The sequence below is a fragment of the Bombus vancouverensis genome, chromosome 7, assembly GCF_051014615.1.
Source record: "Bombus vancouverensis nearcticus chromosome 7, iyBomVanc1_principal, whole genome shotgun sequence".
Taxonomy (NCBI): domain Eukaryota; kingdom Metazoa; phylum Arthropoda; class Insecta; order Hymenoptera; family Apidae; genus Bombus; species Bombus vancouverensis.
The window spans coordinates 7367456-7439544 of record NC_134917.1 but is presented as its reverse complement, the minus strand read 5'-3'; positions in this window follow the sequence as shown (position 1 = coordinate 7439544).

Genomic DNA, 72089 nt, shown 5'->3' with positions numbered 1-72089 from the left:
CCATATAACGTAATACGTTATAACGTTATACCATATAACGTAATACGTTATGACGTATTACCATATAACGTAATACGTTATAACGTTATACCATATAACGTAATACGTGATAACGTTATACCATATAACGTAATACGTTAAAACGTTATGCCATATAACGTAATACGTTATAACGTTATACCATATAACGTAATACGTGATAAGGTAATACCATATAACGTAATACGTTATGACGTTATACCATATAACGTAATACGTTATAACGTAATATCATATAACGTAATACGTTATAACGTAATACCATATAACGTAATACGTTATAACGTTATACCATGTAACGTAATACGTGATAACGTAATACCATATAACGTAATACGTTATGACGTTATACCATATAACGTAATACGTTCTAACGTAATATCATATACCGTAATACGTTATAACGTAATACCATATAACGTAAAACGTCATTTCGTTATACCATATAACGTAATACGGTATAACGTTATACCATATAACGTAATACGTTATAACGATATACCATATAACGTAATACGTTATAACGTTATACCATATAACGTAATACGTTATAACGTTATACCATATAACGTAATACGTTATAACGATATACCATATAACGTAATACGTTATAACGTTATACCATATAACGTAATACGTTATAACGTTATACCATATAACGTAATACGTTATAACGTTATACCATATAACGTAATACGTTATAACGTAATACCATATAACGTAATACGTTATAACGTTATACCATATAACGTAATACGTTATAACGTTATACCATATAACGTAATACGTTATGACGTATTACCATATAACGTAATACGTTATAACGTTATACCATATAACGTAATACGTGATAACGTTATACCATATAACGTAATACGTTAAAACGTTATGCCATATAACGTAATACGTTATAACGTTATACCATATAACGTAATACGTGATAAGGTAATACCATATAACGTAATACGTTATGACGTTATACCATATAACGTAATACGTTATAACGTAATATCATATAACGTAATACGTTATAACGTTATACCATATAACGTAATAGGTGATAACGTTATACCATATAACGTAATACGTAAAAACGTTATACCATATAACGTAATACGTTATAACGTTATACCATATAACGTAATACGTGATAACGTAATACCATATAACGTAATACCATATAACGTAAAACGTCATTTCGTTATACCATATAACGTAATACGTTATAACGTAATACCATATAACGTAAAACGTCATTTCGTTATACCATATAACGTAATACGTTAAAACGTTATACCATATAACGTAATACGTTATAACGTTATACCATATAACGTAATACGTTATAACGTTATACCATATAACGTAAAACGTCATTTCACTATACCATATAACGTAATTCGTTATAACGTTATACCATATAACGTAATACGTTATAACGTAATACCATATAACGTAAAACGTCATTTCGTTATACCATATAACGTAATACGGTATAACGTTATTCCATATAACGTAATACGTTATAACGTAATAACATATAACGTAAAACGGCATTTCGTTATACCATACAACGTAATACGGTATAACGTTATACCATATAACGTAATACGATATAACTTAATGCTATATAACGCAATACGTTATAACGTTATACCATATATCGTAAAACGTCATTTCGTTATGCCATATAACGTAATACGTTACAACGTTATACCATGTAACGTAATATGTTATAACGTCATACCATATAACGTAGTACGTTATAACGTAATGCCATATAACGTAATTCGCTATAACGTTATACCATATAACGTAATACGTTATAACGTTATACCATATAACGTAATACGTGATAACGTAATACCATATAACGTAATACGTTATGACGTTATACCATATAACGTAATACGTTATAACGTAATACCATATAACGTAATACGTTATAACGTAATACCATATAACGTAAAACGTCATTTCGTTATACCATATAACGTAATACGTTATAACGTAATACCATATAACGTAATACGTTATAACGTTATACCATATAACGCAATACGTGATAGCGTTATACCATATAACGTAATACGTTAAAACGTTATACCATATAACGTAATACGTTATAACGTTATACCATATAACGTAATACGTGATAACGTTATACCATATAACGTAATACGTTAAAACGTTATACCATATAACGTAATACGTTATAACGTTATACCATATAACGTAATACGTGATAACGTAATACCATATAACGTAATACGTTATGACGTTATACCATATAACGTAATACGTTATAACGTTATACAATATAACGTAATACGTTATAACGTTATACCATATAACGTAATACGTTATAACGTTATACCATATAACGTAATACGTTATAACGTAATACCATATAACGTAATACGTTATAACGTTATACCATATAACGTAATACGTGATAACGTTATACCATATAACGTAATACGTTAAAACGTTATACCATATAACGTAATACGTTATAACGTTATACCATATAACGTAATACGTGATAACGTAATACCATATAACGTAATACGTTCTAACGTAATATCATATAACGTAATACGTTAAAACGTTATACCATATAACGTAATACGTTATAACGTTATACCATATAACGTAATACGTGATAACGTAATACCATATAACGTAATACGTTATGACGTTATACCATATAACGTAATACGTTCTAACGTAATATCATATAACGTAATACGTTATAACGTAATACCATATAACGTAAAACGTCATGTCGTTATACCATATAACGTAATACGGTATAACGTTATACCATATAACGTAAAACGTTATAACGATATACCATATAACGTAATACGTTATAACGTTATACCATATAACGTAATACGTTATAACGTTATACCATATAACGTAATACGTTATAACGTTATACCATATAACGTAATACGGTATAACGTTATACCATATAACGTAATACGTTATAACGATATACCATATAACGCAGTACGTTATAACGTTATACCATATAACGTAATACGTTATAACGTTATACCATATAACGTAATACGTTATAACGTTATACCATATAACGTAATACGTTATAACGCAATGCCATATAACGTAATTAGTTATAACGTTATTCCATATAACGTAACACGTTATAACGTTATACTATATAACGTAATACGTTATAACGTAATACCATATAACGTAATACGTTATAACGTAATACCATATAACGTAATACGTTATAACGTTATACCATATAACAAAATACGTGATAACGTAATACCATATAACGTAATACGTTATGACGTTATACCATATAACGTAATACGTTCTAACGTAATATCATATAACGTAATACGTTATAACGTAATACCATATAACGTAAAACGTCATTTCGTTATACCATATAACGTAATACGGTATAACGTTATACCATATAACGTAATACGTTATAACGATATACCATATAACGTAATACGTTATAACGTTATACCATATAACGTAATACGTTATAACGTTATACCATATAACGTAATACGTTATAACGTTACACCATATAACGTAATACGTTATAACGTAATGCCATATAACGTAATTAGTTATAACGTTATTCCATATAACGTAACACGTTATAACGTTATACTATATAACGTAATACGTTATAACGTAATACCATATAACGTAATACGTTATAACGTAATACCATATAACGTAATACGTTATAACGTTATACCATATAACGTAATACGTGATAACGTAATACCATATAACGTAATACGTTATGACGTTATACCATATAACGTAATACGTTCTAACGTAATATCATATAACGTAATACGTTATAACGTAATACCATATGACGTAAAACGTCATTTCGTTATACCATATAACGTAATACGGTATAACGTTATACCATATAACGTAATACGTTATAACGATATACCATATAACGTAATACGTTATAACGTTATACCATATAACGTAATACGTTATAACGTTATACCATATAACGTAATACGTTATAACGTTATACCATATAACGTAATACGTTATAACGTAATGCCATATAACGTAATTAGTTATAACGTTATTCCATATAACGTAACACGTTATAACGTTATACTATATAACGTAATACGTTATAACGTAATACCATATAACGTAATACGTTATAACGTTATACCATATAACGTAATACGTGATAAGGTAATACCATATAACGTAATACGTTATGACGTTATACCATATAACGTAATACGTTATAACGTAATATCATATAACGTAATACGTTATAACGTTATACCATATAACGTAATAGGTGATAACGTTATACCATATAACGTAATACGTTAAAACGTTATACCATATAACGTAATACGTTATAACGTTATACCATATAACGTAATACGTGATAACGTAATACCATATAACGTAATACCATATAACGTAAAACGTCATTTCGTTATACCATATAACGTAATACGTTATAACGTAATACCATATAACGTAAAACGTCATTTCGTTATACCATATAACGTAATACGTTAAAACGTTATACCATATAACGTAATACGTTATAACGTTATACCATATAACGTAATACGTTATAACGTTATACCATATAACGTAAAACGTCATTTCACTGTACCATATAACGTAATTCGTTATAACGTTATACCATATAACGTAATACGTTATAACGTAATACCATATAACGTAAAACGTCATTTCGTTATACCATATAACGTAATACGGTATAACGTTATTCCATATAACGTAATACGTTATAACGTAATAACATATAACGTAAAACGGCATTTCGTTATACCATACAACGTAATACGGTATAACGTTATACCATATGACGTAATACGATATAACTTAATGCTATATAACGCAATACGTTATAACGTTATACCATATATCGTAAAACGTCATTTCGTTATGCCATATAACGTAATACGTTACAACGTTATACCATATAACGTAATATGTTATAACGTCATACCATATAACGTAGTACGTTATAACGTAATGCCATATAACGTAATTCGTTATAACGTTATACCATATAACGTAATACGTTATAACGTTATACCATATAACGTAATACGTGATAACGTAATACCATATAACGTAATACGTTATGACGTTATACCATATAACGTAATACGTTATAACGTAATACCATATAACGTAATACGTTATAACGTAATACCATATAACGTAAAACGTCATTTCGTTATACCATATAACGTAATACGTTATAACGTAATACCATATAACGTAATACGTTATAACGTTATACCATATAACGCAATACGTGATAACGTTATACCATATAACGTAATACGTTAAAACGTTATACCATATAACGTAATACGTTATAACGTTATACCATATACCGTAATACGTGATAACGTTATACCATATAACGTAATACGTTAAAACGTTATACCATATAACGTAATACGTTATAACGTTATACCATATAACGTAATACGTGATAACGTAATACCATATAACGTAATACGTTATGACGTTATACCATATAACGTAATACGTTATAACGTTATACAATATAACGTAATACGTTATAACGTTATACCATATAACGTAATACGTTATAACGTTATACCATATAACGTAATACGTTATAACGTAATACCATATAACGTAATACGTTATAACGTTATACCATATAACGTAATACGTGATAACGTTATACCATATAACGTAATACGTTAAAACGTTATACCATATAACGTAATACGTTATAACGCTATACCATATAACGTAATACGTGATAACGTAATACCATATAACGTAATACGTTATGACGTTATACCATATAACGTAATACGTTCTAACGTAATATCATATAACGTAATACGTTACAACGTAATACCATATAACGTAAAACGTCATGTCGTTATACCATATAACGTAATACGTTAAAACGTTATACCATATAACGTAATACGTTATAACGTTATACCATATAACGTAATACGTTATAACGTTATACCATATAACGTAATACGTTATAACGTAATACCATATAACGTAATACGTTATAACGTTATACCATATAACGTAATACGTGATAACGTAATGCCATATAACGTAATTCGTTATAACGTTATACCATATAACGTAATACGTTATAACGTTATACCATATAACGTAATACGTGATAACGTAATACCATATAACGTAATACGTTATGACGTTATACCATATAACGTAATACGTTATAACGTAATACCATATAACGTAATACGTTATAACGTAATACCATATAACGTAAAACGTCATTTCGTTATACCATATAACGTAATACGTTAAAACGTTATACCATATAACGTAATACGTTATAACGCTATACCATATAACGTAATACGTGATAACGTAATACCATATAACGTAATACGTTATAACGTAATAACATATAACGTAAAACGGCATTTCGTTATACCATACAACGTAATACGGTATAACGTTATACCATATAACGTAATACGATATAACTTAATGCTATATAACGCAATACGTTATAACGTTATACCATATATCGTAAAACGTCATTTCGTTATGCCATATAACGTAATACGTTACAACGTTATACCATGTAACGTAATATGTTATAACGTCATACCATATAACGTAGTACGTTATAACGTAATGCCATATAACGTAATTCGCTATAACGTTATACCATATAACGTAATACGTTATAACGTTATACCATATAACGTAATACGTGATAACGTAATACCATATAACGTAATACGTTATGACGTTATACCATATAACGTAATACGTTATAACGTAATACCATATAACGTAATACGTTATAACGTAATACCATATAACGTAAAACGTCATTTCGTTATACCATATAACGTAATACGTTATAACGTAATACCATATAACGTAATACGTTATAACGTTATACCATATAACGCAATACGTGATAGCGTTATACCATATAACGTAATACGTTAAAACGTTATACCATATAACGTAATACGTTATAACGTTATACCATATAACGTAATACGTGATAACGTTATACCATATAACGTAATACGTTAAAACGTTATACCATATAACGTAATACGTTATAGCGTTATACCATATAACGTAATACGTGATAACGTAATACCATATAACGTAATACGTTATGACGTTATACCATATAACGTAATACGTTATAACGTTATACAATATAACGTAATACGTTATAACGTTATACCATATAACGTAATACGTTATAACGTTATACCATATAACGTAATACGTTATAACGTAATACCATATAACGTAATACGTTATAACGTTATACCATATAACGTAATACGTTAAAACGTTATACCATATAACGTAATACGTTATAACGTTATACCATATAACGTAATACGTGATAACGTAATACCATATAACGTAATACGTTATGACGTTATACCATATAACGTAATACGTTCTAACGTAATATCATATAACGTAATACGTTAAAACGTTATACCATATAACGTAATACGTTATAACGTAATACCATATAACGTAATACGTTATAACGTTATACCATATAACGTAATACGTGATAACGTAATACCATATAACGTAATACGTTATGACGTTATACCATATAACGTAATACGTTCTAACGTAATATCATATACCGTAATACGTTATAACGTAATACCATATAACGTAAAACGTCATTTCGTTATACCATATAACGTAATACGGTATAACGTTATACCATATAACGTAATACGTTATAACGATATACCATATAACGTAATACGTTATAACGTTATACCATATAACGTAATACGTTATAACGTTATACCATATAACGTAATACGTTATAACGATATACCATATAACGTAATACGTTATAACGTTATACCATATAACGTAATACGTTATAACGTTATACCATATAACGTAATACGTTATAACGTTATACCATATAACGTAATACGTTATAACGTAATACCATATAACGTAATACGTTATAACGTTATACCATATAACGTAATACGTTATAACGTTATACCATATAACGTAATACGTTATGACGTATTACCATATAACGTAATACGTTATAACGTTATACCATATAACGTAATACGTGATAACGTTATACCATATAACGTAATACGTTAAAACGTTATGCCATATAACGTAATACGTTATAACGTTATACCATATAACGTAATACGTGATAAGGTAATACCATATAACGTAATACGTTATGACGTTATACCATATAACGTAATACGTTATAACGTAATATCATATAACGTAATACGTTATAACGTAATACCATATAACGTAATACGTTATAACGTTATACCATGTAACGTAATACGTGATAACGTAATACCATATAACGTAATACGTTATGACGTTATACCATATAACGTAATACGTTCTAACGTAATATCATATACCGTAATACGTTATAACGTAATACCATATAACGTAAAACGTCATTTCGTTATACCATATAACGTAATACGGTATAACGTTATACCATATAACGTAATACGTTATAACGATATACCATATAACGTAATACGTTATAACGTTATACCATATAACGTAATACGTTATAACGTTATACCATATAACGTAATACGTTATAACGATATACCATATAACGTAATACGTTATAACGTTATACCATATAACGTAATACGTTATAACGTTATACCATATAACGTAATACGTTATAACGTTATACCATATAACGTAATACGTTATAACGTAATACCATATAACGTAATACGTTATAACGTTATACCATATAACGTAATACGTTATAACGTTATACCATATAACGTAATACGTTATGACGTATTACCATATAACGTAATACGTTATAACGTTATACCATATAACGTAATACGTGATAACGTTATACCATATAACGTAATACGTTAAAACGTTATGCCATATAACGTAATACGTTATAACGTTATACCATATAACGTAATACGTGATAAGGTAATACCATATAACGTAATACGTTATGACGTTATACCATATAACGTAATACGTTATAACGTAATATCATATAACGTAATACGTTATAACGTTATACCATATAACGTAATAGGTGATAACGTTATACCATATAACGTAATACGTAAAAACGTTATACCATATAACGTAATACGTTATAACGTTATACCATATAACGTAATACGTGATAACGTAATACCATATAACGTAATACCATATAACGTAAAACGTCATTTCGTTATACCATATAACGTAATACGTTATAACGTAATACCATATAACGTAAAACGTCATTTCGTTATACCATATAACGTAATACGTTAAAACGTTATACCATATAACGTAATACGTTATAACGTTATACCATATAACGTAATACGTTATAACGTTATACCATATAACGTAAAACGTCATTTCACTATACCATATAACGTAATTCGTTATAACGTTATACCATATAACGTAATACGTTATAACGTAATACCATATAACGTAAAACGTCATTTCGTTATACCATATAACGTAATACGGTATAACGTTATTCCATATAACGTAATACGTTATAACGTAATAACATATAACGTAAAACGGCATTTCGTTATACCATACAACGTAATACGGTATAACGTTATACCATATAACGTAATACGATATAACTTAATGCTATATAACGCAATACGTTATAACGTTATACCATATATCGTAAAACGTCATTTCGTTATGCCATATAACGTAATACGTTACAACGTTATACCATGTAACGTAATATGTTATAACGTCATACCATATAACGTAGTACGTTATAACGTAATGCCATATAACGTAATTCGCTATAACGTTATACCATATAACGTAATACGTTATAACGTTATACCATATAACGTAATACGTGATAACGTAATACCATATAACGTAATACGTTATGACGTTATACCATATAACGTAATACGTTATAACGTAATACCATATAACGTAATACGTTATAACGTAATACCATATAACGTAAAACGTCATTTCGTTATACCATATAACGTAATACGTTATAACGTAATACCATATAACGTAATACGTTATAACGTTATACCATATAACGCAATACGTGATAGCGTTATACCATATAACGTAATACGTTAAAACGTTATACCATATAACGTAATACGTTATAACGTTATACCATATAACGTAATACGTGATAACGTTATACCATATAACGTAATACGTTAAAACGTTATACCATATAACGTAATACGTTATAACGTTATACCATATAACGTAATACGTGATAACGTAATACCATATAACGTAATACGTTATGACGTTATACCATATAACGTAATACGTTATAACGTTATACAATATAACGTAATACGTTATAACGTTATACCATATAACGTAATACGTTATAACGTTATACCATATAACGTAATACGTTATAACGTAATACCATATAACGTAATACGTTATAACGTTATACCATATAACGTAATACGTGATAACGTTATACCATATAACGTAATACGTTAAAACGTTATACCATATAACGTAATACGTTATAACGTTATACCATATAACGTAATACGTGATAACGTAATACCATATAACGTAATACGTTCTAACGTAATATCATATAACGTAATACGTTAAAACGTTATACCATATAACGTAATACGTTATAACGTTATACCATATAACGTAATACGTGATAACGTAATACCATATAACGTAATACGTTATGACGTTATACCATATAACGTAATACGTTCTAACGTAATATCATATAACGTAATACGTTATAACGTAATACCATATAACGTAAAACGTCATGTCGTTATACCATATAACGTAATACGGTATAACGTTATACCATATAACGTAAAACGTTATAACGATATACCATATAACGTAATACGTTATAACGTTATACCATATAACGTAATACGTTATAACGTTATACCATATAACGTAATACGTTATAACGTTATACCATATAACGTAATACGGTATAACGTTATACCATATAACGTAATACGTTATAACGATATACCATATAACGCAGTACGTTATAACGTTATACCATATAACGTAATACGTTATAACGTTATACCATATAACGTAATACGTTATAACGTTATACCATATAACGTAATACGTTATAACGCAATGCCATATAACGTAATTAGTTATAACGTTATTCCATATAACGTAACACGTTATAACGTTATACTATATAACGTAATACGTTATAACGTAATACCATATAACGTAATACGTTATAACGTAATACCATATAACGTAATACGTTATAACGTTATACCATATAACAAAATACGTGATAACGTAATACCATATAACGTAATACGTTATGACGTTATACCATATAACGTAATACGTTCTAACGTAATATCATATAACGTAATACGTTATAACGTAATACCATATAACGTAAAACGTCATTTCGTTATACCATATAACGTAATACGGTATAACGTTATACCATATAACGTAATACGTTATAACGATATACCATATAACGTAATACGTTATAACGTTATACCATATAACGTAATACGTTATAACGTTATACCATATAACGTAATACGTTATAACGTTACACCATATAACGTAATACGTTATAACGTAATGCCATATAACGTAATTAGTTATAACGTTATTCCATATAACGTAACACGTTATAACGTTATACTATATAACGTAATACGTTATAACGTAATACCATATAACGTAATACGTTATAACGTAATACCATATAACGTAATACGTTATAACGTTATACCATATAACGTAATACGTGATAACGTAATACCATATAACGTAATACGTTATGACGTTATACCATATAACGTAATACGTTCTAACGTAATATCATATAACGTAATACGTTATAACGTAATACCATATGACGTAAAACGTCATTTCGTTATACCATATAACGTAATACGGTATAACGTTATACCATATAACGTAATACGTTATAACGATATACCATATAACGTAATACGTTATAACGTTATACCATATAACGTAATACGTTATAACGTTATACCATATAACGTAATACGTTATAACGTTATACCATATAACGTAATACGTTATAACGTAATGCCATATAACGTAATTAGTTATAACGTTATTCCATATAACGTAACACGTTATAACGTTATACTATATAACGTAATACGTTATAACGTAATACCATATAACGTAATACGTTATAACGTTATACCATATAACGTAATACGTGATAAGGTAATACCATATAACGTAATACGTTATGACGTTATACCATATAACGTAATACGTTATAACGTAATATCATATAACGTAATACGTTATAACGTTATACCATATAACGTAATAGGTGATAACGTTATACCATATAACGTAATACGTTAAAACGTTATACCATATAACGTAATACGTTATAACGTTATACCATATAACGTAATACGTGATAACGTAATACCATATAACGTAATACCATATAACGTAAAACGTCATTTCGTTATACCATATAACGTAATACGTTATAACGTAATACCATATAACGTAAAACGTCATTTCGTTATACCATATAACGTAATACGTTAAAACGTTATACCATATAACGTAATACGTTATAACGTTATACCATATAACGTAATACGTTATAACGTTATACCATATAACGTAAAACGTCATTTCACTGTACCATATAACGTAATTCGTTATAACGTTATACCATATAACGTAATACGTTATAACGTAATACCATATAACGTAAAACGTCATTTCGTTATACCATATAACGTAATACGGTATAACGTTATTCCATATAACGTAATACGTTATAACGTAATAACATATAACGTAAAACGGCATTTCGTTATACCATACAACGTAATACGGTATAACGTTATACCATATGACGTAATACGATATAACTTAATGCTATATAACGCAATACGTTATAACGTTATACCATATATCGTAAAACGTCATTTCGTTATGCCATATAACGTAATACGTTACAACGTTATACCATATAACGTAATATGTTATAACGTCATACCATATAACGTAGTACGTTATAACGTAATGCCATATAACGTAATTCGTTATAACGTTATACCATATAACGTAATACGTTATAACGTTATACCATATAACGTAATACGTGATAACGTAATACCATATAACGTAATACGTTATGACGTTATACCATATAACGTAATACGTTATAACGTAATACCATATAACGTAATACGTTATAACGTAATACCATATAACGTAAAACGTCATTTCGTTATACCATATAACGTAATACGTTATAACGTAATACCATATAACGTAATACGTTATAACGTTATACCATATAACGCAATACGTGATAACGTTATACCATATAACGTAATACGTTAAAACGTTATACCATATAACGTAATACGTTATAACGTTATACCATATACCGTAATACGTGATAACGTTATACCATATAACGTAATACGTTAAAACGTTATACCATATAACGTAATACGTTATAACGTTATACCATATAACGTAATACGTGATAACGTAATACCATATAACGTAATACGTTATGACGTTATACCATATAACGTAATACGTTATAACGTTATACAATATAACGTAATACGTTATAACGTTATACCATATAACGTAATACGTTATAACGTTATACCATATAACGTAATACGTTATAACGTAATACCATATAACGTAATACGTTATAACGTTATACCATATAACGTAATACGTGATAACGTTATACCATATAACGTAATACGTTAAAACGTTATACCATATAACGTAATACGTTATAACGCTATACCATATAACGTAATACGTGATAACGTAATACCATATAACGTAATACGTTATGACGTTATACCATATAACGTAATACGTTCTAACGTTATACCATATAACGTAATACGTTATAACGATATACCATATAACGTAATACTTTATAACGTTATACCATAAAACGTAATACGTTATAACGTTATACCATATAACGTAATACGTTATAACGTTATACCATATAACGTAATACGGTATAACGTTATACCATATAACGTAATACGTTATAACGATATACCATATAACGCAGTATGTTATAACGTTATACCATATAACGTAATACGTTATAACGTTATACCATATAACGTAATACGTTATAACGTTATACCATATAACGTAATACGTGATAACGTAATACCATATAACGTAATACGTTATGACGTTATACCATATAACGTAATACGTTCTAACGTAATATCATATAACGTAATACGTTATAACGTAATACCATATAACGTAAAACGTCATGTCGTTATACCATATAACGTAATACGGTATAACGTTATACCATATAACGTAAAACGTTATAACGATATACCATATAACGTAATACGTTATAACGTTATACCATATAACGTAATACGTGATAACGTTATACCATATAACGTAATACGTTATAACGCAATGCCATATAACGTAATTAGTTATAACGTTATTCCATATAACGTAACACGTTATAACGTTATACTATATAACGTAATACGTTATAACGTAATACCATATAACGTAATACGTTATAACGTAATACCATATAACGTAATACGTTATAACGTTATACCATATAACGTAATACGTGATAACGTAATACCATATAACGTAATACGTTATGACGTTATACCATATAACGTAATACGTTCTAACGTAATATCATATAACGTAATACGTTATAACGTAATACCATATAACGTAAAACGTCATGTCGTTATACCATATAACGTAATACGGTATAACGTTATACCATATAACGTAAAACGTTATAACGATATACCATATAACGTAATACGTTATAACGTTATACCATATAACGTAATACGTTATAACGTTATACCATATAACGTAATACGTTATAACGTTATACCATATAACGTAATACGGTATAACGTTATACCATATAACGTAATACGTTATAACGATATACTATATAACGTAATACGTTATAACGTAATACCATATAACGTAATACGTTATAACGTAATACCATATAACGTAATACGTTATAACGTAATACCATATAACGTAATACGTTATAACGTTATACCATATAACGTAATACGTGATAACGTAATACCATATAACGTAATACGTTATGACGTTATACCATATAACGTAATACGTTCTAACGTAATATCATATAACGTAATACGTTATAACGTAATACCATATGACGTAAAACGTCATTTCGTTATACCATATAACGTAATACGGTATAACGTTATACCATATAACGTAATACGTTATAACGATATACCATATAACGTAATACGTTATAACGTTATACCATATAACGTAATACGTTATAACGTTATACCATATAACGTAATACGTTATAACGTTATACCATATAACGTAATACGTTATAACGTAATGCCATATAACGTAATTAGTTATAACGTTATTCCATATAACGTAACACGTTATAACGTTATACTATATAACGTAATACGTTATAACGTAATACCATATAACGTAATACGTTATAACGTTATACCATATAACGTAATACGTTATAACGTTATACCATATAACGTAATACGTTATGACGTATTACCATATAACGTAATACGTTATAACGTTATACCATATAACGTAATACGTGATAACGTTATAAAATATAACGTAATACGTTAAAACGTTATGCCATATAACGTAATACGTTATAACGTTATACCATATAACGTAATACGTGATAAGGTAATACCATATAACGTAATACGTTATGACGTTATACCATATAACGTAATACGTTATAACGTAATATCATATAACGTAATACGTTATAACGTTATACCATATAACGTAATAGGTGATAACGTTATACCATATAACGTAATACGTTAAAACGTTATACCATATAACGTAATACGTTATAACGTTATACCATATAACGTAATACGTGATAACGTAATACCATATAACGTAATACCATATAACGTAAAACGTCATTTCGTTATACCATATAACGTAATACGTTATAACGTAATACCATATGACGTAAAACGTCATTTCGTTATACCATATAACGTAATACGTTAAAACGTTATACCATATAACGTAATACGTTATAACGTTATACCATATAACGTAAAACGTCATTTCACTATACCATATAACGTAATTCGTTATAACGTTATACCATATAACGTAATACGTTATAACGTAATACCATATAACGTAAAACGTCATTTCGTTATACCATATAACGTAATACGGTATAACGTTATTCCATATAACGTAATACGTTATAACGTAATAACATATAACGTAAAACGGCATTTCGTTATACCATACAACGTAATACGGTATAACGTTATACCATATAACGTAATACGATATAACTTAATGCTATATAACGCAATACGTTATAACGTTATACCATATATCGTAAAACGTCATTTCGTTATGCCATATAACGTAATACGTTACAACGTTATACCATATAACGTAATATGTTATAACGTCATACCATATAACGTAGTACGTTATAACGTAATGCCATATAACGTAATTCGTTATAACGTTATACCATATAACGTAATACGTTATAACGTTATACCATATAACGTAATACGTGATAACGTAATACCATATAACGTAATACGTTATGACGTTATACCATATAACGTAATACGTTATAACGTAATACCATATAACGTAATACGTTATAACGTAATACCATATAACGTAAAACGTCATTTCGTTATACCATATAACGTAATACGTTATAACGTAATACCATATAACGTAATACGTTATAACGTTATACCATATAACGCAATACGTGATAACGTTATACCATATAACGTAATACGTTAAAACGTTATACCATATAACGTAATACGTTATAACGTTATACCATATAACGTAATACGTGATAACGTTATACCATATAACGTAATACGTTAAAACGTTATACCATATAACGTAATACGTTATAACGTTATACCATATAACGTAATACGTGATAACGTAATACCATATAACGTAATACGTTATGACGTTATACCATATAACGTAATACGTTATAACGTTATACAATATAACGTAATACGTTATAACGTTATACCATATAACGTAATACATTATAACGTTATACCATATAACGTAATACGTTATAACGTAATACCATATAACGTAATACGTTATAACGTTATACCATATAACGTAATACGTTATAACGATATACCATATAACGCAGTATGTTATAACGTTATACCATATAACGTAATACGTTATAACGTTATACCATATAACGTAATACGTTATAACGTTATACCATATAACGTAATACGTTATAACGTAATGCCATATAACGTAATTAGTTATAACGTTATTCCATATAACGTAACACGTTATAACGTTATACTATATAACGTAATACGTTATAACGTAATACCATATAACGTAATACGTTATAACGTAATACCATATAACGTAATACGTTATAACGTAATGCCATATAACGTAATTAGTTATAACGTAATACCATATAACGTAATACGTTGTAACGTTATACCATATAACGTAATACGTGATAACGTTATACCATATAACGTAATACGTTAAAACGTTATACCATATAACGTAATACGTTATAACGTTATACCATATAACGTAATACGTGATAACGTAATACCATATAACGTAATACGTTCTAACGTAATATCATATAACGTAATACGTTAAAACGTTATACCATATAACGTAATACGTTATAACGTTATACCATATAACGTAATACGTGATAACGTAATACCATATAACGTAATACGTTATGACGTTATACCATATAACGTAATACGTTCTAACGTAATATCATATAACGTAATACGTTATGACGTAATACCATATAACGTAAAACGTCATGTCGTTATACCATATAACGTAATACGGTATAACGTTATACCATATAACGTAATACGTTATAACGATATACCATATAACGTAATACGTTATAACGTTATACCATATAACGTAATACGTTATAACGTTATACCATATAACGTAATACGTTATAACGTTATACCATATAACGTAATACGGTATAACGTTATACCATATAACGTAATACGTTATAACGATATACCATATAACGCAGTACGTTATAACGTTATACCATATAACGTAATACGTTATAACGTTATACCATATAACGTAATACGTTATAACGTTATACCATATAACGTAATACGTTATAACGTAATGCCATATAACGTAATTAGTTATAACGTTATTCCATATAACGTAACACGTTATAACGTTATACTATATAACGTAATACGTTATAACGTAATACCATATAACGTAATACGTTATAACGTAATACCATATAACGTAATACGTTATAACGTTATACCATATAACGTAATACGTGATAACGTAATGCCATATAACGTAATACGTTATGACGTTATACCATATAACGTAATACGTTCTAACGTAATATCATATAACGTAATACGTTATAACGTAATACCATATAACGTAAAACGTCATTTCGTTATACCATATAACGTAATACGGTATAACGTTATACCATATAACGTAATACGTTATAACGATATACCATATAACGTAATACGTTATAACGTTATACCATATAACGTAATACGTTATAACGTTATACCATATAACGTAATACGTTATAACGTTATACCATATAACGTAATACGTTATAACGTAATGCCATATAACGTAATTAGTTATAACGTTATTCCATATAACGTAACACGTTATAACGTTATACTATATAACGTAATACGTTATAACGTAATACCATATAACGTAATACGTTATAACGTAATACCATATAACGTAATACGTTATAACGTTATACCATATAACGTAATACGTGATAACGTAATACCATATAACGTAATACGTTATGACGTTATACCATATAACGTAATACGTTCTAACGTAATATCATATAACGTAATACGTTATAACGTAATACCATATAACGTAAAACGTCATTTCGTTATACCATATAACGTAATACGGTATAACGTTATACCATATAACGTAATACGTTATAACGATATACCATATAACGTAATACGTTATAACGTTATACCATATAACGTAATACGTTATAACGTTATACCATATAACGTAATACGTTATAACGTTATACCATATAACGTAATACGTTATAACGTAATGCCATATAACGTAATTAGTTATAACGTTATTCCATATAACGTAACACGTTATAACGTTATACTATATAACGTAATACGTTATAACGTAATACCATATAACGTAATACGTTATAACGTTATACCATATAACGTAATACGTTATAACGTTATACCATATAACGTAATACGTTATGACGTATTACCATATAACGTAATACGTTATAACGTTATACCATATAACGTAATACGTGATAACGTTATACCATATAACGTAATACGTTAAAACGTTATGCCATATAACGTAATACGTTATAACGTTATACCATATAACGTAATACGTGATAAGGTAATACCATATAACGTAATACGTTATGACGTTATACCATATAACGTAATACGTTATAACGTAATATCATATAACGTAATACGTTATAACGTTATACCATATAACGTAATAGGTGATAACGTTATACCATATAACGTAATACGTTAAAACGTTATACCATATAACGTAATACGTTATAACGTTATACCATATAACGTAATACGTGATAACGTAATACCATATAACGTAATACCATATAACGTAAAACGTCATTTCGTTATACCATATAACGTAATACGTTATAACGTAATATCATATAACGTAAAACGTCATTTCGTTATACCATATAACGTAATACGTTAAAACGTTATACCATATAACGTAATACGTTATAACGTTATACCATATAACGTAAAACGTCATTTCACTATACCATATAACGTAATTCGTTATAACGTTATACCATATAACGTAATACGTTATAACGTAATACCATATAACGTAAAACGTCATTTCGTTATACCATATAACGTAATACGGTATAACGTTATTCCATATAACGTAATACGTTATAACGTAATAACATATAACGTAAAACGGCATTTCGTTATACCATACAACGTAATACGGTATAACGTTATACCATATAACGTAATACGATATAACTTAATGCTATATAACGCAATACGTTATAACGTTATACCATATATCGTAAAACGTCATTTCGTTATGCCATATAACGTAATACGTTACAACGTTATACCATATAACGTAATATGTTATAACGTCATACCATATAACGTAGTACGTTATAACGTAATGCCATATAACGTAATTCGTTATAACGTAATACCATATAACGTAAAACGTCATTTCGTTATACCATATAACGTAATACGTTATAACGTAATACCATATAACGTAATACGTTATAACGTTATACCATATAACGCAATACGTGATAACGTTATACCATATAACGTAATACGTTAAAACGTTATACCATATAACGTAATACGTTATAACGTTATACCATATAACGTAATACGTGATAACGTTATACCATATAACGTAATACGTTAAAACGTTATACCATATAACGTAATACGTTATAACGTTATACCATATAACGTAATACGTGATAACGTAATACCATATAACGTAATACGTTATGACGTTATACCATATAACGTAATACGTTATAACCTTATACAATATAACGTAATACGTTATAACGTTATACCATATAACGTAATACGTTATAACGTTATACCATATAACGTAATACGGTATAACGTTATTCCATATAACGTAATACGTTATAACGTAATAACATATAACGTAAAACGGCATTTCGTTATACCATACAACGTAATACGGTATAACGTTATACCATATAACGTAATACGATATAACTTAATGCTATATAACGCAATACGTTATAACGTTATACCATATAACGTAATACGTTATAACGTTATACCATATAACGTAATACGTGATAACGTAATACCATATAACGTAATACGTTATGACGTTATACCATATAACGTAATACGTTATAACGTAATACCATATAACGTAATACGTTATAACGTAATACCATATAACGTAAAACGTCATTTCGTTATACCATATAACGTAATACGTTATAACGTAATACCATATAACGTAATACGTTATAACGTTATACCATATAACGCAATACGTGATAACGTTATACCATATAACGTAATACGTTAAAACGTTATACCATATAACGTAATACGTTATAACGTTATACCATATAACGTAATACGTGATAACGTTATACCATATAACGTAATACGTTAAAACGTTATACCATATAACGTAATACGTTATAACGTTATACCATATAACGTAATACGTGATAACGTAATACCATATAACGTAATACGTTATGACGTTATACCATATAACGTAATACGTTATAACCTTATACAATATAACGTAATACGTTATAACGTTATACCATATAACGTAATACGTTATAACGTTATACCATATAACGTAATACGTTATAACGTAATACCATATAACGTAATACGTTATAACGTTATACCATATAACGTAATACGTGATAACGTTATACCATATAACGTAATACGTTGAAACGTTATACCATATAACGTAATACGTTATAACGCTATACCATATAACGTAATACGTGATAACGTAATACCATATAACGTAATACGTTATGACGTTATACCATATAACGTAATACGTTCTAACGTAATATCATATAACGTAATACGTTATAACGTAATACCATATAACGTAAAACGTCATGTCGTTATACCATATAACGTAATACGGTATAACGTTATACCATATAACGTAATACGTTATAACGATATACCATATAACGTAATACGTTATAACGTTATACCATAAAACGTAATACGTTATAACGTTATACCATATAACGTAATACGTTATAACGTTATACCATATAACGTAATACGTTATAACGTTATACCATATAACGTAAAACGTCATTTCACTATACCATATAACGTAATTCGTTATAACGTTATACCATATAACGTAATACGTTATAACGTAATACCATATAACGTAAAACGTCATTTCGTTATACCATATAACGTAATACGGTATAACGTTATTCCATATAACGTAATACGTTATAACGTAATAACATATAACGTAAAACGGCATTTCGTTATACCATACAACGTAATACGGTATAACGTTATACCATATAACGTAATACGATATAACTTAATGCTATATAACGCAATACGTTATAACGTTATACCATATATCGTAAAACGTCATTTCGTTATGCCATATAACGTAATACGTTACAACGTTATACCATATAACGTAATATGTTATAACGTCATACCATATAACGTAGTACGTTATAACGTAATGCCATATAACGTAATTCGTTATAACGTTATACCATATAACGTAATACGTTATAACGTTACACCATATAACGTAATACGTGATAACGTAATACCATATAACGTAATACGTTATGACGTTATACCATATAACGTAATACGTTATAACGTAATACCATATAACGTAATACGTTATAACGTAATGCCATATAACGTAATTCGTTATAACGTTATACCATATAACGTAATACGTTATAACGTTATACCATATAACGTAATACGTGATAACGTAATACCATATAACGTAATACGTTATGACGTTATACCATATAACGTAATACGTTATAACGTAATACCATATAACGTAATACGTTATAACGTAATACCATATAACGTAAAACGTCATTTCGTTATACCATATAACGTAATACGTTATAACGTAATACCATATAACGTAATACGTTATAACGTTATACCATATAACGTAATACGTGATAACGTAATACCATATAACGTAATACGTTATGACGTTATACCATATAACGTAATACGTTATAACGTTATACAATATAACGTAATACGTTATAACGTTATACCATATAACGTAATACGTTATAACGTTATACCATATAACGTAATACGTTATAACGTAATACCATATAACGTAATACGTTATAACGTTATACCATATAACGTAATACGTGATAACGTTATACCATATAACGTAATACGTTAAAACTTTATACCATATAACGTAACACGTTATAACGTTATACTATATAACGTAATACGTTATAACGTAATACCATATAACGTAATACGTTATAACGTAATACCATATAACGTAATACGTTCTAACGTAATATCATATAACGTAATACGTTATAACGTAATACCATATAACGTAAAACGTCATGTCGTTATACCATATAACGTAATACGGTATAACGTTATACCATATAACGTAATACGTTATAACGATATACCATATAACGTAATACGTTATAACGTAATACCATAAAACGTAATACGTTATAACGTTATACCATATAACGTAATACGTTATAACGTTATACCATATAACGTAATACGGTATAACGTTATACCATATAACGTAATACGTTATAACGATATACCATATAACGCAGTATGTTATAACGTTATACCATATAACGTAATACGTTATAACGTTATACCATATAACGTAATACGTTATAACGTTATACCATATAACGTAATACGTTATAACGTAATGCCATATAACGTAATTAGTTATAACGTTATTCCATATAACGTAACACGTTATAACGTTATACTATATAACGTAATACGTTATAACGTAATACCATATAACGTAATACGTTATAACGTAATACCATATAACGTAATACGTTATAACGTAATGCCATATAACGTAATTAGTTATAACGTAATACCATATAACGTAATACGTTGTAACGTTATACCATATAACGTAATACGTGATAACGTTATACCATATAACGTAATACGTTAAAACGTTATACCATATAACGTAATACGTTATAACGTTATACCATATAACGTAATACGTGATAACGTAATACCATATAACGTAATACGTTCTAACGTAATATCATATAACGTAATACGTTAAAACGTTATACCATATAACGTAATACGTTATAACGTTATACCATATAACGTAATACGTGATAACGTAATACCATATAACGTAATACGTTATGACGTTATACCATATAACGTAATACGTTCTAACGTAATATCATATAACGTAATACGTTATAACGTAATACCATATAACGTAAAACGTCATGTCGTTATACCATATAACGTAATACGGTATAACGTTATACCATATAACGTAATACGTTATAACGATATACCATATAACGTAATACGTTATAACGTTATACCATATAACGTAATACGTTATAACGTTATACCATATAACGTAATACGTTATAACGTTATACCATATAACGTAATACGGTATAACGTTATACCATATAACGTAATACGTTATAACGATATACCATATAACGCAGTACGTTATAACGTTATACCATATAACGTAATACGTTATAACGTTATACCATATAACGTAATACGTTATAACGTTATACCATATAACGTAATACGTTATAACGTAATGCCATATAACGTAATTAGTTATAACGTTATTCCATATAACGTAACACGTTATAACGTTATACTATATAACGTAATACGTTATAACGTAATACCATATAACGTAATACGTTATAACGTAATACCATATAACGTAATACGTTATAACGTTATACCATATAACGTAATACGTGATAACGTAATACCATATAACGTAATACGTTATGACGTTATACCATATAACGTAATACGTTCTAACGTAATATCATATAACGTAATACGTTATAACGTAATACCATATAACGTAAAACGTCATTTCGTTATACCATATAACGTAATACGGTATAACGTTATACCATATAACGTAATACGTTATAACGATATACCATATAACGTAATACGTTATAACGTTATACCATATAACGTAATACGTTATAACGTTATACCATATAACGTAATACGTTATAACGTTACACCATATAACGTAATACGTTATAACGTAATGCCATATAACGTAATTAGTTATAACGTTATTCCATATAACGTAACACGTTATAACGTTATACTATATAACGTAATACGTTATAACGTAATACCATATAACGTAATACGTTATAACGTAATACCATATAACGTAATACGTTATAACGTAATACCATATAACGTAATACGTTATAACGTAATGCCATATAACGTAATTAGTTATAACGTAATACCATATAACGTAATACGTTGTAACGTTATACCATATAACGTAATACGTGATAACGTTATACCATATAACGTAATACGTTAAAACGTTATACCATATAACGTAATACGTTATAACGTTATACCATATAACGTAATACGTGATAACGTAATACCATATAACGTAATACGTTCTAACGTAATATCATATAACGTAATACGTTAAAACGTTATACCATATAACGTAATACGTTATAACGTTATACCATATAACGTAATACGTGATAACGTAATACCATATAACGTAATACGTTATGACGTTATACCATATAACGTAATACGTTCTAACGTAATATCATATAACGTAATACGTTATAACGTAATACCATATAACGTAAAACGTCATGTCGTTATACCATATAACGTAATACGGTATAACATTATACCATATAACGTAATACGTTATAACGATATACCATATAACGTAATACGTTATAACGTTATACCATATAACGTAATACGTTATAACGTTATACCATATAACGTAATACGTTATAACGTTATACCATATAACGTAATACGGTATAACGTTATACCATATAACGTAATACGTTATAACGATATACCATATAACGCAGTACGTTATAACGTTATACCATATAACGTAATACGTTATAACGTTATACCATATAACGTAATACGTTATAACGTTATACCATATAACGTAATACGTTATAACGTAATGCCATATAACGTAATTAGTTATAACGTTATTCCATATAACGTAACACGTTATAACGTTATACTATATAACGTAATACGTTATAACGTAATACCATATAACGTAATACGTTATAACGTAATACCATATAACGTAATACGTTATAACGTTATACCATATAACGTAATACGTGATAACGTAATACCATATAACGTAATACGTTATGACGTTATACCATATAACGTAATACGTTCTAACGTAATATCATATAACGTAATACGTTATAACGTAATACCATATAACGTAAAACGTCATTTCGTTATACCATATAACGTAATACGGTATAACGTTATACCATATAACGTAATACGTTATAACGATATACCATATAACGTAATACGTTATAACGTTATACCATATAACGTAATACGTTATAACGTTATACCATATAACGTAATACGTTATAACGTTACACCATATAACGTAATACGTTATAACGTAATGCCATATAACGTAATTAGTTATAACGTTATTCCATATAACGTAACACGTTATAACGTTATACTATATAACGTAATACGTTATAACGTAATACCATATAACGTAATACGTTATAACGTAATACCATATAACGTAATACGTTATAACGTTATACCATATAACGTAATACGTGATAACGTAATACCATATAACGTAATACGTTATGACGTTATACCATATAACGTAATACGTTCTAACGTAATATCATATAACGTAATACGTTATAACGTAATACCATATAACGTAAAACGTCATTTCGTTATACCATATAACGTAATACGGTATAACGTTATACCATATAACGTAATACGTTATAACGATATACCATATAACGTAATACGTTATAACGTTATACCATATAACGTAATACGTTATAACGTTATACCATATAACGTAATACGTTATAACGTTATACCATATAACGTAATACGTTATAACGTAATGCCATATAACGTAATTAGTTATAACGTTATTCCATATAACGTAACACGTTATAACGTTATACTATATAACGTAATACGTTATAACGTAATACCATATAACGTAATACGTTATAACGTTATACCATATAACGTAATACGTTATAACGTTATACCATATAACGTAATACGTTATGACGTATTACCATATAACGTAATACGTTATAACGTTATACCATATAACGTAATACGTGATAACGTTATACCATATAACGTAATACGTTAAAACGTTATGCCATATAACGTAATACGTTATAACGTTATACCATATAACGTAATACGTGATAAGGTAATACCATATAACGTAATACGTTATGACGTTATACCATATAACGTAATACGTTATAACGTAATATCATATAACGTAATACGTTATAACGTTATACCATATAACGTAATAGGTGATAACGTTATACCATATAACGTAATACGTTAAAACGTTATACCATATAACGTAATACGTTATAACGTTATACCATATAACGTAATACGTGATAACGTAATACCATATAACGTAATACCATATAACGTAAAACGTCATTTCGTTATACCATATAACGTAATACGTTATAACGTAATACCATATAACGTAAAACGTCATTTCGTTATACCATATAACGTAATACGTTAAAACGTTATACCATATAACGTAATACGTTATAACGTTATACCATATAACGTAAAACGTCATTTCACTATACCATATAACGTAATTCGTTATAACGTTATACCATATAACGTAATACGTTATAACGTAATACCATATAACGTAAAACGTCATTTCGTTATACCATATAACGTAATACGGTATAACGTTATTCCATATAACGTAATACGTTATAACGTAATAACATATAACGTAAAACGGCATTTCGTTATACCATACAACGTAATACGGTATAACGTTATACCATATAACGTAATACGATATAACTTAATGCTATATAACGCAATACGTTATAACGTTATACCATATATCGTAAAACGTCATTTCGTTATGCCATATAACGTAATACGTTACAACGTTATACCATATAACGTAATATGTTATAACGTCATACCATATAACGTAGTACGTTATAACGTAATGCCATATAACGTAATTCGTTATAACGTTATACCATATAACGTAATACGTTATAACGTTATACCATATAACGTAATACGTGATAACGTAATACCATATAACGTAATACGTTATGACGTTATACCATATAACGTAATACGTTATAACGTAATACCATATAACGTAATACGTTATAACGTAATACCATATAACGTAAAACGTCATTTCGTTATACCATATAACGTAATACGTTATAACGTAATACCATATAACGTAATACGTTATAACGTTATACCATATAACGCAATACGTGATAACGTTATACCATATAACGTAATACGTTAAAACGTTATACCATATAACGTAATACGTTATAACGTTATACCATATAACGTAATACGTGATAACGTTATACCATATAACGTAATACGTTAAAACGTTATACCATATAACGTAATACGTTATAACGTTATACCATATAACGTAATACGTGATAACGTAATACCATATAACGTAATACGTTATGACGTTATACCATATAACGTAATACGTTATAACGTTATACAATATAACGTAATACGTTATAACGTTATACCATATAACGTAATACGTTATAACGTTATACCATATAACGTAATACGTTATAACGTAATACCATATAACGTAATACGTTATAACGTTATACCATATAACGTAATACGTTATAACGATATACCATATAACGCAGTATGTTATAACGTTATACCATATAACGTAATACGTTATAACGTTATACCATATAACGTAATACGTTATAACGTTATACCATATAACGTAATACGTTATAACGTAATGCCATATAACGTAATTAGTTATAACGTTATTCCATATAACGTAACACGTTATAACGTTATACTATATAACGTAATACGTTATAACGTAATACCATATAACGTAATACGTTATAACGTAATACCATATAACGTAATACGTTATAACGTAATGCCATATAACGTAATTAGTTATAACGTAATACCATATAACGTAATACGTTGTAACGTTATACCATATAACGTAATACGTGATAACGTTATACCATATAACGTAATACGTTAAAACGTTATACCATATAACGTAATTCGTTATAACGTTATACCATATAACGTAATACGTGATAACGTAATACCATATAACGTAATACGTTCTAACGTAATATCATATAACGTAATACGTTAAAACGTTATACCATATAACGTAATACGTTATAACGTTATACCATATAACGTAATACGTGATAACGTAATACCATATAACGTAATACGTTATGACGTTATACCATATAACGTAATACGTTCTAACGTAATATCATATAACGTAATACGTTATAACGTAATACCATATAACGTAAAACGTCATGTCGTTATACCATATAACGTAATACGGTATAACGTTATACCATATAACGTAATACGTTATAACGATATACCATATAACGTAATACGTTATAACGTTATACCATATAACGTAATACGTTATAACGTTATACCATATAACGTAATACGTTATAACGTTATACCATATAACGTAATACGGTATAACGTTATACCATATAACGTAATACGTTATAACGATATACCATATAACGCAGTACGTTATAACGTTATACCATATAACGTAATACGTTATAACGTTATACCATATAACGTAATACGTTATAACGTTATACCATATAACGTAATACGTTATAACGTAATGCCATATAACGTAATTAGTTATAACGTTATTCCATATAACGTAACAAGTTATAACGTTATACTATATAACGTAATACGTTATAACGTAATACCATATAACGTAATACGTTATAACGTAATACCATATAACGTAATACGTTATAACGTTATACCATATAACGTAATACGTGATAACGTAATACCATATAACGTAATACGTTATGACGTTATACCATATAACGTAATACGTTCTAACGTAATATCATATAACGTAATACGTTATAACGTAATACCATATAACGTAAAACGTCATTTCGTTATACCATATAACGTAATACGGTATAACGTTATACCATATAACGTAATACGTTATAACGATATACCATATAACGTAATACGTTATAACGTTATACCATATAACGTAATACGTTATAACGTTATACCATGTAACGTAATACGTTATAACGTTATACCATATAACGTAATACGTTATAACGTAATGCCATATAACGTAATTAGTTATAACGTTATTCCATATAACGTAACACGTTATAACGTTATACTATATAACGTAATACGTTATAACGTAATACCATATAACGTAATACGTTATAACGTAATACCATATAACGTAATACGTTATAACGTTATACCATATAACGTAATACGCGATAACGTAATACCATATAACGTAATACGTTATGACGTTATACCATATAACGTAATACGTTCTAACGTAATATCATATAACGTAATACGTTATAACGTAATACCATATAACGTAATACGTTATAACGTTATACCATATAACGTAATACGTGATAACGTTATACCATATAACGTAATACGTTAAAACGTTATGCCATATAACGTAATACGTTATAACGTTATACCATATAACGTAATACGTGATAAGGTAATACCATATAACGTAATACGTTATGACGTTATACCATATAACGTAATACGTTATAACGTAATATCATATAACGTAATACGTTATGACGTTATACCATATAACGTAATAGGTGATAACGTTATACCATATAACGTAATACGTTAAAACGTTATACCATATAACGTAATACGTTATAACGTTATACCATATAACGTAATACGTGATAACGTAATACCATATAACGTAATACCATATAACGTAAAACGTCATTTCGTTATACCATATAACGTAATACGTTATAACGTAATACCATATAACGTAAAACGTCATTTCGTTATACCATATAACGTAATACGTTAAAACGTTATACCATATAACGTAATACGTTATAACGTTATACCATATAACGTAAAACGTCATTTCACTATACCATATAACGTAATTCGTTATAACGTTATACCATATAACGTAATACGTTATAACGTAATACCATATAACGTAAAACGTCATTTCGTTATACCATATAACGTAATACGGTATAACGTTATTCCATATAACGTAATACGTTATAACGTAATAACATATAACGTAAAACGGCATTTCGTTATACCATACAACGTAATACGGTATAACGTTATACCATATAACGTAATACGATATAACTTAATGCTATATAACGCAATACGTTATAACGTTATACCATATATCGTAAAACGTCATTTCGTTATGCCATATAACGTAATACGTTACAACGTTATACCATATAACGTAATATGTTATAACGTCATACCATATAACGTAGTACGTTATAACGTAATGCCATATAACGTAATTCGTTATAACGTTATACCATATAACGTAATACGTTATAACGTTATACCATATAACGTAATACGTGATAACGTAATACCATATAACGTAATACGTTATGACGTTATACCATATAACGTAATACGTTATAACGTAATACCATATAACGTAATACGTTATAACGTAATACCATATAACGTAAAACGTCATTTCGTTATACCATATAACGTAATACGTTATAACGTAATACCATATAACGTAATACGTTATAACGTTATACCATATAACGCAATACGTGATAACGTTATACCATATAACGTAATACGTTAAAACGTTATACCATATAACGTAATACGTTATAACGTTATACCATATAACGTAATACGTTATGACGTTATACCATATAACGTAATACGTTATAAAATAATACCATATAACGTAATACGTTATAACGTAATACCATATAACGTAAAACGTCATTTCGTTATACCATATAACGTAATACGTTATAACGTAATACCATATAACGTAATACGTTATAACGTTATACCATATAACGCAATACGTGATAACGTTATACCATATAACGTAATACGTTAAAACGTTATACCATATAACGTAATACGTTATAACGTTATACCATATAACGTAATACGTGATAACGTTATACCATATAACGTAATACGTTAAAACGTTATACCATATAACGTAATACGTTATAACGTTATACCATATAACGTAATACGTGATAACGTAATACCATATAACGTAATACGTTATGACGTTATACCATATAACGTAATACGTTATAACGTTATACAATATAACGTAATACGTTATAACGTTATACCATATAACGTAATACGTTATAACGTTATACCATATAACGTAATACGTTATAACGTAATACCATATAACGTAATACGTTATAACGTTATACCATATAACGTAATACGTGATAACGTTATACCATATAACGTAATACGTTAAAACGTTATACCATATAACGTAATACGTTATAACGCTATACCATATAACGTAATACGTGATAACGTAATACCATATAACGTAATACGTTATGACGTTATACCATATAACGTAATACGATCTAACGTAATATCATATAACGTAATACGTTATAACGTAATACCATATAACGTAAAACGTCATGTCGTTATACCATATAACGTAATACGGTATAACGTTATACCATATAACGTAATACGTTATAACGATATACCATATAACGTAATACGTTATAACGTTATACCATAAAACGTAATACGTTATAACGTTATACCATATAACGTAATACGTTATAACGTTATACCATATAACGTAATACGGTATAACGTTATACCATATAACGTAATACGTTATAACGATATACCATATAACGCAGTATGTTATAACGTTATACCATATAACGTAATACGTTATAACGTTATACCATATAACGTAATACGTTATAACGTTATACCATATAACGTAATACGTTATAACGTAATGCCATATAACGTAATTAGTTATAACGTTATTCCATATAACGTAACACGTTATAACGTTATACTATATAACGTAATACGTTATAACGTAATACCATATAACGTAATACGTTATAACGTAATACCATATAACGTAATACGTTATAACGTAATGCCATATAACGTAATTAGTTATAACGTAATACCATATAACGTAATACGTTGTAACGTTATACCATATAACGTAATACGTGATAACGTTATACCATATAACGTAATACGTTAAAACGTTATACCATATAACGTAATACGTTATAACGTTATACCATCTAACGTAATACGTGATAACGTAATACCATATAACGTAATACGTTATGACGTTATACCATATAACGTAATACGTTCTAACGTAATATCATATAACGTAATACGTTAAAACGTTATACCATATAACGTAATACGTTATAACGTTATACCATATAACGTAATACGTGATAACGTTATACCATATAACGTAATACGTTATAACGTTATACCATATAACGTAATACGTTAAAACGTTATGCCATATAACGTAATACGTTATAACGTTATACCATATAACGTAATACGTGATAAGGTAATACCATATAACGTAATACGTTATGACGTTATACCATATAACGTAATACGTTATAACGTAATATCATATAACGTAATACGTTATAACGTTATACCATATAACGTAATAGGTGATAACGTTATACCATATAACGTAATACGTTAAAACGTTATACCATATAACGTAATACGTTCTAACGTTATACCATATAACGTAATACGTGATAACGTAATACCATATAACGTAATACCATATAACGTAAAACGTCATTTCGTTATACCATATAACGTAATACGTTATAACGTAATACCATATAACGTAAAACGTCATTTCGTTATACCATATAACGTAATACGTTAAAACGTTATACCATATAACGTAATACGTTATAACGTTATACCATATAACGTAATACGTTATAACGTTATACCATATAACGTAAAACGTCATTTCACTATACCATATAACGTAATTCGTTATAACGTTATACCATATAACGTAATACGTTATAACGTAATACCATATAACGTAAAACGTCATTTCGTTATACCATATAACGTAATACGGTATAACGTTATTCCATATAACGTAATACGTTATAACGTAATAACATATAACGTAAAACGGCATTTCGTTATACCATACAACGTAATACGGTATAACGTTATACCATATAACGTAATACGATATAACTTAATGCTATATAACGCAATACGTTATAACGTTATACCATATATCGTAAAACGTCATTTCGTTATGCCATATAACGTAATACGTTACAACGTTATACCATATAACGTAATATGTTATAACGTCATACCATATAACGTAATACGTTATAACGTTATACCATATAACGTAATACGTTATAACGCAATACCATATAACGTTTTACATTATAACGTTATACCATATAACGTAATACGTGATAACGTTATACCATATAACGTAATACGTTAAATCGTTATACCATATAACGTAATACGTGATATTCTTATACCATATAAAGTAATACGTTATAACGTTATACCATATAACGTAATACGTTAAAACGTTATACCATATAACGTAATACGTTATAACGTTATACCATATAACGTAATACGTGATAACGTAATACCATATAACGTAATACGTTATGACGTTATACCATATAACGTAATACGTTCTAACGTAATATCATATAACGTAATACGTTATAACGTAATACCATATAACGTAAAACGTCATTTCGTTATACCATATAACGTAATACGGTATAACGTTATACCATATAACGTAATACGTTATAACGATATACCATATAACGTAATACGTTATAACGTTATACCATATAACGTAATACGTTATAACGTTATACCATATAACGTAATACGTTATAACGTCATACTATATAACGTAATACGTTACAACGTTATACCATATAACGTTATACTATATAACGTAATACGTTATAACGTCATGCAATATAACGTAATACGTTATAGCGCTACACCATATAACGTATAACGTTATAACGATATATCATATAACGTTATACCATATAACGTAAACCGATGTATCGTTATTCCATATAACGTTATGTTATATAACGTAAAGCGCTATAACGTTATATCATATAACTTTATACCATATAACGTAAAACGTCGTATCGGCAGAACATATAACGTTATACCATATAACGTAAAACGTTAGAACGTTAACGTATATAACGCAATACGTTATAACGTTATAATATATAACGTAATACGTTAAAACGGTATACTATATAACGTAATACGTTATAACGTTATACCATATAAAGAAATACGTTATAACGTTATACCATATAACGAAATACGTCATGACGTTACACGATATAACGTTATACCATATAACGCAAAGCGTTATAACGTTATATCATATCAAGTTATACCATATAACGCAAAACGTTATAACGTTATATCATATAACGTTATACCATATAACGTAAAACGTTGTATCGTTGGACCATATAACGTTATACCATGTAACGTAATACGTTATAACGTTATACTGTATAACATAATACGCTATAGCGTTATTCCATGTAACGTATTACGTTATAACGTTATACCATATAACGTAATACGTTATAACGTTATACCAAACAACGTATTACGTTATAACGTTATACCATATAACGTAATACGTTATAACGTTATACCATATAAAGTAAAACGTTATAACGTTATACTATATAACGTAATACTATATGACGTAATACGTTATAATTTTATACCATGTAACGTTATACCATATAACGTTATACTATATAACGTAATACGTTATAACGTTATACTATATAAGGTAATACGCTATAGCGTTATTCCATGTAACGTATTACGTTATAACGTTATTCCATATAACGTTATACCATATTACGATGTACTCTATAACGTAATACGTTATAACGTTATTCCATATAACGTTATACTATATAACGTAATACGTTATAACGTTATACTATATACGTAAAACGTTATAACGTTATACTATATAACGTAATACGTTATAACGTTATATCATATAACGTTATACCATATAACGTAAAACGTTGTATCGTTAGACCATATAACGTTATACCATATGACGTAATACGTTATAACGTTATACTATATAACGTAATACGCTATAGCGTTATTCCATTTAACGTATTACGTTATAATGTTATACCTTATAACGTTATACTATATAACGTAAAACGTTAGAACGTTATACTATATAACGTAATACGATATAACGTTATACCATATAACGTTATACTATATAACGTAATACGTTATAGCGTTATACTATATAACGTAATACGTTATAACGTTATACTATACAACGTAATACGCTATAGCGTTATACCATATAACGTAATACGTTATAACGTTATACCATATAACGTAATACGTTATGACGTATTACCATATAACGTAATACGTTATAACTTTATACCATATAACGTAATACGTTATAACGTTATACCATATAACGTAATACGTTATAACGTTATACCATATAACGTAATACGTTATAACGTAATGCCATATAACGTAATTAGTTATAACGTTATTCCATATAACGTAACACGTTATAACGTTATACTATATAACGTAATACGTTATAACGTAATACCATATAACGTAATACGTTATAACGTTATACCATATAACGTAATACGTTATAACGTTATACCATATAACGTAATACGTTATGACGTATTACCATATAACGTAATACGTTATAACGTTATACCATATAACGTAATACGTGATAACGTTATACCATATAACGTAATACGTTATAACGTTATACCATATAACGTAATACGTTATAACGTTATACGTTATAACGTAATACGTTATAACGTAATACCATATAACGTAATACGTTATAACGTTATACCATATAACGTAATACGTGATAACGTTATACCATATAACGTAATACGTTAAAACGTTATACCATATAATGTAATACGTTATAACGTTATACCATATAACGTAATACGTGATAACGTAATACCATATAACGTAATACGTTATGACGTTATACCATATAACGTAATACGTTCTAACGTAATATCATATAACGTAATACGTTATAACGTAATACCATATAACGTAAAACGTCATTTCGTTATACCATATAACGTAATACGGTATAACGTTATACCATATAACGTAATACGTTATAACGATATACCATATAACGTAGTACGTTATAACGTTATACCTTATAACGTAATACGTTATAACGTTATACCATATAACGTAATACGTTATAACGTTATACCATATAACGTAATACGTGATAACGTTATACCATATAACGTAATACGTTAAAAGGTTATACCATATAACGTAATACGTTATAACGTTATACCATATAACGTAATACGTGATAACGTAATACCATATAACGTAATACGTTATGACGTTATACCATATAACGTAATACGTTATAACGTTATACCATATAACGTAATACGTTATAACGTTATACCATATAACGTAATACGTTATAACGTAATACCATATAACGTAAAACGTCATTTCGTTATACCATATAACGTAATACGTTATAACGTTATACCATATAACGTAATACGTGATAACGTTATACCATATAACGTAATACGTTAAAACGTTATACCATATAACGTAAAACGTCATTTCGTTATACCATATAACGTAATACGTTATAACGTTATACCATATAACGTAATACGTGATAACGTTATACCATATAACGTAATACGTTAAAACGTTATACCATATAACGTAATACGTTATAACGTTATACCATATAACGTAATACGTGATAACGTTATACCATATAACGTAACACGTTATAACGTTATACTATATAACGTAATACGTTATAACGTAATACCATATAACGTAATACGTTATAACGTTATACCATATAACGTAATACGTTATAACGTTATACCATATAACGTAATACGTTATGACGTAATACCATATAACGTAATACGTGATAACGTAATACCATATAACGTAATACGTTATAACGTTATACCATATAACGTAGTACGTTATAACGTAATGCCATATAACGTAATTCGTTATAACGTTATACCATATAACGTAATACGTTATAACGTTATACCATATAACGTAATACGTCATAACGTAATACCATATAACGTAATACGTTATAACGTTATACCATATAACGTAAAACGGCATTTCGTTATACCATATAACGTAATACGTTATAACGTAATGCCATATAACGTAATACGTGATAACGTTATACCATATAACGTAATACGTTTTAACGTAATACCATATAACGTAAAACGTCATTTCGTTATACCATATAACGTAATACGTGATAACGTAATACCATATAACGTAATACGTTATGACGTATTACCATATAACGTAATACGTTATAACGTTATACCATATAACGTAATACGTGATAACGTTATACCATATAACGTAATACGTTATTACGTTATACCATATAACGTAATACGTTATAACGTTATACCATATAACGTAATACGTTATAACGTAATACCATATAACGTAATACGTTATAACGTTATACCATATAACGTAATACGTGATAACGTTATACCATATAACGTAATACGTTAAAACGTTATACCATATAATGTAATACGTTATAACGTTATACCATATAACGTAATACGTGATAACGTAATACCATATAACGTAATACGTTATGACGTTATACCATATAACGTAATACGTTCTAACGTAATATCATATAACGTAATACGTTATAACGTAATACCATATAACGTAAAACGTCATTTCGTTATACCATATAACGTAATACGGTATAACGTAGTACCATATAACGTAATACGTTATAACGTTATACCATATAACGTAATACGTGATAACGTTATACCATATAACGTAATACGTTAAAACGTTATACCATATAACGTAATACGTTATAACGTAATACCATATAACGTAATACGTTATAACGTTATACCATATAACGTAATACGTGATAACGTTATACCATATAACGTAATACGTTAAAACGTTATACCATATAATGTAATACGTTATAACGTTATACCATATAACGTAATACGTGATAACGTAATACCATATAACGTAATACGTTATGACGTTATACCATATAACGTAATACGTTCTAACGTAATATCATATAACGTAATACGTTATAACGTAATACCATATAACGTAAAACGTCATTTCGTTATACCATATAACGTAATACGGTATAACGTTATACCATATAACGTAATACGTTATAACGATACACCATATAACGTAGTACGTTATAACGTTATACCTTATAACGTAATACGTTATAACGTTATACCATATAACGTAATACGTTATAACGTTATACCATATAACGTAATACGTTATAACGTTATACCATATAACGTAATACGTTATAACGTAATACCATATAACGTAATACGTTATAACGTTATACCATATAACGTAATACGTGATAACGTTATACCATATAACGTAATACGTTAAAACGTTATACCATATAATGTAATACGTTATAACGTTATACCATATAACGTAATACGTGATAACGTAATACCATATAACGTAATACGTTATGACGTTATACTATACAACGTAATACGCTATAGCGTTATACCATATAACGTAATACGTTATAACGTTATACCATATAACGTAATACGTTATGACGTATTACCATATAACGTAATACGTTATAACTTTATACCATATAACGTAATACGTTATAACGTTATACCATATAACGTAATACGTTATAACGTTATACCATATAACGTAATACGTTATAACGTAATGCCATATAACGTAATTAGTTATAACGTTATTCCATATAACGTAACACGTTATAACGTTATACTATATAACGTAATACGTTATAACGTAATACCATATAACGTAATACGTTATAACGTTATACCATATAACGTAATACGTTATAACGTTATACCATATAACGTAATACGTTATGACGTATTACCATATAACGTAATACGTTATAACGTTATACCATATAACGTAATACGTGATAACGTTATACCATATAACGTAATACGTTATAACGTTATACCATATAACGTAATACGTTATAACGTTATACGTTATAACGTAATACGTTATAACGTAATACCATATAACGTAATACGTTATAACGTTATACAATATAACGTAATACGTGATAACGTTATACCATATAACGTAATACGTTAAAACGTTATACCATATAATGTAATACGTTATAACGTTATACCATATAACGTAATACGTGATAACGTAATACCATATAACGTAATACGTTATGACGTTATACCATATAACGTAATACGTTCTAACGTAATATCATATAACGTAATACGTTATAACGTTATACCATATAACGTAAAACGTCATTTCACTATACCATATAACGTAATTCGTTATAACGTTATACCATATAACGTAATACGTTATAACGTAATACCATATAACGTAAAACGTCATTTCGTTATACCATATAACGTAATACGGTATAACGTTATTCCATATAACGTAATACGTTATAACGTAATAACATATAACGTAAAACGGCATTTCGTTATACCATACAACGTAATACGGTATAACGTTATACCATATAACGTAATACGATATAACTTAATGCTATATAACGCAATACGTTATAACGTTATACCATATATCGTAAAACGTCATTTCGTTATGCCATATAACGTAATACGTTACAACGTTATACCATATAACGTAATATGTTATAACGTCATACCATATAACGTAATACGTTATAACGTTATACCATATAACGTAATACGTTATAACGCAATACCATATAACGTTTTACATTATAACGTTATACCATATAACGTAATACGTGATAACGTTATACCATATAACGTAATACGTTAAATCGTTATACCATATAACGTAATACGTGATATTCTTATACCATATAAAGTAATACGTTATAACGTTATACCATATAACGTAATACGTTAAAACGTTATACCATATAACGTAATACGTTATAACGTTATACCATATAACGTAATACGTGATAACGTAATACCATATAACGTAATACGTTATGACGTTATACCATATAACGTAATACGTTCTAACGTAATATCATATAACGTAATACGTTATAACGTAATACCATATAACGTAAAACGTCATTTCGTTATACCATATAACGTAATACGGTATAACGTTATACCATATAACGTAATACGTTATAACGATATACCATATAACGTAATACGTTATAACGTTATACCATATAACGTAATACGTTATAACGTTATACCATATAACGTAATACGTTATAACGTCATACTATATAACGTAATACGTTACAACGTTATACCATATAACGTTATACTATATAACGTAATACGTTATAACGTCATGCTATATAACGTAATACGTTATAGCGCTACACCATATAACGTATAACGTTATAACGATATATCATATAACGTTATACCATATAACGTAAACCGATGTATCGTTATTCCATATAACGTTATGTTATATAACGTAAAGCGCTATAACGTTATATCATATAACTTTATACCATATAACGTAAAACGTCGTATCGGCAGAACATATAACGTTATACCATATAACGTAAAACGTTAGAACGTTAACGTATATAACGCAATACGTTATAACGTTATAATATATAACGTAATACGTTAAAACGGTATACTATATAACGTAATACGTTATAACGTTATACCATATAAAGAAATACGTTATAACGTTATACCATATAACGAAATACGTCATGACGTTACACGATATAACGTTATACCATATAACGCAAAGCGTTATAACGTTATATCATATCAAGTTATACCATATAACGCAAAACGTTATAACGTTATATCATATAACGTTATACCATATAACGTAAAACGTTGTATCGTTGGACCATATAACGTTATACCATGTAACGTAATACGTTATAACGTTATACTGTATAACATAATACGCTATAGCGTTATTCCATGTAACGTATTACGTTATAACGTTATACCATATAACGTAATACGTTATAACGTTATACCAAACAACGTATTACGTTATAACGTTATACCATATAACGTAATACGTTATAACGTTATACCATATAAAGTAAAACGTTATAACGTTATACTATATAACGTAATACTATATGACGTAATACGTTATAATTTTATACCATGTAACGTTATACCATATAACGTTATACTATATAACGTAATACGTTATAACGTTATACTATATAAGGTAATACGCTATAGCGTTATTCCATGTAACGTATTACGTTATAACGTTATTCCATATAACGTTATACCATATTACGATGTACTCTATAACGTAATACGTTATAACGTTATTCCATATAACGTTATACTATATAACGTAATTAGTTATAACGTTATTCCATATAACGTAACACGTTATAACGTTATACTATATAACGTAATACGTTATAACGTAATACCATATAACGTAATACGTTATAACGTTATACCATATAACGTAATACGTTATAACGTTATACCATATAACGTAATACGTTATGACGTATTACCATATAACGTAATACGTTATAACGTTATACCATATAACGTAATACGTGATAACGTTATACCATATAACGTAATACGTTATAACGTTATACCATATAACGTAATACGTTATAACGTTATACGTTATAACGTAATACGTTATAACGTAATACCATATAACGTAATACGTTATAACGTTATACCATATAACGTAATACGTGATAACGTTATACCATATAACGTAATACGTTAAAACGTTATACCATATAATGTAATACGTTATAACGTTATACCATATAACGTAATACGTGATAACGTAATACCATATAACGTAATACGTTATGACGTTATACCATATAACGTAATACGTTCTAACGTAATATCATATAACGTAATACGTTATAACGTAATACCATATAACGTAAAACGTCATTTCGTTATACCATATAACGTAATACGGTATAACGTTATACCATATAACGTAATACGTTATAACGATATACCATATAACGTAGTACGTTATAACGTTATACCTTATAACGTAATACGTTATAACGTTATACCATATAACGTAATACGTTATAACGTTATACCATATAACGTAATACGTGATAACGTTATACCATATAACGTAATACGTTAAAAGGTTATACCATATAACGTAATACGTTATAACGTTATACCATATAACGTAATACGTGATAACGTAATACCATATAACGTAATACGTTATGACGTTATACCATATAACGTAATACGTTATAACGTTATACCATATAACGTAATACGTTATAACGTTATACCATATAACGTAATACGTTATAACGTAATACCATATAACGTAATACGTTATAACGTTACACCATATAACGTAATACGTGATAACGTAATACCATATAACGTAATACGTTATGACGTTATACCATATAACGTAATACGTGATAACGTTATACCATATAACGTAATACGTTAAAAGGTTATACCATATAACGTAATACGTTATAACGTTATACCATATAACGTAATACGTGATAACGTAATACCATATAACGTAATACGTTAAAACGTTATACCATATAATGTAATACGTTATAACGTTATACCATATAACGTAATACGTGATAACGTAATACCATATAACGTAATACGTTATGACGTTATACCATATAACGTAATACGTTCTAACGTAATATCATATAACGTAATACGTTATAACGTAATACCATATAACGTAAAACGTCATTTCGTTATACCATATAACGTAATACGGTATAACGTTATACCATATAACGTAATACGTTATAACGATATACCATATAACGTAGTACGTTATAACGTTATACCTTATAACGTAATACGTTATAACGTTATACCATATAACGTAATACGTTATAACGTTATACCATATAACGTAATACGTGATAACGTTATACCATATAACGTAATACGTTAAAAGGTTATACCATATAACGTAATACGGTATAACGTTATACCATATAACGTAATACGTTATAACGATATACCATATAACGTAGTACGTTATAACGTTATACCTTATAACGTAATACGTTATAACGTTATACCATATAACGTAATACGTTATAACGTTATACCATATAACGTAATACGTGATAACGTTATACCATATAACGTAATACGTTAAAAGGTTATACCATATAACGTAATACGTTATAACGTTATACCATATAACGTAATACGTGATAACGTAATACCATATAACGTAATACGTTATGACGTTATACCATATAACGTAATACGTTATAACGTTATACCATATAACGTAATACGTTATAACGTTATACCATATAACGTAATTCGTTATAACGTTATACCATATAACGTAATACGTTATAACGTTATACCATATAACGTAATACGTTATAACGTAATACCATATAACGTAATACGTTATGACGTTATACCATATAACGTAATACGTTATAACGTAATACCATATAACGTAATACGTTATAACGTAATACCATATAACGTAAAACGTCATTTCGTTATACCATATAACGTAATACGTTATAACGTAATACCATATAACGTAATACGTTATAACGTTATACCATATAACGTAATACGTGATAACGTAATACCATATAACGTAATACGTTATGACGTTATACCATATAACGTAATACGTTATAACGTTATACAATATAACGTAATACGTTATAACGTTATACCATATAACGTAATACGTTATAACGTTATACCATATAACGTAATACGTTATAACGTAATACCATATAACGTAATACGTTATAACGTTATACCATATAACGTAATACGTGATAACGTTATACCATATAACGTAATACGTTAAAACTTTATACCATATAACGTAACACGTTATAACGTTATACTATATAACGTAATACGTTATAACGTAATACCATATAACGTAATACGTTATAACGTAATACCATATAACGTAATACGTTCTAACGTAATATCATATAACGTAATACGTTATAACGTAATACCATATAACGTAAAACGTCATGTCGTTATACCATATAACGTAATACGGTATAACGTTATACCATATAACGTAATACGTTATAACGATATACCATATAACGTAATACGTTATAACGTAATACCATAAAACGTAATACGTTATAACGTTATACCATATAACGTAATACGTTATAACGTTATACCATATAACGTAATACGGTATAACGTTATACCATATAACGTAATACGTTATAACGATATACCATATAACGCAGTATGTTATAACGTTATACCATATAACGTAATACGTTATAACGTTATACCATATAACGTAATACGTTATAACGTTATACCATATAACGTAATACGTTATAACGTAATGCCATATAACGTAATTAGTTATAACGTTATTCCATATAACGTAACACGTTATAACGTTATACTATATAACGTAATACGTTATAACGTAATACCATATAACGTAATACGTTATAACGTAATACCATATAACGTAATACGTTATAACGTAATGCCATATAACGTAATTAGTTATAACGTAATACCATATAACGTAATACGTTGTAACGTTATACCATATAACGTAATACGTGATAACGTTATACCATATAACGTAATACGTTAAAACGTTATACCATATAACGTAATACGTTATAACGTTATACCATATAACGTAATACGTGATAACGTAATACCATATAACGTAATACGTTCTAACGTAATATCATATAACGTAATACGTTAAAACGTTATACCATATAACGTAATACGTTATAACGTTATACCATATAACGTAATACGTGATAACGTAATACCATATAACGTAATACGTTATGACGTTATACCATATAACGTAATACGTTCTAACGTAATATCATATAACGTAATACGTTATAACGTAATACCATATAACGTAAAACGTCATGTCGTTATACCATATAACGTAATACGGTATAACGTTATACCATATAACGTAATACGTTATAACGATATACCATATAACGTAATACGTTATAACGTTATACCATATAACGTAATACGTTATAACGTTATACCATATAACGTAATACGTTATAACGTTATACCATATAACGTAATACGGTATAACGTTATACCATATAACGTAATACGTTATAACGATATACCATATAACGCAGTACGTTATAACGTTATACCATATAACGTAATACGTTATAACGTTATACCATATAACGTAATACGTTATAACGTTATACCATATAACGTAATACGTTATAACGTAATGCCATATAACGTAATTAGTTATAACGTTATTCCATATAACGTAACACGTTATAACGTTATACTATATAACGTAATACGTTATAACGTAATACCATATAACGTAATACGTTATAACGTAATACCATATAACGTAATACGTTATAACGTTATACCATATAACGTAATACGTGATAACGTAATACCATATAACGTAATACGTTATGACGTTATACCATATAACGTAATACGTTCTAACGTAATATCATATAACGTAATACGTTATAACGTAATACCATATAACGTAAAACGTCATTTCGTTATACCATATAACGTAATACGGTATAACGTTATACCATATAACGTAATACGTTATAACGATATACCATATAACGTAATACGTTATAACGTTATACCATATAACGTAATACGTTATAACGTTATACCATATAACGTAATACGTTATAACGTTACACCATATAACGTAATACGTTATAACGTAATGCCATATAACGTAATTAGTTATAACGTTATTCCATATAACGTAACACGTTATAACGTTATACTATATAACGTAATACGTTATAACGTAATACCATATAACGTAATACGTTATAACGTAATACCATATAACGTAATACGTTATAACGTAATACCATATAACGTAATACGTTATAACGTAATGCCATATAACGTAATTAGTTATAACGTAATACCATATAACGTAATACGTTGTAACGTTATACCATATAACGTAATACGTGATAACGTTATACCATATAACGTAATACGTTAAAACGTTATACCATATAACGTAATACGTTATAACGTTATACCATATAACGTAATACGTGATAACGTAATACCATATAACGTAATACGTTCTAACGTAATATCATATAACGTAATACGTTAAAACGTTATACCATATAACGTAATACGTTATAACGTTATACCATATAACGTAATACGTGATAACGTAATACCATATAACGTAATACGTTATGACGTTATACCATATAACGTAATACGTTCTAACGTAATATCATATAACGTAATACGTTATAACGTAATACCATATAACGTAAAACGTCATGTCGTTATACCATATAACGTAATACGGTATAACATTATACCATATAACGTAATACGTTATAACGATATACCATATAACGTAATACGTTATAACGTTATACCATATAACGTAATACGTTATAACGTTATACCATATAACGTAATACGTTATAACGTTATACCATATAACGTAATACGGTATAACGTTATACCATATAACGTAATACGTTATAACGATATACCATATAACGCAGTACGTTATAACGTTATACCATATAACGTAATACGTTATAACGTTATACCATATAACGTAATACGTTATAACGTTATACCATATAACGTAATACGTTATAACGTAATGCCATATAACGTAATTAGTTATAACGTTATTCCATATAACGTAACACGTTATAACGTTATACTATATAACGTAATACGTTATAACGTAATACCATATAACGTAATACGTTATAACGTAATACCATATAACGTAATACGTTATAACGTTATACCATATAACGTAATACGTGATAACGTAATACCATATAACGTAATACGTTATGACGTTATACCATATAACGTAATACGTTCTAACGTAATATCATATAACGTAATACGTTATAACGTAATACCATATAACGTAAAACGTCATTTCGTTATACCATATAACGTAATACGGTATAACGTTATACCATATAACGTAATACGTTATAACGATATACCATATAACGTAATACGTTATAACGTTATACCATATAACGTAATACGTTATAACGTTATACCATATAACGTAATACGTTATAACGTTACACCATATAACGTAATACGTTATAACGTAATGCCATATAACGTAATTAGTTATAACGTTATTCCATATAACGTAACACGTTATAACGTTATACTATATAACGTAATACGTTATAACGTAATACCATATAACGTAATACGTTATAACGTAATACCATATAACGTAATACGTTATAACGTTATACCATATAACGTAATACGTGATAACGTAATACCATATAACGTAATACGTTATGACGTTATACCATATAACGTAATACGTTCTAACGTAATATCATATAACGTAATACGTTATAACGTAATACCATATAACGTAAAACGTCATTTCGTTATACCATATAACGTAATACGGTATAACGTTATACCATATAACGTAATACGTTATAACGATATACCATATAACGTAATACGTTATAACGTTATACCATATAACGTAATACGTTATAACGTTATACCATATAACGTAATACGTTATAACGTTATACCATATAACGTAATACGTTATAACGTAATGCCATATAACGTAATTAGTTATAACGTTATTCCATATAACGTAACACGTTATAACGTTATACTATATAACGTAATACGTTATAACGTAATACCATATAACGTAATACGTTATAACGTTATACCATATAACGTAATACGTTATAACGTTATACCATATAACGTAATACGTTATGACGTATTACCATATAACGTAATACGTTATAACGTTATACCATATAACGTAATACGTGATAACGTTATACCATATAACGTAATACGTTAAAACGTTATGCCATATAACGTAATACGTTATAACGTTATACCATATAACGTAATACGTGATAAGGTAATACCATATAACGTAATACGTTATGACGTTATACCATATAACGTAATACGTTATAACGTAATATCATATAACGTAATACGTTATAACGTTATACCATATAACGTAATAGGTGATAACGTTATACCATATAACGTAATACGTTAAAACGTTATACCATATAACGTAATACGTTATAACGTTATACCATATAACGTAATACGTGATAACGTAATACCATATAACGTAATACCATATAACGTAAAACGTCATTTCGTTATACCATATAACGTAATACGTTATAACGTAATACCATATAACGTAAAACGTCATTTCGTTATACCATATAACGTAATACGTTAAAACGTTATACCATATAACGTAATACGTTATAACGTTATACCATATAACGTAAAACGTCATTTCACTATACCATATAACGTAATTCGTTATAACGTTATACCATATAACGTAATACGTTATAACGTAATACCATATAACGTAAAACGTCATTTCGTTATACCATATAACGTAATACGGTATAACGTTATTCCATATAACGTAATACGTTATAACGTAATAACATATAACGTAAAACGGCATTTCGTTATACCATACAACGTAATACGGTATAACGTTATACCATATAACGTAATACGATATAACTTAATGCTATATAACGCAATACGTTATAACGTTATACCATATATCGTAAAACGTCATTTCGTTATGCCATATAACGTAATACGTTACAACGTTATACCATATAACGTAATATGTTATAACGTCATACCATATAACGTAGTACGTTATAACGTAATGCCATATAACGTAATTCGTTATAACGTTATACCATATAACGTAATACGTTATAACGTTATACCATATAACGTAATACGTGATAACGTAATACCATATAACGTAATACGTTATGACGTTATACCATATAACGTAATACGTTATAACGTAATACCATATAACGTAATACGTTATAACGTAATACCATATAACGTAAAACGTCATTTCGTTATACCATATAACGTAATACGTTATAACGTAATACCATATAACGTAATACGTTATAACGTTATACCATATAACGCAATACGTGATAACGTTATACCATATAACGTAATACGTTAAAACGTTATACCATATAACGTAATACGTTATAACGTTATACCATATAACGTAATACGTGATAACGTTATACCATATAACGTAATACGTTAAAACGTTATACCATATAACGTAATACGTTATAACGTTATACCATATAACGTAATACGTGATAACGTAATACCATATAACGTAATACGTTATGACGTTATACCATATAACGTAATACGTTATAACGTTATACAATATAACGTAATACGTTATAACGTTATACCATATAACGTAATACGTTATAACGTTATACCATATAACGTAATACGTTATAACGTAATACCATATAACGTAATACGTTATAACGTTATACCATATAACGTAATACGTTATAACGATATACCATATAACGCAGTATGTTATAACGTTATACCATATAACGTAATACGTTATAACGTTATACCATATAACGTAATACGTTATAACGTTATACCATATAACGTAATACGTTATAACGTAATGCCATATAACGTAATTAGTTATAACGTTATTCCATATAACGTAACACGTTATAACGTTATACTATATAACGTAATACGTTATAACGTAATACCATATAACGTAATACGTTATAACGTAATACCATATAACGTAATACGTTATAACGTAATGCCATATAACGTAATTAGTTATAACGTAATACCATATAACGTAATACGTTGTAACGTTATACCATATAACGTAATACGTGATAACGTTATACCATATAACGTAATACGTTAAAACGTTATACCATATAACGTAATTCGTTATAACGTTATACCATATAACGTAATACGTGATAACGTAATACCATATAACGTAATACGTTCTAACGTAATATCATATAACGTAATACGTTAAAACGTTATACCATATAACGTAATACGTTATAACGTTATACCATATAACGTAATACGTGATAACGTAATACCATATAACGTAATACGTTATGACGTTATACCATATAACGTAATACGTTCTAACGTAATATCATATAACGTAATACGTTATAACGTAATACCATATAACGTAAAACGTCATGTCGTTATACCATATAACGTAATACGGTATAACGTTATACCATATAACGTAATACGTTATAACGATATACCATATAACGTAATACGTTATAACGTTATACCATATAACGTAATACGTTATAACGTTATACCATATAACGTAATACGTTATAACGTTATACCATATAACGTAATACGGTATAACGTTATACCATATAACGTAATACGTTATAACGATATACCATATAACGCAGTACGTTATAACGTTATACCATATAACGTAATACGTTATAACGTTATACCATATAACGTAATACGTTATAACGTTATACCATATAACGTAATACGTTATAACGTAATGCCATATAACGTAATTAGTTATAACGTTATTCCATATAACGTAACAAGTTATAACGTTATACTATATAACGTAATACGTTATAACGTAATACCATATAACGTAATACGTTATAACGTAATACCATATAACGTAATACGTTATAACGTTATACCATATAACGTAATACGTGATAACGTAATACCATATAACGTAATACGTTATGACGTTATACCATATAACGTAATACGTTCTAACGTAATATCATATAACGTAATACGTTATAACGTAATACCATATAACGTAAAACGTCATTTCGTTATACCATATAACGTAATACGGTATAACGTTATACCATATAACGTAATACGTTATAACGATATACCATATAACGTAATACGTTATAACGTTATACCATATAACGTAATACGTTATAACGTTATACCATGTAACGTAATACGTTATAACGTTATACCATATAACGTAATACGTTATAACGTAATGCCATATAACGTAATTAGTTATAACGTTATTCCATATAACGTAACACGTTATAACGTTATACTATATAACGTAATACGTTATAACGTAATACCATATAACGTAATACGTTATAACGTAATACCATATAACGTAATACGTTATAACGTTATACCATATAACGTAATACGCGATAACGTAATACCATATAACGTAATACGTTATGACGTTATACCATATAACGTAATACGTTCTAACGTAATATCATATAACGTAATACGTTATAACGTAATACCATATAACGTAATACGTTATAACGTTATACCATATAACGTAATACGTGATAACGTTATACCATATAACGTAATACGTTAAAACGTTATGCCATATAACGTAATACGTTATAACGTTATACCATATAACGTAATACGTGATAAGGTAATACCATATAACGTAATACGTTATGACGTTATACCATATAACGTAATACGTTATAACGTAATATCATATAACGTAATACGTTATGACGTTATACCATATAACGTAATAGGTGATAACGTTATACCATATAACGTAATACGTTAAAACGTTATACCATATAACGTAATACGTTATAACGTTATACCATATAACGTAATACGTGATAACGTAATACCATATAACGTAATACCATATAACGTAAAACGTCATTTCGTTATACCATATAACGTAATACGTTATAACGTAATACCATATAACGTAAAACGTCATTTCGTTATACCATATAACGTAATACGTTAAAACGTTATACCATATAACGTAATACGTTATAACGTTATACCATATAACGTAAAACGTCATTTCACTATACCATATAACGTAATTCGTTATAACGTTATACCATATAACGTAATACGTTATAACGTAATACCATATAACGTAAAACGTCATTTCGTTATACCATATAACGTAATACGGTATAACGTTATTCCATATAACGTAATACGTTATAACGTAATAACATATAACGTAAAACGGCATTTCGTTATACCATACAACGTAATACGGTATAACGTTATACCATATAACGTAATACGATATAACTTAATGCTATATAACGCAATACGTTATAACGTTATACCATATATCGTAAAACGTCATTTCGTTATGCCATATAACGTAATACGTTACAACGTTATACCATATAACGTAATATGTTATAACGTCATACCATATAACGTAGTACGTTATAACGTAATGCCATATAACGTAATTCGTTATAACGTTATACCATATAACGTAATACGTTATAACGTTATACCATATAACGTAATACGTGATAACGTAATACCATATAACGTAATACGTTATGACGTTATACCATATAACGTAATACGTTATAACGTAATACCATATAACGTAATACGTTATAACGTAATACCATATAACGTAAAACGTCATTTCGTTATACCATATAACGTAATACGTTATAACGTAATACCATATAACGTAATACGTTATAACGTTATACCATATAACGCAATACGTGATAACGTTATACCATATAACGTAATACGTTAAAACGTTATACCATATAACGTAATACGTTATAACGTTATACCATATAACGTAATACGTTATGACGTTATACCATATAACGTAATACGTTATAAAATAATACCATATAACGTAATACGTTATAACGTAATACCATATAACGTAAAACGTCATTTCGTTATACCATATAACGTAATACGTTATAACGTAATACCATATAACGTAATACGTTATAACGTTATACCATATAACGCAATACGTGATAACGTTATACCATATAACGTAATACGTTAAAACGTTATACCATATAACGTAATACGTTATAACGTTATACCATATAACGTAATACGTGATAACGTTATACCATATAACGTAATACGTTAAAACGTTATACCATATAACGTAATACGTTATAACGTTATACCATATAACGTAATACGTGATAACGTAATACCATATAACGTAATACGTTATGACGTTATACCATATAACGTAATACGTTATAACGTTATACAATATAACGTAATACGTTATAACGTTATACCATATAACGTAATACGTTATAACGTTATACCATATAACGTAATACGTTATAACGTAATACCATATAACGTAATACGTTATAACGTTATACCATATAACGTAATACGTGATAACGTTATACCATATAACGTAATACGTTAAAACGTTATACCATATAACGTAATACGTTATAACGCTATACCATATAACGTAATACGTGATAACGTAATACCATATAACGTAATACGTTATGACGTTATACCATATAACGTAATACGTTCTAACGTAATATCATATAACGTAATACGTTATAACGTAATACCATATAACGTAAAACGTCATGTCGTTATACCATATAACGTAATACGGTATAACGTTATACCATATAACGTAATACGTTATAACGATATACCATATAACGTAATACGTTATAACGTTATACCATAAAACGTAATACGTTATAACGTTATACCATATAACGTAATACGTTATAACGTTATACCATATAACGTAATACGGTATAACGTTATACCATATAACGTAATACGTTATAACGATATACCATATAACGCAGTATGTTATAACGTTATACCATATAACGTAATACGTTATAACGTTATACCATATAACGTAATACGTTATAACGTTATACCATATAACGTAATACGTTATAACGTAATGCCATATAACGTAATTAGTTATAACGTTATTCCATATAACGTAACACGTTATAACGTTATACTATATAACGTAATACGTTATAACGTAATACCATATAACGTAATACGTTATAACGTAATACCATATAACGTAATACGTTATAACGTAATGCCATATAACGTAATTAGTTATAACGTAATACCATATAACGTAATACGTTGTAACGTTATACCATATAACGTAATACGTGATAACGTTATACCATATAACGTAATACGTTAAAACGTTATACCATATAACGTAATACGTTATAACGTTATACCATCTAACGTAATACGTGATAACGTAATACCATATAACGTAATACGTTATGACGTTATACCATATAACGTAATACGTTCTAACGTAATATCATATAACGTAATACGTTAAAACGTTATACCATATAACGTAATACGTTATAACGTTATACCATATAACGTAATACGTGATAACGTTATACCATATAACGTAATACGTTATAACGTTATACCATATAACGTAATACGTTAAAACGTTATGCCATATAACGTAATACGTTATAACGTTATACCATATAACGTAATACGTGATAAGGTAATACCATATAACGTAATACGTTATGACGTTATACCATATAACGTAATACGTTATAACGTAATATCATATAACGTAATACGTTATAACGTTATACCATATAACGTAATAGGTGATAACGTTATACCATATAACGTAATACGTTAAAACGTTATACCATATAACGTAATACGTTCTAACGTTATACCATATAACGTAATACGTGATAACGTAATACCATATAACGTAATACCATATAACGTAAAACGTCATTTCGTTATACCATATAACGTAATACGTTATAACGTAATACCATATAACGTAAAACGTCATTTCGTTATACCATATAACGTAATACGTTAAAACGTTATACCATATAACGTAATACGTTATAACGTTATACCATATAACGTAATACGTTATAACGTTATACCATATAACGTAAAACGTCATTTCACTATACCATATAACGTAATTCGTTATAACGTTATACCATATAACGTAATACGTTATAACGTAATACCATATAACGTAAAACGTCATTTCGTTATACCATATAACGTAATACGGTATAACGTTATTCCATATAACGTAATACGTTATAACGTAATAACATATAACGTAAAACGGCATTTCGTTATACCATACAACGTAATACGGTATAACGTTATACCATATAACGTAATACGATATAACTTAATGCTATATAACGCAATACGTTATAACGTTATACCATATATCGTAAAACGTCATTTCGTTATGCCATATAACGTAATACGTTACAACGTTATACCATATAACGTAATATGTTATAACGTCATACCATATAACGTAATACGTTATAACGTTATACCATATAACGTAATACGTTATAACGCAATACCATATAACGTTTTACATTATAACGTTATACCATATAACGTAATACGTGATAACGTTATACCATATAACGTAATACGTTAAATCGTTATACCATATAACGTAATACGTGATATTCTTATACCATATAAAGTAATACGTTATAACGTTATACCATATAACGTAATACGTTAAAACGTTATACCATATAACGTAATACGTTATAACGTTATACCATATAACGTAATACGTGATAACGTAATACCATATAACGTAATACGTTATGACGTTATACCATATAACGTAATACGTTCTAACGTAATATCATATAACGTAATACGTTATAACGTAATACCATATAACGTAAAACGTCATTTCGTTATACCATATAACGTAATACGGTATAACGTTATACCATATAACGTAATACGTTATAACGATATACCATATAACGTAATACGTTATAACGTTATACCATATAACGTAATACGTTATAACGTTATACCATATAACGTAATACGTTATAACGTCATACTATATAACGTAATACGTTACAACGTTATACCATATAACGTTATACTATATAACGTAATACGTTATAACGTCATGCAATATAACGTAATACGTTATAGCGCTACACCATATAACGTATAACGTTATAACGATATATCATATAACGTTATACCATATAACGTAAACCGATGTATCGTTATTCCATATAACGTTATGTTATATAACGTAAAGCGCTATAACGTTATATCATATAACTTTATACCATATAACGTAAAACGTCGTATCGGCAGAACATATAACGTTATACCATATAACGTAAAACGTTAGAACGTTAACGTATATAACGCAATACGTTATAACGTTATAATATATAACGTAATACGTTAAAACGGTATACTATATAACGTAATACGTTATAACGTTATACCATATAAAGAAATACGTTATAACGTTATACCATATAACGAAATACGTCATGACGTTACACGATATAACGTTATACCATATAACGCAAAGCGTTATAACGTTATATCATATCAAGTTATACCATATAACGCAAAACGTTATAACGTTATATCATATAACGTTATACCATATAACGTAAAACGTTGTATCGTTGGACCATATAACGTTATACCATGTAACGTAATACGTTATAACGTTATACTGTATAACATAATACGCTATAGCGTTATTCCATGTAACGTATTACGTTATAACGTTATACCATATAACGTAATACGTTATAACGTTATACCAAACAACGTATTACGTTATAACGTTATACCATATAACGTAATACGTTATAACGTTATACCATATAAAGTAAAACGTTATAACGTTATACTATATAACGTAATACTATATGACGTAATACGTTATAATTTTATACCATGTAACGTTATACCATATAACGTTATACTATATAACGTAATACGTTATAACGTTATACTATATAAGGTAATACGCTATAGCGTTATTCCATGTAACGTATTACGTTATAACGTTATTCCATATAACGTTATACCATATTACGATGTACTCTATAACGTAATACGTTATAACGTTATTCCATATAACGTTATACTATATAACGTAATACGTTATAACGTTATACTATATACGTAAAACGTTATAACGTTATACTATATAACGTAATACGTTATAACGTTATATCATATAACGTTATACCATATAACGTAAAACGTTGTATCGTTAGACCATATAACGTTATACCATATGACGTAATACGTTATAACGTTATACTATATAACGTAATACGCTATAGCGTTATTCCATTTAACGTATTACGTTATAATGTTATACCTTATAACGTTATACTATATAACGTAAAACGTTAGAACGTTATACTATATAACGTAATACGATATAACGTTATACCATATAACGTTATACTATATAACGTAATACGTTATAGCGTTATACTATATAACGTAATACGTTATAACGTTATACTATACAACGTAATACGCTATAGCGTTATACCATATAACGTAATACGTTATAACGTTATACCATATAACGTAATACGTTATGACGTATTACCATATAACGTAATACGTTATAACTTTATACCATATAACGTAATACGTTATAACGTTATACCATATAACGTAATACGTTATAACGTTATACCATATAACGTAATACGTTATAACGTAATGCCATATAACGTAATTAGTTATAACGTTATTCCATATAACGTAACACGTTATAACGTTATACTATATAACGTAATACGTTATAACGTAATACCATATAACGTAATACGTTATAACGTTATACCATATAACGTAATACGTTATAACGTTATACCATATAACGTAATACGTTATGACGTATTACCATATAACGTAATACGTTATAACGTTATACCATATAACGTAATACGTGATAACGTTATACCATATAACGTAATACGTTATAACGTTATACCATATAACGTAATACGTTATAACGTTATACGTTATAACGTAATACGTTATAACGTAATACCATATAACGTAATACGTTATAACGTTATACCATATAACGTAATACGTGATAACGTTATACCATATAACGTAATACGTTAAAACGTTATACCATATAATGTAATACGTTATAACGTTATACCATATAACGTAATACGTGATAACGTAATACCATATAACGTAATACGTTATGACGTTATACCATATAACGTAATACGTTCTAACGTAATATCATATAACGTAATACGTTATAACGTAATACCATATAACGTAAAACGTCATTTCGTTATACCATATAACGTAATACGGTATAACGTTATACCATATAACGTAATACGTTATAACGATATACCATATAACGTAGTACGTTATAACGTTATACCTTATAACGTAATACGTTATAACGTTATACCATATAACGTAATACGTTATAACGTTATACCATATAACGTAATACGTGATAACGTTATACCATATAACGTAATACGTTAAAAGGTTATACCATATAACGTAATACGTTATAACGTTATACCATATAACGTAATACGTGATAACGTAATACCATATAACGTAATACGTTATGACGTTATACCATATAACGTAATACGTTATAACGTTATACCATATAACGTAATACGTTATAACGTTATACCATATAACGTAATACGTTATAACGTAATACCATATAACGTAAAACGTCATTTCGTTATACCATATAACGTAATACGTTATAACGTTATACCATATAACGTAATACGTGATAACGTTATACCATATAACGTAATACGTTAAAACGTTATACCATATAACGTAAAACGTCATTTCGTTATACCATATAACGTAATACGTTATAACGTTATACCATATAACGTAATACGTGATAACGTTATACCATATAACGTAATACGTTAAAACGTTATACCATATAACGTAATACGTTATAACGTTATACCATATAACGTAATACGTGATATCGTTATACCATATAACGTAACACGTTATAACGTTATACTATATAACGTAATACGTTATAACGTAATACCATATAACGTAATACGTTATAACGTTATACCATATAACGTAATACGTTATAACGTTATACCATATAACGTAATACGTTATGACGTAATACCATATAACGTAATACGTGATAACGTAATACCATATAACGTAATACGTTATAACGTTATACCATATAACGTAGTACGTTATAACGTAATGCCATATAACGTAATTCGTTATAACGTTATACCATATAACGTAATACGTTATAACGTTATACCATATAACGTAATACGTCATAACGTAATACCATATAACGTAATACGTTATAACGTTATACCATATAACGTAAAACGGCATTTCGTTATACCATATAACGTAATACGTTATAACGTAATGCCATATAACGTAATACGTGATAACGTTATACCATATAACGTAATACGTTTTAACGTAATACCATATAACGTAAAACGTCATTTCGTTATACCATATAACGTAATACGTGATAACGTAATACCATATAACGTAATACGTTATGACGTATTACCATATAACGTAATACGTTATAACGTTATACCATATAACGTAATACGTGATAACGTTATACCATATAACGTAATACGTTATTACGTTATACCATATAACGTAATACGTTATAACGTTATACCATATAACGTAATACGTTATAACGTAATACCATATAACGTAATACGTTATAACGTTATACCATATAACGTAATACGTGATAACGTTATACCATATAACGTAATACGTTAAAACGTTATACCATATAATGTAATACGTTATAACGTTATACCATATAACGTAATACGTGATAACGTAATACCATATAACGTAATACGTTATGACGTTATACCATATAACGTAATACGTTCTAACGTAATATCATATAACGTAATACGTTATAACGTAATACCATATAACGTAAAACGTCATTTCGTTATACCATATAACGTAATACGGTATAACGTAGTACCATATAACGTAATACGTTATAACGTTATACCATATAACGTAATACGTGATAACGTTATACCATATAACGTAATACGTTAAAACGTTATACCATATAACGTAATACGTTATAACGTAATACCATATAACGTAATACGTTATAACGTTATACCATATAACGTAATACGTGATAACGTTATACCATATAACGTAATACGTTAAAACGTTATACCATATAATGTAATACGTTATAACGTTATACCATATAACGTAATACGTGATAACGTAATACCATATAACGTAATACGTTATGACGTTATACCATATAACGTAATACGTTCTAACGTAATATCATATAACGTAATACGTTATAACGTAATACCATATAACGTAAAACGTCATTTCGTTATACCATATAACGTAATACGGTATAACGTTATACCATATAACGTAATACGTTATAACGATACACCATATAACGTAGTACGTTATAACGTTATACCTTATAACGTAATACGTTATAACGTTATACCATATAACGTAATACGTTATAACGTTATACCATATAACGTAATACGTTATAACGTTATACCATATAACGTAATACGTTATAACGTAATACCATATAACGTAATACGTTATAACGTTATACCATATAACGTAATACGTGATAACGTTATACCATATAACGTAATACGTTAAAACGTTATACCATATAATGTAATACGTTATAACGTTATACCATATAACGTAATACGTGATAACGTAATACCATATAACGTAATACGTTATGACGTTATACTATACAACGTAATACGCTATAGCGTTATACCATATAACGTAATACGTTATAACGTTATACCATATAACGTAATACGTTATGACGTATTACCATATAACGTAATACGTTATAACTTTATACCATATAACGTAATACGTTATAACGTTATACCATATAACGTAATACGTTATAACGTTATACCATATAACGTAATACGTTATAACGTAATGCCATATAACGTAATTAGTTATAACGTTATTCCATATAACGTAACACGTTATAACGTTATACTATATAACGTAATACGTTATAACGTAATACCATATAACGTAATACGTTATAACGTTATACCATATAACGTAATACGTTATAACGTTATACCATATAACGTAATACGTTATGACGTATTACCATATAACGTAATACGTTATAACGTTATACCATATAACGTAATACGTGATAACGTTATACCATATAACGTAATACGTTATAACGTTATACCATATAACGTAATACGTTATAACGTTATACGTTATAACGTAATACGTTATAACGTAATACCATATAACGTAATACGTTATAACGTTATACAATATAACGTAATACGTGATAACGTTATACCATATAACGTAATACGTTAAAACGTTATACCATATAATGTAATACGTTATAACGTTATACCATATAACGTAATACGTGATAACGTAATACCATATAACGTAATACGTTATGACGTTATACCATATAACGTAATACGTTCTAACGTAATATCATATAACGTAATACGTTATAACGTTATACCATATAACGTAAAACGTCATTTCACTATACCATATAACGTAATTCGTTATAACGTTATACCATATAACGTAATACGTTATAACGTAATACCATATAACGTAAAACGTCATTTCGTTATACCATATAACGTAATACGGTATAACGTTATTCCATATAACGTAATACGTTATAACGTAATAACATATAACGTAAAACGGCATTTCGTTATACCATACAACGTAATACGGTATAACGTTATACCATATAACGTAATACGATATAACTTAATGCTATATAACGCAATACGTTATAACGTTATACCATATATCGTAAAACGTCATTTCGTTATGCCATATAACGTAATACGTTACAACGTTATACCATATAACGTAATATGTTATAACGTCATACCATATAACGTAATACGTTATAACGTTATACCATATAACGTAATACGTTATAACGCAATACCATATAACGTTTTACATTATAACGTTATACCATATAACGTAATACGTGATAACGTTATACCATATAACGTAATACGTTAAATCGTTATACCATATAACGTAATACGTGATATTCTTATACCATATAAAGTAATACGTTATAACGTTATACCATATAACGTAATACGTTAAAACGTTATACCATATAACGTAATACGTTATAACGTTATACCATATAACGTAATACGTGATAACGTAATACCATATAACGTAATACGTTATGACGTTATACCATATAACGTAATACGTTCTAACGTAATATCATATAACGTAATACGTTATAACGTAATACCATATAACGTAAAACGTCATTTCGTTATACCATATAACGTAATACGGTATAACGTTATACCATATAACGTAATACGTTATAACGATATACCATATAACGTAATACGTTATAACGTTATACCATATAACGTAATACGTTATAACGTTATACCATATAACGTAATACGTTATAACGTCATACTATATAACGTAATACGTTACAACGTTATACCATATAACGTTATACTATATAACGTAATACGTTATAACGTCATGCTATATAACGTAATACGTTATAGCGCTACACCATATAACGTATAACGTTATAACGATATATCATATAACGTTATACCATATAACGTAAACCGATGTATCGTTATTCCATATAACGTTATGTTATATAACGTAAAGCGCTATAACGTTATATCATATAACTTTATACCATATAACGTAAAACGTCGTATCGGCAGAACATATAACGTTATACCATATAACGTAAAACGTTAGAACGTTAACGTATATAACGCAATACGTTATAACGTTATAATATATAACGTAATACGTTAAAACGGTATACTATATAACGTAATACGTTATAACGTTATACCATATAAAGAAATACGTTATAACGTTATACCATATAACGAAATACGTCATGACGTTACACGATATAACGTTATACCATATAACGCAAAGCGTTATAACGTTATATCATATCAAGTTATACCATATAACGCAAAACGTTATAACGTTATATCATATAACGTTATACCATATAACGTAAAACGTTGTATCGTTGGACCATATAACGTTATACCATGTAACGTAATACGTTATAACGTTATACTGTATAACATAATACGCTATAGCGTTATTCCATGTAACGTATTACGTTATAACGTTATACCATATAACGTAATACGTTATAACGTTATACCAAACAACGTATTACGTTATAACGTTATACCATATAACGTAATACGTTATAACGTTATACCATATAAAGTAAAACGTTATAACGTTATACTATATAACGTAATACTATATGACGTAATACGTTATAATTTTATACCATGTAACGTTATACCATATAACGTTATACTATATAACGTAATACGTTATAACGTTATACTATATAAGGTAATACGCTATAGCGTTATTCCATGTAACGTATTACGTTATAACGTTATTCCATATAACGTTATACCATATTACGATGTACTCTATAACGTAATACGTTATAACGTTATTCCATATAACGTTATACTATATAACGTAATTAGTTATAACGTTATTCCATATAACGTAACACGTTATAACGTTATACTATATAACGTAATACGTTATAACGTAATACCATATAACGTAATACGTTATAACGTTATACCATATAACGTAATACGTTATAACGTTATACCATATAACGTAATACGTTATGACGTATTACCATATAACGTAATACGTTATAACGTTATACCATATAACGTAATACGTGATAACGTTATACCATATAACGTAATACGTTATAACGTTATACCATATAACGTAATACGTTATAACGTTATACGTTATAACGTAATACGTTATAACGTAATACCATATAACGTAATACGTTATAACGTTATACCATATAACGTAATACGTGATAACGTTATACCATATAACGTAATACGTTAAAACGTTATACCATATAATGTAATACGTTATAACGTTATACCATATAACGTAATACGTGATAACGTAATACCATATAACGTAATACGTTATGACGTTATACCATATAACGTAATACGTTCTAACGTAATATCATATAACGTAATACGTTATAACGTAATACCATATAACGTAAAACGTCATTTCGTTATACCATATAACGTAATACGGTATAACGTTATACCATATAACGTAATACGTTATAACGATATACCATATAACGTAGTACGTTATAACGTTATACCTTATAACGTAATACGTTATAACGTTATACCATATAACGTAATACGTTATAACGTTATACCATATAACGTAATACGTGATAACGTTATACCATATAACGTAATACGTTAAAAGGTTATACCATATAACGTAATACGTTATAACGTTATACCATATAACGTAATACGTGATAACGTAATACCATATAACGTAATACGTTATGACGTTATACCATATAACGTAATACGTTATAACGTTATACCATATAACGTAATACGTTATAACGTTATACCATATAACGTAATACGTTATAACGTAATACCATATAACGTAAAACGTCATTTCGTTATACCATATAACGTAATACGTTATAACGTTATACCATATAACGTAATACGTGATAACGTTATACCATATAACGTAATACGTTAAAACGTTATACCATATAACGTAAAACGTCATTTCGTTATACCATATAACGTAATACGTTATAACGTTATACCATATAACGTAATACGTGATAACGTTATACCATATAACGTAATACGTTAAAACGTTATACCACATAACGTAATACGTTATAACGTTATACCATATAACGTAATACGTGATAACGTTATACCATATAACGTAACACGTTATAACGTTATACTATATAACGTAATACGTTATAACGTAATACCATATAACGTAATACGTTATAACGTTATACCATATAACGTAATACGTTATAACGTTATACCATATAACGTAATACGTTATGACGTAATACCATATAACGTAATACGTGATAACGTAATACCATATAACGTAATACGTTATAACGTTATACCATATAACGTAGTACGTTATAACGTAATGCCATATAACGTAATTCGTTATAACGTTATACCATATAACGTAATACGTTATAACGTTATACCATATAACGTAATACGTCATAACGTAATACCATATAACGTAATACGTTATAACGTTATACCATATAACGTAAAACGGCATTTCGTTATACCATATAACGTAATACGTTATAACGTAATGCCATATAACGTAATACGTGATAACGTTATACCATATAACGTAATACGTTTTAACGTAATACCATATAACGTAAAACGTCATTTCGTTATACCATATAACGTAATACGTGATAACGTAATACCATATAACGTAATACGTTATGACGTATTACCATATAACGTAATACGTTATAACGTTATACCATATAACGTAATACGTGATAACGTTATACCATATAACGTAATACGTTATTACGTTATACCATATAACGTAATACGTTATAACGTTATACCATATAACGTAATACGTTATAACGTAATACCATATAACGTAATACGTTATAACGTTATACCATATAACGTAATACGTGACAACGTTATACCATATAACGTAATACGTTAAAACGTTATACCATATAATGTAATACGTTATAACGTTATACCATATAACGTAATACGTGATAACGTAATACCATATAACGTAATACGTTATGACGTTATACCATATAACGTAATACGTTCTAACGTAATATCATATAACGTAATACGTTATAACGTAATACCATATAACGTAAAACGTCATTTCGTTATACCATATAACGTAATACGGTATAACGTAGTACCATATAACGTAATACGTTATAACGTTATACCATATAACGTAATACGTGATAACGTTATACCATATAACGTAATACGTTAAAACGTTATACCATATAACGTAATACGTTATAACGTAATACCATATAACGTAATACGTTATAACGTTATACCATATAACGTAATACGTGATAACGTTATACCATATAACGTAATACGTTAAAACGTTATACCATATAATGTAATACGTTATAACGTTATACCATATAACGTAATACGTGATAACGTAATACCATATAACGTAATACGTTATGACGTTATACCATATAACGTAATACGTTCTAACGTAATATCATATAACGTAATACGTTATAACGTAATACCATATAACGTAAAACGTCATTTCGTTATACCATATAACGTAATACGGTATAACGTTATACCATATAACGTAATACGTTATAACGATACACCATATAACGTAGTACGTTATAACGTTATACCTTATAACGTAATACGTTATAACGTTATACCATATAACGTAATACGTTATAACGTTATACCATATAACGTAATACGTTATAACGTTATACCATATAACGTAATACGTTATAACGTAATACCATATAACGTAATACGTTATAACGTTATACCATATAACGTAATACGTGATAACGTTATACCATATAACGTAATACGTTAAAACGTTATACCATATAATGTAATACGTTATAACGTTATACCATATAACGTAATACGTGATAACGTAATACCATATAACGTAATACGTTATGACGTTATACTATACAACGTAATACGCTATAGCGTTATACCATATAACGTAATACGTTATAACGTTATACCATATAACGTAATACGTTATGACGTATTACCATATAACGTAATACGTTATAACTTTATACCATATAACGTAATACGTTATAACGTTATACCATATAACGTAATACGTTATAACGTTATACCATATAACGTAATACGTTATAACGTAATGCCATATAACGTAATTAGTTATAACGTTATTCCATATAACGTAACACGTTATAACGTTATACTATATAACGTAATACGTTATAACGTAATACCATATAACGTAATACGTTATAACGTTATACCATATAACGTAATACGTTATAACGTTATACCATATAACGTAATACGTTATGACGTATTACCATATAACGTAATACGTTATAACGTTATACCATATAACGTAATACGTGATAACGTTATACCATATAACGTAATACGTTATAACGTTATACCATATAACGTAATACGTTATAACGTTATACGTTATAACGTAATACGTTATAACGTAATACCATATAACGTAATACGTTATAACGTTATACAATATAACGTAATACGTGATAACGTTATACCATATAACGTAATACGTTAAAACGTTATACCATATAATGTAATACGTTATAACGTTATACCATATAACGTAATACGTGATAACGTAATACCATATAACGTAATACGTTATGACGTTATACCATATAACGTAATACGTTCTAACGTAATATCATATAACGTAATACGTTATAACGTTATACCATATAACGTAAAACGTCATTTCACTATACCATATAACGTAATTCGTTATAACGTTATACCATATAACGTAATACGTTATAACGTAATACCATATAACGTAAAACGTCATTTCGTTATACCATATAACGTAATACGGTATAACGTTATTCCATATAACGTAATACGTTATAACGTAATAACATATAACGTAAAACGGCATTTCGTTATACCATACAACGTAATACGGTATAACGTTATACCATATAACGTAATACGATATAACTTAATGCTATATAACGCAATACGTTATAACGTTATACCATATATCGTAAAACGTCATTTCGTTATGCCATATAACGTAATACGTTACAACGTTATACCATATAACGTAATATGTTATAACGTCATACCATATAACGTAATACGTTATAACGTTATACCATATAACGTAATACGTTATAACGCAATACCATATAACGTTTTACATTATAACGTTATACCATATAACGTAATACGTGATAACGTTATACCATATAACGTAATACGTTAAATCGTTATACCATATAACGTAATACGTGATATTCTTATACCATATAAAGTAATACGTTATAACGTTATACCATATAACGTAATACGTTAAAACGTTATACCATATAACGTAATACGTTATAACGTTATACCATATAACGTAATACGTGATAACTTAATACCATATAACGTAATACGTTATGACGTTATACCATATAACGTAATACGTTCTAACGTAATATCATATAACGTAATACGTTATAACGTAATACCATATAACGTAAAACGTCATTTCGTTATACCATATAACGTAATACGGTATAACGTTATACCATATAACGTAATACGTTATAACGATATACCATATAACGTAATACGTTATAACGTTATACCATATAACGTAATACGTTATAACGTTATACCATATAACGTAATACGTTATAACGTCATACTATATAACGTAATACGTTACAACGTTATACCATATAACGTTATACTATATAACGTAATACGTTATAACGTCATGCTATATAACGTAATACGTTATAGCGCTACACCATATAACGTATAACGTTATAACGATATATCATATAACGTTATACCATATAACGTAAACCGATGTATCGTTATTCCATATAACGTTATGTTATATAACGTAAAGCGCTATAACGTTATATCATATAACTTTATACCATATAACGTAAAACGTCGTATCGGCAGAACATATAACGTTATACCATATAACGTAAAACGTTAGAACGTTAACGTATATAACGCAATACGTTATAACGTTATAATATATAACGTAATACGTTAAAACGGTATACTATATAACGTAATACGTTATAACGTTATACCATATAAAGAAATACGTTATGACGTATTACCATATAACGTAATACGTTATAACGTTATACCATATAACGTAATACGTGATAACGTTATACCATATAACGTAATACGTTATAACGTTATACCATATAACGTAATACGTTATAACGTTATACGTTATAACGTAATACGTTATAACGTAATACCATATAACGTAATACGTTATAACGTTATACCATATAACGTAATACGTGATAACGTTATACCATATAACGTAATACGTTAAAACGTTATACCATATAATGTAATACGTTATAACGTTATACCATATAACGTAATACGTGATAACGTAATACCATATAACGTAATACGTTATGACGTTATACCATATAACGTAATACGTTCTAACGTAATATCATATAACGTAATACGTTATAACGTAATACCATATAACGTAAAACGTCATTTCGTTATACCATATAACGTAATACGGTATAACGTTATACCATATAACGTAATACGTTATAACGATATACCATATAACGTAGTACGTTATAACGTTATACCTTATAACGTAATACGTTATAACGTTATACCATATAACGTAATACGTTATAACGTTATACCATATAACGTAATACGTGATAACGTTATACCATATAACGTAATACGTTAAAAGGTTATACCATATAACGTAATACGTTATAACGTTATACCATATAACGTAATACGTGATAACGTAATACCATATAACGTAATACGTTATGACGTTATACCATATAACGTAATACGTTATAACGTTATACCATATAACGTAATACGTTATAACGTTATACCATATAACGTAATACGTTATAACGTAATACCATATAACGTAAAACGTCATTTCGTTATACCATATAACGTAATACGTTATAACGTTATACCATATAACGTAATACGTGATAACGTTATACCATATAACGTAATACGTTAAAACGTTATACCATATAACGTAAAACGTCATTTCGTTATACCATATAACGTAATACGTTATAACGTTATACCATATAACGTAATACGTGATAACGTTATACCATATAACGTAATACGTTAAAACGTTATACCATATAACGTAATACGTTATAACGTTATACCATATAACGTAATACGTGATAACGTTATACCATATAACGTAACACGTTATAACGTTATACTATATAACGTAATACGTTATAACGTAATACCATATAACGTAATACGTTATAACGTTATACCATATAACGTAATACGTTATAACGTTATACCATATAACGTAATACGTTATGACGTAATACCATATAACGTAATACGTGATAACGTAATACCATATAACGTAATACGTTATAACGTTATACCATATAACGTAGTACGTTATAACGTAATGCCATATAACGTAATTCGTTATAACGTTATACCATATAACGTAATACGTTATAACGTTATACCATATAACGTAATACGTCATAACGTAATACCATATAACGTAATACGTTATAACGTTATACCATATAACGTAAAACGGCATTTCGTTATACCATATAACGTAATACGTTATAACGTAATGCCATATAACGTAATACGTGATAACGTTATACCATATAACGTAATACGTTTTAACGTAATACCATATAACGTAAAACGTCATTTCGTTATACCATATAACGTAATACGTGATAACGTAATACCATATAACGTAATACGTTATGACGTATTACCATATAACGTAATACGTTATAACGTTATACCATATAACGTAATACGTGATAACGTTATACCATATAACGTAATACGTTATTACGTTATACCATATAACGTAATACGTTATAACGTTATACCATATAACGTAATACGTTATAACGTAATACCATATAACGTAATACGTTATAACGTTATACCATATAACGTAATACGTGATAACGTTATACCATATAACGTAATACGTTAAAACGTTATACCATATAATGTAATACGTTATAACGTTATACCATATAACGTAATACGTGATAACGTAATACCATATAACGTAATACGTTATGACGTTATACCATATAACGTAATACGTTCTAACGTAATATCATATAACGTAATACGTTATAACGTAATACCATATAACGTAAAACGTCATTTCGTTATACCATATAACGTAATACGGTATAACGTAGTACCATATAACGTAATACGTTATAACGTTATACCATATAACGTAATACGTGATAACGTTATACCATATAACGTAATACGTTAAAACGTTATACCATATAACGTAATACGTTATAACGTAATACCATATAACGTAATACGTTATAACGTTATACCATATAACGTAATACGTGATAACGTTATACCATATAACGTAATAC